The sequence below is a fragment of the Netta rufina genome (assembly GCF_964035555.1).
Source record: "Netta rufina genome assembly, contig: SUPER_38_unloc_1, whole genome shotgun sequence".
Classification (NCBI taxonomy): Eukaryota; Metazoa; Chordata; class Aves; order Anseriformes; family Anatidae; genus Netta; species Netta rufina.
In genome coordinates, this window is record NW_028168923.1 from 1 (window position 1) to 59,247 (window position 59,247).

Sequence of the window (59,247 nt, forward strand, 5' to 3'; positions counted from 1 at the left end):
GGTGGGGCTAGAGATGGGCAACGGGACAGGGCAAATGGGGGCGGGGCTTAATGCGCCAAGGGGGCGGGGCTAAAGGGAAGGGGTGGGGCTATGGTGAACGAAGGGGTGGGGCTAAAGAGAGTGAGTCGGGGGCGGGGCTAAATTTGGAAATGGGCGGGGCTAAATAGGAAAAGGGGTGGGGCTAGAGAAGGGGCATTGGGGCAGGGCAAATGGGGGGCGGGGCTGGAAGTGGCAAAGGGGCGGGGCTAAGAGGTGGGGGCGGGGCTAAGATGGGCGAGGGGCGGGGCTAAAGAGGGCGTGGCTTGAGGGGCGGGGCTAAATGCAAGGGGGGCAGGATTACAGAGGAAAATGGGCGGGGCAAAATTGGGAGTGGGACAGGTATAGGGGAGAGGGGGCGGGGCTAAGCGGGGAATGGGCGGGGCTAAAGGGGGCGTGGTGCTCGGGGGGCGTGGCCTGAAGCCCCGCCCCCCTCGCTGGCCCCGCCCCCAGGCGAGCACCACCTGCGCATCGTGGGGGTGGGGCTGGAGGACGACGACGTCTTCCAGTGCCAGGTGGGGGAGGGGAACGGAACCAGGGGGTCCCGGCCCGCACAGCTCCGAGTACTGGGTGAGGGAACTGGGAGGGACTGGGAGGCACTGGGAGGGACTGGGAGGGGGTGGGGAGGGGCTGGGAGGGGATTGGGAGGGACTGGGAGGGGATTGGAGGGGATTGGGGGGGGCTGGGAGGGACTGGGAAGGAATGGGAGGGGGTTGGAGGGCACTGGGATGGCACTGGGAAGGGCTGGGAGGGGACTGGGGGGCACTGGGAGGGACTGGGAGGCACTGGGGGAGAAACTGGGAGAGACTAGGGGGCAGTGGGAGGGGCTGGAAGGCACTGGGAGGGACTGGGAGGGGACTGGGGGGGGACTGGTGGGCACTGGGAGGGACTGGGAGGGGACTGGTGGGCACTGGGAGGGACTGGGAGGCACTGGCAGGGGACTGGGAGGGAACTGGGGGGCACTGGGAGGGACTGGGAGGCATTGGGAGGGACTGGGGGGGCACTGGGAGGGAACTGGGAGGCACTGGGGGGGACTAGGAGCCACTGGTAGGGAGTGGGAGGGAACTGGGAGGCACTGGGGGGTTACTGGGAGGCACTGCGATGTTACTGGGATCCACTGGGGGCTTACTGGGAGCCACTGGGGTGTTACTGGGAGATACTGGGGGGTTACTGGGAGCCACTGGGGTGTTACTGGGAGGCACTGGGGAGTTACTGGGAGCCACTGGGGTGTTACTGGGAGCCACTGGGGTGTTACTGGGAGATACTGGGGGGTTACTGGGAGCACACTGGCCGTTACTGGGGCTAACTGGGATCCCCTCCCCCCCCTCCCAGTGCCGCCGGCCCCCCCCAGCCTGGAGCTGCCCCCGGGGGCGGAGCTTCCGTGGCGGGAGGGGGCGGAGCTTGAGGTGCGCTGCCGGCGGGGGGCGCGCGGCCCCCAGCCAATCTGCTGCTGGCCTTGGGTGAGAGGGGCGGGGCTTAGCGAGGGGGGGCGTGGCCTGCGAGGGGAGGGGCTTGGGGCGGGGCTTTGGGGCTTGGGGGCTTGGGGGCGGGGCTTGGGAGCTGTGGGCGGGGCTTGGGGCCGGGGGAGGGCTTAGGGGGGATTTGGGGAAGGGGGGATTTGGGGTTATTTGGGGGGATTTGGGGAAAATTAAAGTTTTTGGGGGGTGGGAGGGGGTGGGGAGGGGTCTGGGGGGGATTTGGGGTGGGATTTGGGGGGATTTTGGGGTGAATTCTGGAGATTTGGGGGATTTGGGGGATCTTGGGGTAGTTTGGGGTCTTTTGGGGAAAATTACAGTTTTTGGAGGTGGGAGGGGTTGGGGCAGGGTTGGGGGGATTTGGGGGGGATTTGGGGGAGATTTGGGAGGGATTTGGGGGAGATTTGGGGGATTTGGGGGGATTTGGGAGGTTTGGGGGTATTCGGGAAGTTTGGGGGATTTGGGGTTATTTTCGGGGATTTGGGGAAATCTAAATTTTTTGGGGGGTGGAAGGGGGTGGGGCAGGTTGGGGGGGATTTTGGGTGGGACTGAGAGGATTTGGTGAGGTTTGGGGGGATTTTGGGGTGGATTCTGGAGATTTGGGAGATTTGGGGGCAGTGGGATTTTGGGGTCGTTTGGGGTCTTTTGGGGAAAATTACGTTTTGTGGAAAATTACATTTTTTGGAGGTGGGAGTGGTTGGGGCAGGGTTGGGGGGATTTGGGGGGGATTTGGGGAGATTTGGGGGATTTGCGGGGATTTAGGGAGGATTTGGGGGGATTCTGGCAGTTTGTGGGATTTGGGGTCGTTTGGGGTCATTTTGGGAAAATTACATTTTTGGGGGGAGGTTGGGAGGGGGTGGGGCAAGGTTGGGGGGATTTTGGGTAGGATTGAGTGGATTTGGGGGAATTGGGGGTGTTGGGGGAGATTTTTGGGGGGGATTTAGGGGATTTTGGGGGGCTCAGTTTCAATGGTCGTTTTTAGAAGTGTCTCAGGGAGGATTTGGGGTCATTTGGGCTGATTTTGGGGCAGTTGGGTGGTGATTTTTGGGGGGGGGGAGAGGTGGGGCCCATTTGGGGGAAATTTTGGGTGGTTTTGGGGTGATTTTGAGGTGATTTTGGGGTGAATCTGTCACATTCTGGATGTGATGCATCGAGGGAGGGATTTTGGGGTGATTTGGGGCGATTTTGGGGTTCAGGGGGGGAGCCGCTGCCCGAGGTCTCCTCGCGCGTCTTCGAGGACGACGACAACCCCAAACTGAGCTCCACCGAGGTCACTGTCCGGTGAGTACCAGTATAGACCAGTACAAACCAGTACAGACCAGTATGGACCATTATGGCCCTTAATAGGCTTCTATGGTCCAGTACGGCCCAGTATGGCCCAGTATGGGCTGCTCTACACCAGTACTGGTGAGGGCAGGGCAGCATGGCCCCATCTGGCTCAGCACAGCCCAGTATATCCCAGTGTAGCCCAGTATATCCCAGTACAAACCCAGTATATCCCAGTACAGCCCAGTAAGGGCCCTGTCTCTTCCAGTATATCCTAGCTCAGCCCAGTATATCCCAGTAGGGCCCAGTCTGGCCCAGCCCAGTGTACCCCATCGTGGTCCAGTCTGGCCCAGTATATCCCAGTCCAATACGACCTGGCCCAGCCCAGTATACCCCAGTCTGGCCCAGTATATCCCAGTGAGGCCTAGTGCAGCCCAATAGGACCTAGTAGGCCCTAGTCCCTCCCAGTTTGGCCCAGTCCCCCCACTACACCCCAGCACCTCCCACTGTGGCCCAGTAAACCCCATCCCATTCCAGTACCCCGAGCCTGTCCCTGTCCATCCCAGTTTGGCCCAGTTTGGCCCAGTATGGCCTAGTAGGACTCAGTAGGGCTTAGTTGGACCCATTAGGGCCTAGTCCCTCCCAGTTTGTCCCAGTCCCACCACTATATCCCAGCACCTCCTGTGTGGCCCAGTAGACCCCATCCCATCCCAGTACCCCCTAGCCCATCCCAGTCCATCCCAGTATGGCCCAGTTTGGCCCAGTATGGCCTAGTAGGGCCTAGTCAGGCCTAGCAAGGCCTAGTCACTCCCAGTTTGGCCCAGTCCCACCACTACACCCCAACACCTCCCGTTGGGGCCCGGTAGACCCCAGCCTGTCTCAGCCCATCCCAGTATGTCCCAGTTTGGCCCAGTATGGCCTAGTCAGGCCTAGTTGGACCTAGTCAAACCTAATAGGCCCTAGTCGCTCCCAGTTTGTCCCAGTCCCCCCCACTACACCCCAGTACATCCCATTTTGGCCCAGTAGACCCCATCCCATCCCAGTACCCCCAGTCCATCCCAGTATGGCCCAGTTTGGCCTAGTTTGGCCCAGTATGGCCTAGTAGGGCCTAGTCAGGCCTAGCAAGGCCTAGTCACTCCCAGTTTGGCCCAGTCCCACCACTACACCCCAACACCTCCCGTTGGGGCCCGGTAGACCCCAGCCTGTCTCAGCCCATCCCAGTATGTCCCAGTTTGGCCCAGTATGGCCTAGTCAGGCCTAGTTGGACCTAGTCAAACCTAATAGGCCCTAGTCGCTCCCAGTTTGTCCCAGTCCCCCCCACTACACCCCAGTACATCCCATTTTGGCCCAGTAGACCTCATCCCATCCCAGTCCATCCCAGTTTGGCCCAGTTTGGCCTAGTTTGGCCCAGTATGCCCCAGCTTAGCCTAGTAGGGCCGAGTCGGGCCTAGCAAGGCCTAGTCCCTCCCAGTTTGCCCCAGTCTCCCCCACTACACCCCAACACCTCCCGTTGGGGCCCAATAGACCCCATCCCATCCCAGTACACCCCAGCCCATCCCAGTATGCCCCAGTATGGCTCAGTTTGGTCCAGTATGGCCCAGTAGGGCCTAGTAGGACCTAGTCGAACCTAATAGGCCCTAGTCACTCCCAGTTTGGCCCAGTCCCACCACTATATCCCAGCACCTCCTGTGTGGCCCAGTAGACCCCATCCCGTCCCAGTACCCCCTAGCCCATTCCAGTCCATCCCAGTTTGGCCCAGTTTGGCCTAGTTTGGCCCAGTATACCCTAGTAGGGCCTAGTCGGGCCTAGCAAGGCCTAGTCCCTCCCAGTTTGCCCCAGTCCCACCACTATAACCCAGCACCTCCCATTGGGGCCCAGTAGACCCCATCCCATCCTAGTACCCCCAGCCCATCCCAGTCCATCCCAGTATCGCCCAGTTCGGCCTAGTTTGGCCCAGTATGGCCTAGTAGGGCCTAGTCAGGCCTAGCAATGCCTAGTCCCTCCCAGTTTGCGCCAGTCTCCCCCACTACACCCCAGCACCTCCCATTGGGGCCCAGTAGACCCCAGCTCATCCCACTACCCCCAGCCCATCCCAGTTTGGCCCAGTTTGGCCCAGTATGGCCTAGTCAGACCTAGTAGGGCCTAGTCGGGCCTAGCAAGGCCTAGTCCCTCCCAGTTTGGCCCAGTGCCCCCCACTACACCCCAACACCTCCCGTTGGGGCCCGGTAGACCCCAGCCCGTCCCAGCCCGTCCCAGTCCATCCCAGTTTGGCCCAGTTTGAGGGGGGTCGCAGGGTGTCTCCGCAGCGGGGGGCCCACGGGCAGCGCCTCGTCTGCTCGGCCTCCAACGAGGCCGGCGGGGACCCGGCGGAGGCGGCCGTCACCGTCAGCGTGCTCTGTGAGTGCTCCCAGTGCTCCCAGTAACCCCCCAGTTCCTCCCAGTACCTCCCCGCCAAGCCCTCAGGAACTCCCAGTAACCCCCAGCCCCGCCAGCCCCGGCCCCTGCAAGTTCTCGGGACTTCCCAGTCCCTCCCAGTTGCTCCCAGTACGCCTCCATCCCCTCCATTCCCTTTCCTGTGAAGATCTTGGCCATTCCCAGTCCCTCCCAGTACCTCCCAGTCACTCCCAGTAGCCCTCCATCCCCACCATTCCCATCCCATGAAGCCCTTGGCCATTCCCAGTACTTCCCAGTCTCTCCCAGTACCCCTCCACCCCACCATTCCCATCCTCATGAAGCCCTTGGCGATGCCCAGTCCCTCCCAGTACCTCCCAGTCCCTCCCAGTCCCTCCCAGTACCCCTCTATCCCCACCATTCCCATCCCCATGAAGCCCTTGGCCATTCCCAGTACCTCCCAGTCCCTCCCAGTACGTCCCAGTACCCCTTCACCCCCCCAATTCCCCTCCCCATGAAGCCCTCGACCATTCCCAGTCCCCCCCAGTCCCCCCCAGTACCTCCCAGTCCCCCCCAACCCCCTTCATCCCCTCCCCGGAGGGGCCCTGGGGCTCTCCCAGTCCCTCCCAGTACCTCCCAGTCCCTCCCAGTACCCCTCCACCCCCCCAATTCCCCTCCCCATGAACTCCCCAAACCCTCCCAGTCCCCCCCAGTTCCCCCCAGTACCTCCCAGTCCCCCCCAACCCCCTTCATCCCCTCCCCGGGGGGGCCCTGGGCCTCTCCCAGTGCCTCCCAGTTGATCCCAGTGCTCCCAGTTCCGGCGGAGCCGCCCACCATCGAGGGCCTGGAGTCCCCCGAGGTGCGGGCGGGGGACACGCTGCGGCTGGCCTGCGTGGCGCGGGGGGGCAACCCCCCTCCCAGTCTGCACTGGGACAAGGTGCGGGGCAACTGGGAGCACTGGGAGCACCGGGAGGGGGAACTGGGGGCACTGGGAAGGGGAACTGGGGGGACTGGGGTAAAGGTACAGGGGCACTGGGGGGACTGGGAGGGTGCTGGGAGCACTGGGAGGGGGAACTGGGGTACTGGGGGGCACTGGGAGGGGCACTGGGAGCACTGGGAGGGGTACTGGGGACACTGGGAGGGGCACTGGGAGCACTGGGGTAAAGGTACGGGGGCACTGGGGGGACTGGGAGGGGCACTGGGGGGACTGGGAGGGGTACTGGGGGCACTGGGAGGGGCACTGGGAGCACTGGGAAGAGGAACTGCGGCACTGGGAGCGGTACTGGGGGCACTGGGAGGGGAACTGGGGGCACTGGGAAGGGCGCTGGGGGCACTGGGAGGGGCACTGGGGGCACTGGGACAAGGTGCGGGGCAACTGGGAGCACTGGGAGGGTGCTGGGGACACTGGAAAGGGGAACTGGGGCACTGGGAGGGCACTGGGAGCACTGGGACAAGGTATGAGGGCACTGGGGGCACTGGGAAGGGGCACTGGGGGCACTGGGAGGGGTACTGGGGACACTGGGAGGGGCACTGGGAGCACTGGGGTGAAGGTACGGGGGCACTGGGAGCACTGGGAAGGATACTGGGGGCACTGGGAAGGGGAACTGGGGCACTGGGAGGGGTACTGGGAGCACTGGGAGGGGGCTGGGGGCACTGGGAGGGGCACTGGGAGCACTGGGAGGGGTGCTGGGGGCACTGGGAGGGGGAACTGGGAGCACTGGGAGGGGCACTGGGGGCACTGGGACAAGGTATGGGGGCACTGGGAGCACTGGGAGGGGTACTGGGAGCACTGGGAAGGGGAACTGGGGCACTGGGAGGGGTACTGGGAGCACTGGGAAGGGTACTGGGGGCACTGGGAGGGCAACTGGGAGCACTGGGAGGGGTGCTGGGGGTGCTGGGAGGGGCACTGGGAGCTCTGGGAAGGGGAACTGGGAGCACTGGGAGGGGTACTGGGAGCACTGGGAGGGGGAACTGGGGCACTGGGAGGGGCACTGGGAGCACTGGGAAGGGCACTGGGAGCACTGGGACAAGGTATGGGGGCACTGGGAGGACTGGGAGGGTACACTGGGGGCACTGGGAGCACTGGGAGGGGGGACTGGGAGCACTGGGACAGGGTGCTGGGGCACTGGGAGGCACTGGGAGGGGCACTGGGGGCACTGGGAGCACTGGGGTGGGGAACTGGGAGTACTGGGAGGGCACTGGGAGGTCACTGGTTATACTGGGAGGTCTTACTGGTCATACTGGTGTCCCCATGTCCCCAGGACGGGACTTCATGGGTGGCCAAGTACCCTGGGGTCTGTTATACTGGGAGCACTGGGAGGTTACTGGTTATACTGGGAAGTTACTGGGACGGGTCATTGGTCATACTGGGAGGTCACTGGGAGGTCCTACTGGTCATACTGGTCATACTGGTGTCTCCTGACCCAGGATGGGACCCTGTGGGTGACCAAGCACCCTGGGGGCTGTTATACTGGGAGCACTGGGAGGTTACTGGGAGTACTGGGATGGGTCACTGGTCATACTGGGAGGGTACTGGGAGGTTACTGGTCATACTGGGAGGGCACTGGGCGGGGTCACTGGTCATACTGGTGTCCCCATGTCCCCAGAATGGGACCCCATGGGTGGCCAAGCACCCTGGGGGCTGTTATACTGGGAGCACTGGGAGGTTACTGGTCATACTGGGACAGGTCACTGGTCATACTGGGAGGTCACTGGGATGGGGAACTGGTCATACTGGGAGGTCACTGGTCCTACTGGTCATACTGGTGTCCCCATGTCCCCAGAACGGGACCCCATGGGTGGCCAAGCGCCCTGGGGACTGTTATACTGGGAGCACTGGGCGCTTACTGGTCATACTGGGAAGTTACTGGGACGTGTCACTGGTCATACTGGGAGGTCACTGGGAGGTCCTACTGGTCATACTGGTCATACTGGTGTCTCCTGACCCAGGATGGGACCCCGTGGGTGACCAAGCACCCTGGGGGCTGTTCTACTGGGAGCACTGGGAGGTTACTGGGAGTACTGGGACGGGTCATTGGTCATACTGGGAGGGTACTGGGAGGTTACTGGTCATACTGGGAGGGCACTGGGCGGGATCACTGGTCATACTGGTGTCCCCATGTCCCCAGGACGGGACCCCATGGGTGGTCAAGCGCCCTGGGGGCTGTTATACTGGGAACACTGGGTGGTTACTGGGAGTACTGGGAAGTTACTGGGATGGGTCACTGGTCATACTGGGAAGTCACTGGGAGCTTACTGGTCATACTGGTCACACTGGTGTCCCCCACACCTAGGACGGAACCTCACTAGTGGCCCCGTGGGTGACCAAGCACCCTGGGGACTGTTATACTGGGAGCACTGGGAGGTTACTGGGAGTACTGGGACAGGTCACTGGTCATACTGGGAGGGCACTGGGAGGTTACTGGTCATACTGGGAGGGCACTGGGAGGTTACTGGTCATACTGGTGTCCCCTGACCTAGAATGGGACCCCATGGGTGGTCAAGCACCTTGGGGGCTGTTATACTGGGAACACTGGGTGGTTACTGGTCATACTGGGAAGTTACTGGGACGTGTCACTGGTCATACTGGGAGGTCACTGGGATGGGGAACTGGTCATACTGGGAGGTCACTGGTCCTACTGGTTATACTGGTGTCCCGTGTCCCCAGAACGGGACCCTGTGTGTGACCAAGCGCCCTGGGGGCTGTTCTACTGGGAGCACTGGGAGGTTACTGGGAGTACTGGGACAGGTCACTGGTCATACTGGGAGGGTACTGGGAGGTTACTGGTCATACTGGGAGGGTACTGGTCAGGGTCACTGGTCTTACTGGTGTCCCCATGTCCCCAGAATGGGACCCCATGGGTGGCCAAGCACCCTGGGGGCTGTTATACTGGGAGCACTGGGAGGTTACTGGGAGTACTGGGATGTGTCACTGGTCATACTGGGAGGTCACTGGGATGGGGAACTGGTCATACTGGGAGGTCACTGGTCCTACTGGTCGTACTGGTGTCCCCATGTCCCCAGAACGGGACCCCATGGGTGGCCAAGCGCCCTGGGGACTGTTATACTGGGAGCACTGGGCGCTTACTGGTCATACTGGGAAGTTACTGGGACGTGTCACTGGTCACACTGGGAGGTCACTGGGAGCTTACTGGTCATACTGGTCACACTGGTGTCCCCCCCCTTTAGGACGGGACCCCACTGGCGGCCCCGTGGCAGGCGGAGCGCCCCGGGGCCCAGTCCCAGTGGTCGCACTGGGCGGTTACTGGTGGCACTGGGCCGGAGGCGCGCCCTAACTGGGAGCACTGGGAGCACTGGGAGCTGTCCCGCAGCCGGGTGACGCTGGTGGTGGCCCCGGGGGACGACGGAGCCACCGTGCGGTGTCACAGCCACAGCCCCGCCGGGGGGGGGGGGCACCGCCAGCGTCACCCTGCGGGTGACCTGTGGGTAACTGGGAGGGACTGGGAGGCACTGGGAGGGACTGGGAGGGACTGGGAGGGGCTGGGAGGGGCTGGGAGAGGGGTTTAGGGGGGGTGGGAGGGGGTTTGGGGATACTGGGAGGGAGTATGGGGGTACTGGGGTGTACTGGGGGGCACTGGGAGTACTGGGAGACCCTACTGGGAGGCACTGGTTTGTACTGGTTTGTACTGGGAGGCGCTGGGAGGGGCTGGGAGGGGCTGGGAGGGGGGTTTTAGGGGGGGGTGGGAGGGGGTTTGGGGATACTGGGAGGGACTGGGAGGGGGCTGGGAGGGGGGCTGGGGGTGTTGGGAGGGACTGGAGGACACTGGGGGGTACTGGGAGACCCTACTGGGAGGCACTGGTGTGTACTGGGAGAACTGGGAGGAGACACTGGGAGGGGACTGGAGGCACTGGGAAGGGGCACTGGGGGTACTGGGAGGGGGTATTGGGGTACTGGAGGGTGCTGGGAGGGGTTGGGGGTACTGGGAGTGCTGGGAGACCTTACTGGGAGGCACTGGGTTGTACTGGGAGCACTGGGAGGGGGCACTGGGAGGCACTGGGAAGCACTGGGAGGGACTGGGAGGGGCTGGGAGGGGCTGGGAGGGGGTTTTAGGGGGGGGTGGGAGGGGGTTTGGGGATACTGGGAGGGAGTATGGGGGTACTGGGGTGTACTGGGGGGCACTGGGAGTACTGGGAGACCCTACTGAGAGGCACTGGTTTGTACTGGGAGAACTGGGAGGGGGTACTGGGAGGGACTGGGAGGGACTGGGAGGGATCTGGGGACACTGGGAGGCACTGGGAGGGGGTTGGGAGGGGGTCCGGGGGCACTGGGAGGCACTGGGAGGGACTGGAAGGAGGCTGGGGGCACTGGGAGTGCTGGGAGACCTTACTGGGAGGCACTGGGTTGTACTGGGATGTACTGGGATGTACTGGGAGGAGGCACTGGGAGGGGACTGGAGGCACTGGGAGGGGGCACTGGGGGTACTGGGAGGGAATATTGGGGTACTGGAGGGTGCTGGGAGGGACTGGGGGGTACTGGGAGTGCTGGGAGACCTTACTGGGAGGCACTGGGTTGTACTGGGAGCACTGGGAGGGGGCACTGGGAGGCACTGGGAAGCACTGGGAGGGACTGGGAGGGGATGGGAGAGGGGGTTTAGGGGGGGTGGGAGGGGGTTTGGGGATACTGGGAGGGAGTATGGGGGTACTGGGGTGTACTGGGGGGCACTGGGAGTACTGGGAGACCCTACTGGGAGGCACTGGTTTGTACTGGGAGAACTGGGAGGGACTGGGAGGGGCTGGGAGGGGGGCTGGGGAGAGGTGGGAGGGGGTGTGGGGATACTGGGAGGGACTGGGAGGGGGGCTGGGGGTGTTCGGAGGCACTGGGGGGTACTGGGAGTGCTGGGAGACCCTACTGGGAGGCACTGGTGTGTACTGGGAGCACTGGGAGGGGATACTTGGAGGGACTGGGAGGGGATGGAAGGGGGATGGGGTTACTGGGGGGCACTGGGAGGGGACTGGGAGGGGGTGTGGGGGTACTGGGAGGGGGTATGGGGGTACTGGGAGGCACTGGGAGTGCTGGGAGACCTTACTGGGAGGCACTGGTTTGTACTGGGAGCTACTGGGCATACTGGGATTCCACCCTGGGGTTACTGGGAGGCTATATGGGGAGCTGTGGGCCATACTGGGAGCTACTGGGCATACTGGGATTTCACCTGGGAGCCACTGGGCATACTGGGAGCTGAGATTGGGAGTTCTAGGCTATACTGGGAGGCACTGGGCATACTGGGATTCCACCCTGGCGTTACTGGGGAGCTGTATGGGGATCTATGGGCCATACTGGGAGCCACTGGGAATACTGGGATTCCACCTGGGAGCCACTGGGGTTACTGGGAGCCGGAAATGGGAGCTCTAGGCTATACTGGGAGCTACTGGGCATACTGGGATTCCAACCTGGGGTTACTGGGAGGCTATATGGGGAGCTGTGGGCCATACTGGGAGCTACTGGGCATACTGGGATTTCATCTGGGAGCCACTAGCGTGACTGGGAGTTGAGATTGGGAGCTCTGGGCTATACTGGGAGCCACTGGGGTTACTGGGAGCTGAGATTGGGATCTGTGTGCCATACTGGGAGGCACTGGGCATACTGGGATTCCACCCTGGGGTTACTGGGGAGCTGTATGGGGATCTGTGAGCCATACTGGGAGGCACTGGGCATACTGGGATTCCACCTGGGAGCCACTGGGGTTACTGGGAGCTGAGATTGGGAGCTGTAGGCCATACTGGGAGGCACTGGGCATACTGGGATTCCACCCTGGGGTTACTGGGGAGCTGTATGGGGATCCGTGAGCCATACTGGGAGGCACTGGGCATACTGGGATTCCACCTGGGAGCCACTGGGGTTACTGGGAGCCGAAAATGGGAGCTCTAGGCTATACTGGGAGCTACTGGGCATACTGGGATTCCAACCTGGGGTTACTGGGAGGCTATATGGGGAGCTGTGGGCCATACTGGGAGCTACTGGGCATACTGGGATTCCACCTGGGAGCCACTGGCATTACTGGGCGTTGAGATTGGAAGTTCTAGGCTATACTGGGAGCCACTGGGGTTACTGGGAGCTGAGATTGGGATCTGTGGGCCATACTGGGAGGCACTGGGCATACTGGGATTCCACCTGGGAGCCACTAGCATTACTGGGAGTTGAGATTGGAAGTTCTAGGCTGTACTGGGAGGCACTGGGGATACTGGGATTCCACCCTGAGGTTACTGGGAGGCTATATGGGGAGCTGTGGGCCATACTGGGAGCTACTGGGCTTACTGGGATTTCACTTGGGAGCCACTAGCGTGACTGGGAGTTGAGATTGGGAGCTCTGGGCTATACTGGGAGCCACTGGGGTTACTGGGAGCTGAGATTGGGATCTGTGTGCCATACTGGGAGCTACTGGGCATACTGGGATTCCACCCTGGGGTTACTGGGAGGCTGTATTGGTATCTGTGGGCCATACTGGGAGCTACTGGGCATACTGGGATTCCACCCTGGGGTTACTGGGGGGCTAAATGGGGAGCTGTGTGCCATACTGGGAGCTACTGGGGATACTGGGATTCCACCTGGGAGCCACTGGGGTTACTGGGAGCTGAGATTGGGAGTTCTAGGCTGTACTGGGAGCTACTGGGGTTACTGGGATTCCACCCTGGGGTTACTGGGAGGCTGTATGGGGAGCTGTGGGCCATACTGGGAGCTACTGGGCATACTGGGATTCCACCTGGGTGCCACTGTGGTTACTGGGAGCTGAAAATGGGAGCTCTAGGCTATACTGGGAGCTACTGGGCATACTGGGATTCCACCATGGGAGCCTCTGGGGTTACTGGGAGCTACTGGGCATACTGGGATTCCACCCTGGAGTTACTGGGAGGCTATATGGGGAGCTGTGTGCCATACTGGGAGGCACTGGGAATACTGGGATTCCACCTGGGAGCCACTGGGGTTACTGGGAGATGAGATTGGGATCTGTGGGCCATACTGGGAGGCACTGGGGATACTGGGATTCCACCCTGGGGTTACTGGGGAGCTGTATGGGGAGCTGTAGGCCATACTGGGAGGCACTGGGCATACTGGGATTCCACCTGGGAGCCTCTGGGGTTACTGGGAGCTACTGGGCATACTGGGATTCCACCCTGGGGTTACTGGGAGGCTATATGGGGAGCTGTGGGCCATACTGGGAGGCACTGGGCATACTGGGAGCCCCCCCCGCAGACCCCCCCGCGGAGGTGACGATCTCGGGGGGCTCCACGGTGGCCGAGAACGGGACCCTGGCCCTGTCGTGCACCAGTGCTCCCAGTAACCCCCCAGTAACCCTGCGCTGGTGGCTGGGGGACCGCGAGCTGGAGCCCACCGACACCACCCTCACCCAGGTGGGGCCCCCAAAATGTCCCCAAATGTCCCCAAATGTCCCCAAAATGTCCCCGAGGGTCTTTGGGGGGGGGGGTTTGGGGGGGTTTTGGGGTCCCTGGGGGGCTTTTGGGGACACGCTGGGGGGTCCCAAGTCCCTGGGGGGGGTCTTGGGGTGTTCTGGGGGGGTCTTTGGGGTCCCCATTGTCCCCTGGGTGTCCCCAAGGTCCCCTGGGGGGGGTTTAGGGTCCCCAACGCCCCCTGAGTGTCCCTTTAGGGGTCTTTAGGGTCCCTTTGGTGCCCCTGGGGTCCCTTTGGGGGTCTTTGGGGTCCTGGGGGGGGTGTCTTTGGGGTCCCCAATGTCCCCTGGGTGTCCCCAAGGTCCCCTGGGTGTCCCTTTGGGGGTCTTTGGGGTCCCGGGGATGTCCTTTGGGTGTCCCCTGGGGGGTTCTTTGGGATCCTGGGGGGGTCTTTGGGGTCCCCAATGTCCCCTTAGGGGGGTTCCTGGGGGGGTCTTCGGGGTCCTCAATGTCCCCTGGGTGTCCCCAAGGTCCCTTGGGTGTCCCTTTGAGGGTCTTTGGGGTCCTGGGGGTGTCCTTTGGGTGTCCCCTGGGGGGGTCTTGGGGGGATCTTTGGTGTCCCCAATGTCCCCTGAGGGTCCCCAATGTCCCCTGGGGGGGTCCCTGGGGGGGTCTTCGGGGTCCCCAATGTCCCCTGGGTATCCCCAAGGTCCCCTGGGTGTCCCTTTGGGGGTCTTTGGGGTCCCGGGGATGTCCTTTGGGTGTCCCCTGGGGGGTTCTTTGGGATCCTGGGGGGGTCTTTGGGGTCCCCAACGTCCCTGAGGGTCCCCAATGTCCCCTGGGGGGGTCCCTGGGTGTCCCCTGGGTGTCCCCAATGTCCCCTGGGTGTCCCTTTGGGGGTCTTTGGGGTCCTGGAGGTGTCCCTTGGTTGTCCCCTGGGGGGGTCTTTGGGGTCCTGGGGTGGTCTTTGGGGTCCCCAATGTCCCCTTAGGGGGGTTCCTGGGGGGGTCTTCGGGGTCCTCAATGTCCCCTGGGTGTCCCCAAGGTCCCTTGGGTGTCCCTTTGGGGTCCCTTTGGGGTCCCAGGGGTGTCCTTTGGGTGACCCCTGGGGGGTTCTTTGGGATCCTGGGGGGGTCTTTGGGGTCCCCAATGTCCCCTGAGGGTCCCCAATGTCCCCTGGGGGGGTTCCTGGGGGGGTCTTTGGGGTCCCCAATGTCCCCTGGGTGTCCCCAACGCCCCCCAGGTGTCCCTTTGGGGATCTTTGGGGTCCCGGGGGTGTCCTTTGGGTGTCCCCTGGGGGGGTCTTTGGGGTCCTGGGGTGGTCTTTGGGGTCCCCAACGTCCCTGAGGGTCCGCAATGTCCCCTGGGGGGGTCCCTGGGGGGGTCTTCGGGGTCCCCAATGTCCCCTGGGTGTCCCCAACGCCCCCCAGGTGTCCCTTTGGGGATCTTTGGGGTCCCGGGGGTGTCCTTTGGGTGTCCCCTGGGGGGGTCCCTGGGGGGGTCTTCGGGGTCCTCAATGTCCCCTGGGTGTCCCCAAGGTCCCTTGGGTGTCCCTTTGAGGGTCTTTGGGGTCCTGGGGGTGTCCTTTGGGTGTCCCCTGGGGGGCTCTTTGGGATCCTGGGGGGGTCTTTGGGGTCCCCAATGTCCCTGAGGGTCCCCAATGTCCCCTGGGGGGGTCCCTGGGGGGGTCTTTGGGGTCCCCAATGTCCCCTGGGTGTCCCCAACGCCCCCCAGGTGTCCCTTTGGGGATCTTTGGGGTCCCGGGGGTGTCCTTTGGGTGTCCCCTGGGGGAGTCTTGGGGGGATCTTTGGTGTCCCCAGTGTCCCCTGAGGGTCCCCAATGTCCCCTGGGGGGGTTCCTGGGGGGGTCTTTGGGGTCCTCAATGTCCCCTGGGTGTCCCCAAGGTCCCCTGGGTGTCCCTTTGGGGGTCTTTGGGGTCCCCAATGTCCCCTGGGGGGGTCCCTGGGTGTCCCCTGGGGGGGTCTTTGGGGTCCTGGGGTGGTCTTTGGGGTCCCCAATGTCCCCTGGGGTGGTCTTTGGGGTCCCCAATGTCCCCTGGGTGTCCCCAATGTCCCCTGGGGGGGTCCCCAATGTCCCCTGGGGGGGTCTTTGGGGTCCCCAATGTCCCCTGGGTGTCCCCAATGTCCCCTGGGGGGGTTCCTGGGGGGGTCTTTGGGGTCCCCAATGTCCCCTGGGTGTCCCCAACGCCCCCCAGGTGTCCCTTTGGCGTCCCTTTGGTGCCCCTGGGGTCCCTTGGAGGTCCCTGAGGGGTCCCGGGGGTGCCCCTTTGGGGTCCCCTGGGTGTCCCCTTGGGGTCCCCGTGCTGATGTCCCCCCCCCCGTGTGTAGGTGGCGGGGGGGGGCTGGGTGTCGGGGAGCAACGTGACGCTGCAGGGACAGCGGGGGGACCACGGCCGCCCCCTGCGCTGCGAGGCCCTGGGGCCGGGGCTGGGCACCCGCAGCGCCACCCTGCTGCTGGCCGTCACCCGTGGGTGCTGGGGGGGGGCGGGGGGGGTGGGGGAGGGGTGGGGGAGGGGGTGGGAGGGGATTGGGGGGGATTGGGAGGGACTGGGAGGGGGTAGGGGGGCATTGGGGGGCACTGGGAGGGAACTGGGGGCACTGGGAGGGGGTGAGGGGGCATTGGGGGGCACTGGGAGGGGACTGGGGGCACTGGGAGGTAACTGGGAGGGGGTATGGGGGCACTGGGAGGGACTGGGAGGGGGTGAGGGGGCATTGGGGGGCACTGGGAGGTAACTGGGAGGGGACTGGGAGAGGATTGGGGGGGGATTGGGAGCACTGGGAGGGGACTGGGGGGAACTGGGAGGTAACTGGGAGGGGGTATGGGGGCACTGGGAAGGGACTGGGAGAGGATTGGGGGGGATTGGGGGGGACTGGGAGGGACTGGGAGGGGGTATGGGGGCACTGGGAGGGGACTGGGAGGGACTGGGAGAGGATTGGGGGGGGGATTGGGGGGGACTAGGAGGGACTGGGTGCCACTGGGAAGGGACTGGGAGGTAACTGGGAGGGGACTGGGAAAGGATTGGGGGGCACTGGGAGGGGGTGGGGGGGGATTGGGGGGGGGACTGGGAGGGGATTGGGGGACTGGGAGGGACTGGGAGGGGGTATGGGGACATTGAGGGGCACTGGGAGGGATTGGGAGGGGACTGGGAGGGAGTGGGGGGCACTGGGAGGGGGTGGGAGGGGGTATGGGGGCACTGGGGGGGACAGGGAGGGGGTGAGGGGGCATAGGGGGGCACTGGGAGGGGACTGGGGGGCACTGGGAGGTAACTGGGAGGGGGTATGGGGGCATTGGGGGGCACTGGGAGGGGACTGGGGAGCACTGGGAGGGACTGGGAGGGGACTGGGAGAGGATTGGGGGGGGATTGGGGGCACTGGGAGGTACTGGGGGGCACTGGGAGGGACTGGGAGGGGGTATGGGGGCATTGGGGGGCACTGGGAGGGGACTGGGGGGGGCACTGGGAGGTAACTGGGAGGGGGTGTGGGGGCATTGGGGGGCACTGGGAGGGGACTGGGAGGGGATTGGGGAGGGATTGGGGGGGACTGGGGGGAACTGGGAGGTAACTGGGAGGGGGTATGGGGGCATTGGGGGGCACTGGGAAGGAACTGGGAAGGACTGGGATGTAACTAGGGGTGAATGGGAGGTGACTGGGAGTCACTGGGAGGGGGTGGGGGGCACTGGGAGGGGACTGGGGGCACTGGGAGGTAACTGGGAGGGGGTATGGGGGCACTGGGAGGGACTGGGAGGGGGTGAGGGGGCATTGGGGGGCACTGGGAGGTAACTGGGAGGGGACTGGGAAAGGATTGGGGGGGGGTTGGGGGAACTGGGAGGGGATTGGGAGGGATTGGGAGGGACTGGGAGGGGGTATGGGGGCATTGGGGGGCACTGGGAGGTAACTGGGAGGGGACTGGGAGAGGATTGGGGGGGGATTGGGAGCACTGGGAGGGGACTGGGGGGAACTGGGAGGTAACTGGGAGGGGGTATGGGGGCACTGGGAAGGGACTGGGAGAGGATTGGGGGGGATTGGGGGGGGCTGGGAGGGACTGGGAGGGGGTATGGGGGCACTGGGAGGGGACTGGGAGGGACTGGGAGAGGATTGGGGGGGGGATTGGGGGGGACTAGGAGGGACTGGGTGCCACTGGGAAGGGACTGGGAGGTAACTGGGAGGGGACTGGGAAAGGATTGGGGGGCACTGGGAGGGGGTGGGGGGGGATTGGGGGGGGGACTGGGAGGGGATTGGGGGACTGGGAGGGACTGGGAGGGGGTATGGGGACATTGAGGGGCACTGGGAGGGATTGGGAGGGGACTGGGAGGGAGTGGGGGGCACTGGGAGGGGGTGGGAGGGGGTATGGGGGCACTGGGGGGGACAGGGAGGGGGTGAGGGGGCATAGGGGGGCACTGGGAGGGGACTGGGGGGCACTGGGAGGTAACTGGGAGGGGGTATGGGGGCATTGGGGGGCACTGGGAGGGGACTGGGGAGCACTGGGAGGGACTGGGAGGGGACTGGGAGAGGATTGGGGGGGGATTGGGGGCACTGGGAGGTACTGGGGGGCACTGGGAGGGACTGGGAGGGGGTATGGGGGCATTGGGGGGCACTGGGAGGGGACTGGGGGGGGCACTGGGAGGTAACTGGGAGGGGGTATGGGGGCATTGAGGGGCACTGGGAGGGGACTGGGAGGGGATTGGGGAGGGATTGGGGGGGACTGGGGGGAACTGGGAGGTAACTGGGAGGGGGTATGGGGGCATTGGGGGGCACTGGGAAGGAACTGGGAAGGACTGGGATGTAACTGGGGGTGAATGGGAGGTGACTGGGAGTCACTGGGAGGGGGTGGGGGGCACTGGGAGGGGACTGGGGGCACTGGGAGGTAACTGGGAGGGGACTGGGAAAGGATTGGGGGGGGGTTGGGGGAACTGGGAGGGGATTGGGAGGGATTGGGGGGGATTGGGGGGACTGGGAGGGGGTGTGAGGGCATTGGGGGGCACTGGGAGGGGACTGGGGGGCACTTGGGGGGACTGGGAGGGGGTGGGGGGCATTGCGGGGCACTGGGAGGGGACTGGGGGGAACTGGGAGGTAACTGGGAGGGGGTATGGGGGCATTGGGAGGGACTGGGAGGGGGTATGGGGGCACTGGGAGGGACTGGGAGGGAACTGGGGGCACTGGGAGGTAACTGGGAGGGGGTATGGGGGCATTGGGGGGCACTGGGAGGGGACTGGGAGGGACTGGGAGGGGACTGGAAGAGGATTGGGGGGGGATTGGGGGCACTGGGAGGGGATTGGGGGGCACTGGGAGGGGACTGGGGGGCACTGGGAGGGGACTGGGAGAGGATTGGGAGACACTGGGAGGGGACTGGGGTATACTGGGAGAGACTGGGAGGCACTGGTGGGAACTGGGAGGCACTGGGAGAGGGTTGGGGGGGTCACTGGGAGCACCCAACTGGGCCGTACTGGGCGTGCACTGGGCGGGGCGGGCGTGTCCATTTGTGGGCGTGGCCCCGAGGGGGCGTGTCCCTGAGGGGGGCGTGTCCCGGTGTGGCCCCGCCCCCAGACCCGCCCCAGGAGGTGTGGCTCGAGGCCCCGCCCCCCAACGCCTCGTTCCCCGCCGGGACCCGCCTGCGGCTGCTCTGCCACGCCCGGGGGGGGCACCCCAGCCCCCGCCTCACCTGGCTGAGGGTGAGACCCCCCCCCTGGGGACACCCCCCTGGGGACACCCCCACTGGGACCCCCCCCTTGGGACCCCCTCACTGGGACCCCCCCATTGGGTGCCCCCCCCCTTGGGAATCCCCATTGGGACCCCCCCATTGGGACCCTCCCCATTAAGACCCCCATTGGGACCCCCCCATTGGGACCCCCCCATTAAGACCCTTATTGGGACCCCCCCCATTGGGACCCCCCCTTAGGGACCCCCTCACTGGGACACCCCATTGGGACCCCCCCACTGGGACCTCCTCCCATTGGGACCCCCCCATTGGGTGCCCCCCCCCTTGGGAATCCCCATTGGGACCCCCCCCTTATTGGGACCCCCCCATTAAGACGCCCCCGGGACCCCCCCCTTATTGGGACCCTCCCATTGGGACCCCCTTATTGGGAACCCCCCCACTGGGACCCCCCCCTTAGGGACCCCCATTGGGACCCCCCCCATTAAGACCCCCCCCGGGCCCCCCCCTTATTAGGACCCCTCCATTGGGTGCCCCCCCCCTTGGGAATCCCCATTGGGACCTCCCCCGGAACCCCCCCATTGGGTGCCCCCCCCATTAAGACCCTCATTGAGACCCCCCCCATTGGGACTCCCCCATTAAGACCCCCCCGGGACCCCCCCCTTATTGGGACCCCCCCCCATTGGGTGCCCCCCCCCTTGGGAATCCCCATTGGGACCTCCCCATTGGGTGCCCCCCCCATTAAGACCCCCATTGGGACCCCTCCTTATTGGGACCCCCCCCCACTGGGACCCCTCCCATTAAGACCCCCCCCGGGACCCCCCTTCATTGGGACCCCCCTGGGACCCCCCCCTTATTGGGACCCCCCCATTGGGACCCCCCCATTGGGACCTTCCCATTAAGACCCCCCCCCCCGGACCCCCCTTATTGGGGACCCCCCCATTGGGTGCCCCCCCCACTGGGACCCCCCCATTGGGACCCCCTCATTGGGTGCCCCCCCCATTAAGACCCTCATTGAGACCCCCCCATTGGGACACCCCCCCCAAATTTTGTGTCCCCCCCCGGACCGTGCCCCCCCAACCCCAAACATTGCCCCCCCCCAACCCCAAACTCCCCCCCCCCAAACTTTGTGCCCCCTCCCCCAACTTTGTGCCCCCCCCCCAATCCCCCCCCCAATTTTGGCCCCCCCCCGGCCCCAAACTCCCCCCCCGCCCCCAAACATTACCCCCCCTGACCCCAAACTCCCCCCCCAGACCCCATTTTTTGTGCCCCCCCCAATTTTGTGCCCCCCCCCGACCCCAAACTCCCCCCCCAGACCCCATTTTTTGTGCCCCCCCTCAAATTTTGTGCCCCCCCAAGACCGTGCCCCCCAATTTTGCCCCCCCCAACCCCAAAATTTGCCCCCCCCCAACCCCAAACTCCTCCCCCAGACCCCATTTTTTGTGCCCCCCCCCAATTTTGCCCCCTCCCCGGCCCCAAACTCCCCCCCCGCCCCCAAACATTGCCCCCCCCGACCCCAAACTCCCCCCCAGACCCCATTTTTTGTCCCCCCCCCCCAAATTTTATGCCCCCCCCGACCCCAAACTCCCCCCCGCCCCCAAAATTTGCCCTCCCCAACCCCAAACTCCCCCCCCAGACCCCATTTTTTGTGCCCCCCCCCAAATTTTGTGCCCCCCCCCCAGACCGTGCCCCCCCCAATTTTGCTCCCCCCAAACCCAAACTCCCCCCCCAGACCCCATTTTTTGTGCCCCCCCCAAATTTTGTGCCCCCCCCCGACCCCAAACTCCCCCGCCCCCAAACTTTGCCCCCCCGGCCCCAAACTCCCCCCCCCGCCCCCAAACTTTGCCCTCCCCTCCCCGAATCTTGTCCCCCCCCCCGCCCCCAAACCTTTTGCACCCCCCCCTCAAATTTTGTGCCCCCCCCCCCCTCCCCCCCCCAGGCTGGCCGTCCCGTGCCCGGCGCCCCCCCCCGCCCCCCCCCTCCCCCCCGCTGGCGGTGACGTCCCGGGAGCTGCTCCTGACGCTGGCGCCCAGCGACAACGGCGCCGCCATCCAGTGCCAGGCGGGGGGGAGGGGCGCGGCCACCAGGATCAGCGTCCTCTGTGAGGGGGGGGGAGGGGTCGGGGGGGGTCATGGGGTTACTGGGGGTCAGGGGGGGGTCACGGGGGGGGTTATGGGGTTATGGGGGGGGTTATGGGGTTATTGGGGGGGCCAGGGGGGGTTATGGGGTTATGGGGGGGGTTATGGGATCATGGGGGGTTCTGGGGGGTCATGGGGGGGTTATGGGGTTATTGGGGGTCAGGGGGTTACTGGAGGTCATGGGGTTATTGGGGGTCATGGGGGTTATAAGGGGTCACGGGGTTACTGGGGGGCAGGGGGGTTACTGGGGGTCATGGGGTTATGGGGGTCATGGGGGGGTTATGGGGGGGTTATGGGGTTATGGGGGGTTATGGGGGGGAGGGGCACGGCCACCAGGATCAGCGTCCTCTGTGAGGGGGGAGGGGCACGGGGTCACTGGGGGGCACGGGGTCACGGGGGGTCAGGGGGTTATTGGAGGTCATGGGGGGTCACGGGGGGGTTATGGGGTTATGGGGTTATTGGGGGCTCAGGGGGTTACTGGGGGTCATGGGGTTACTGGGGGTCACAGGGGGGTTATGGGGTCATTGGGGGTTATGGGGTTATTGGGGGTCAGGAGGGTTATAAGGGGTCATGGGGTTACTGGAGGTCACGGGGTTATTGGGGGTCATGGGGGTCACGGGGGGTCGTGGGGTTATTGGGGGTCACGGGGGGGTTATGGGGTCATTGGGGGTTATGGGTTATGTGGGGGAGGGGCGCGGCCACCAGGATCAGCGTGCTCTGTGAGGGGGGAGGGGCACGGGGTCACTGGGGGTCACGGGGTCACGGGGGGTCAGGGGGTTACGGGGGGTCATGGGGTTATTGGGGGTCATGGGGTTATTGGGGGTCGTGGGGTTATTGGGGGTCACGGGGGGGTTATGGGGTCATTGGGGGTTATGGGGTTATGGGAGGTCATGGGGTTACTGGGGGTCATGGGGTTACTGGGGGTCAGGGGGTTATTGGGGGTTATGGGGGGGGTTTATGGGGTCATTGGGGGTTATGGGGTTATGGGGTTATGGGGGGGAGGGGCGCGGCCACCAGGATCAGCGTCCTCTGTGAGGGGGGAGGGGCACGGGGTCACTGGGGGTCACGGGGTCACGGGGGTCATGGGGTTATTGGGGGGTCATGGGGTTATTGGGGGTTATGGGGGGGTTATGGGGGGGTTATGGAGGGTTATGGGGTTATGGGGGATCAGGGGGTTATTGGGGGGTTATGGGGTTATGGGGGGTCATGGGGTTACTGGGGGTCAGGGGGTTACTGGGGGTCAGGGGGTTACTGGGGGGTCACGGGGTTATTGGGGGTCGTGGGGGGTCATGGAGGGGTTATGGGGTTATGGGGGGTCATGGGGTTACTGGGGGTCAGGGGGGGTTATGGGGTTATTGGGGGTCAGGGGGGGTTTATGGAGTTATTGGGGGTTGTGGGGGAGTTATAGGGTTAGGGGACGTTATGGGGGGGTCATGGGGGTTACTGGGGGTCAGGGGGTTATTGGGGGTCATGGGGGGGTCATGGGGTTATTGGGGGTCATGGGGTTATGGGGTTATGGGGGGTCATGGGGTTATGGAGGGGGTTATGGGGTTATGGAGGGGGTTATGGGGTCATGAGGGGTCATGGGGTTATGGGGGTCATGGGGTTATTGGAGGTCATGGGGGGGTTATGGGGTTATGGGGGGGAGGGGCGCGGCCACCAGGATCAGTGTGCTCTGTGAGGGGGGAGGGGTTATGGGGTTACTGGGGGTCATGGGGTTATTGGGGGTCAGGGGGTTATTGGGGGTCACGGAGGGTTATGGGGTTTTGGGGGGTTATGGGGTTATGGGGGGTCAGGGGTTATTGGGGGTCGGAAGGGGTCATGGGGGGGTTATGGGGTTATGGGGTTATGGGGGGTCATGGGGTTATGGGGGGTCATGGGGTTAATGGGGGTCATGGGGGGGTTATGGGTTAAGGGGGAGTTATGGAGTTATGGAGGGTCATGGGATTATTGGGGGTCACGGGGGGTTATGGGGTCACAGGGGGGTTGTGGGGTCACAGGGGGGGTTATGGGTTTATAGGGTCGGGGGGGTTATGGGACTATGGGGTTATGGGGGTTATGGGGTTATAGGGTGGTTATGGGTGGTGGTGGCTGTGGAGTTATGGGGTGGTTATGGGGTGCTGTGGGTCGCTATGGGGTGGTTATGGGGTGAGGGTGGCTATGGGGTGGTTTTGGGGTCGTTATGGGGTGGTTATGGGCTTGTAGTGGTTTTGGGGTGGCTATGGGGTGAGGGTGGTTATGGGGTGGCTGTGGTTATGGGGAGGTGCTTATGGGGTTGTTATGGGGTGAGGGTGGCTGTGGGGTGGTTATGGGATAATGGTGGCTATGGGGTGGCTGTGGGGTGGTTATGGGGTGGTGTTGGGGTGGTTACGGGATGATGGTGGTTACAGGGTGGCTGTGGAGTGGTTATGGGGTGGCTGTGGGGCACTGTGGGTCGCTGTGGGGTCATTATGGGATGGTGGTGGTTACGGGGCGGTTATGGGGTGGTTATGGGATGATGGTTGTTATGGGGTGGTTGTGGGGTGATGGTGGCTATGGGGGTGGCTGTGGGTGGCCTTGGGGTGGTTATGGGGTGGTTATGGGATGATGGTGGTTATGGGGTGAGGGTGGCTGTGGGGTGCTGTGGGGTGGTTTTGGGGTGGTTATGGGATGGCTGTGGGGTGGTTATGGGGTGGTTATGGGGTGGTTATGGGGTGGTGACAGGTGGTTATGGGATGATGGTGGTTACGGGGCGGTTATGGGGTGGTTATGGGGTGGTTATGGGGTGGTTATGGGATAATGGTGGTTACGGGGCGGTTATGGGGTGGTGACGGGTGGTTATGGGATGATGGTGGTTACAGGGCGGTTATGGGGTGTTTATGGGGTGGCTGTGGGGTGGATGTGGGGTATTTATGGGATGATGGGGGTTATGGGGTGGTTATGGGGTTGTGGTGGTTATGGGGTGGTTATGGGGCGGTTATGGGATAATGGTGGTTATGGGGTGGTTATGGGGTGGTTATGGGGTTGTGGTGGTTTTGGGGTAGTTATGGGGTGATGGTGGTTATGGGGTGGTTATGGGGTGATCGTGGTTATGGGGCGGTTATGGGGTGGTTATGGGATGATGGTGGTTATGGGGTGGTTATGGGGGGGTTATGGGGTGTTTATGGGATGATGGTGGTTATGGGGTGGTTATGGGGTGGTGACGGCTCCCCCGACCCCGCAGTCCCCCCGCTGGCCGTGTCGGTGTCGGCGTCGCCCCCGGAGCCCCTTTTGGGGCAGCCGCAGCTCCTCACCTGCCGCGCCGGCAGCGCCCACCCCGCCCCACAGCTGCAATGGCTGCGCCACGGCATCGAGTGCGTCGCCGACCCCAAAAGGGCCCCGTGACCCCAAATGGCCCCAAATGGTCCCAAATCGCCCCGATAGGCCCTGGCCCCAATGGTCCCCGATGGCCCCAAATGGTCCCAAATGGCCCCGATGACCCCAAATGGTCCCAAATGGCCCCATGATCCCAAATGGCCCCAAATGACCCCAATAGTCCCTGGCCCCAATGGTCCCGATGACCCCCAAATGGTCCCAAATGGCCCCGATGACTCCAAATGGCCCTAAATGGCCCTAAATGGTCCCAAATGTCCCCCACGTCCCCAACGTCCCCAATGTCCCCATTGTCCCCAATGTCCCCAATGTCCCCAACCTCCCCAACATCCCCAATGACCCCATAGTCCCCCCCATGTCCTTGATGTTCCCAATGTCCCCGATGTCCCCAACCTCCCCCAATGTCCCCAACCCCTGAATGTCCCCAATGTCCCCAACATGTCCCCAACATGTCCCCATTGTCCCCAACGTCCCCGATGTCCCCAATGTCCCCAACCTCCCCAATGACCCCATTGTCCCCAACCTCCCCGATGTCCCCAATGACCCCATAGTCCCCCCATGTCCCCGATGTCCCCAATGTCCCCAATGTCCCCAACCCCCTGAACGTCCCCAATGTCCCCTATGTCCCCAATGTCCCCAACCTCCCCATTGTCCCCAACCTCCCCAATGTCCCCAATGTCCCCAATGTCCCCAATGTCCCCAACGTCCCCATTGTCCCCCATGTCCCCAATGTCCCCAATGTCCCCAACCCCCTGAATGTCCCCAACCCCCTGAATGTCTCCACCGTCCCCAACCTCCCCAATGTCCCAACGTGTCCCAACATCCCCAATGTCCCAAATGTCCCCAATGTCCCCAACATCCCCAATGTCCCCCAATGTCCCCAACGTCCCATTGTCCCCCATGTCCCCAATGTCCCCAATGTCCCCAACCCCCTGAATGTCCCCATTGTCCCCAACCTCCCCGATGTCCCCAATGACCCCATAGTCCCCCCATGTCCCCGATGTCCCCAATGTCCCCAATGTCCCCAACCCCCTGAACGTCCCCAATGTCCCCTATGTCCCCAATGTCCCCAACCTCCCCATTGTCCCCAACCTCCCCAATGTCCCCAATGTCCCCAATGTCCCCAACGTCCCCATTGTCCCCCATGTCCCCAATGTCCCCAATGTCCCCAACCCCCTGAATGTCCCCAACCCCCTGAATGTCTCCACTGTCCCCAACCTCCCCAATGTCCCCAACGTGTCCCCAACATCCCCAATGTCCCCAATGTCCCCAACGTCCCCATTGTCCCCCATGTCCCCAATGTCCCCAATGCCCCCAACATCCCCAATGCCCCCAACATCCCCAATGTCCCCAACCCCCTGAATGTCCCCAAATGTCCCCATTGTCCCCAACCCCCTGAACGTCCCCAACGTGTCCCCAGGGTGCCGGGGGAGCCCCTGCCCCTGTCCCCGGGGGCGTTCGGGGGGGTGACGGCGGGGTCGCGCCTGCGGCTGCGGCCGGCGCTGGGCGAGCAGGGCGAGCGCCTGACCTGCAGGGCCACCAGCGCCGCACTGGGGGTGGCCGTCAGCGCCTCCCACCGCCTGGCCCTGCGCCGTGAGTCGCACTGGGGGGCACTGGGAGGCACTGGGAGGCACTGGGAGGGGGTGGGGGGGGAGTGGGATATACTGGGAGGGACTGGGGTGGGACTGGGAGGGGGTGGGGGGGGAGTGGGGGGGACTGGGAGGGACTGGGGGGGGACTGGGATATACTGGGAGGGACTGGGATATACTGGGAGGGACTGGGGTGGGACTGGGAAGGGATGGAAGGGGACTGGGGGGCACTGGGAGGCACTGGGAGGGGACTGGGGGGGGACTGGGATAGACTGGGAGGGGGTGGGGGGGGACTGGGAGGGGGTGGGGGGGGAGTGGGGGGGACTGGGAGGGACTGGGAGGGACTGGGAGGGACTGGGGTGGGACTGGGAGGGGATGGAAAGGGACTGGGATATACTGGGAGGGACTGGGAGGGACTGGGAGGGGGTGGGGGGGCACTGGGAGGGACTGGGAGGGGGTGGGGGGGGAGTGGGGGGGGAGTGGGGGGGACTGGGAGGGACTGGGAGGGACTGGGGTGGGACTGGGAGGGGATGGAAAGGGACTGGGATATACTGGGAGGGACTGGGAGGGACTGGGAGGGGGTGGGGGGGCACTGGGAGGGACTGGGAGGGGGTGGGGGGGGACTGGGGGGGGACTGGGGGGGATGGGGGGGTATTGGGATATACTGGGAGGGACTGGGGGGGGACTGGGAGGGGATGGAAGGGAACTGGGCGGGACTGGGAGGGGGTGGGCGGGGACTGGGATATACTGGGAGGGACTGGGGGGGGACTGGGAGGGGACTGGGGGGGACTGGGGGGGGTGTGGGGGGGGACTGGGATACACTGGGAGGGACTGGGAGGGGACTGGGGGGAAGTGGGTTGGGATGGGGGGGACTGGGAGTGAATGGGAGGGGATGGGGGGGGACTGGGAGGGACTGGGGGGGGACTGGGAGGGGGTGGAAGGGGACTGGGGGGCACTGGGAGGCACTGGGAGGGGACTGGGAGGGGGTGGGGGGGGAGTGGGGGGGACTGGGAGGGGGTGGGGGGGGGAATGGGGGGGGACTGGGAGGGGATGGGAGTGGACTGGGAGGGGATGGGAGGGGGTGGGGGGGGAGTGGGGGGCACTGGGAGGGACTGGGATATACTGGGAGGGACTGGGGTGGGACTGGGAAGGGATGGAAGGGGACTGGGGGGCACTGGGAGGCGCTGGGAGGGGACTGGGAGGGGACTGGGAGGGGGTGGGGGGGGAGTGGGGGGGGTGGGGGGGACTGGGAGGGACTGGGAGGGGGTGGAGGGGGAGTGGGGGGGACTGGGAGGGGGTGGGGGGGGACTGGGATAGACTGGGAGGGGGTGGGGAGGGACTGGGAGGGGACTGGGATATACTGGGAGGGGGTGGGGGGGGACTGGGAGGGGACTGGGATATACTGGGAGGGACTGGGAGGGGACTGGGAGGGGATGGAAAGGGACTGGGAGGTAGTGGGAGGGACTGGAGGGGACTGGGGGGGGTGGGGGGGGACTGGGATATACTGGGAGGGACTGGGAGGGGACTGGGAGGGGATGGAAAGGGACTGGGAGGTAGTGGGAGGGACTGGGGGGGACTGGGGGGAGTGGGGGGGGACTGGGATATACTGGGAGGGACTGGGAGGGGACTGGGGGGGCGTGGGGGGGGACTGGGATATACTGGGAGGGACTGGGAGGGGATGGGAGGGGGTGGAAGGGGACTGGGAGGGACTGGGAGGGGATGGGAGGGGGTGGGGGGGGAGTGGAGTATACTGGGAGGGACTGGGAGGGAGTGGAGGGGGAGTGGGATATACTGGGAGGGACTGGGAGGGGACTGGGATATACTGGGAGGGACTGGGGGGGGAGTGTGGGGGGGGTGGGGTGGTACTGGGAGGCACTGGGAGGCACTGAGAGGGGGTAGGGGGGGAGTGGGAGGGACTGGGAGGGCACTGGGAGGGGGTGGGGGGGGATGGCGGGGGACTGGAATATACTGGGAGGGACTGGGAGGGGGTGTGGGGGTGTGGGGGGACTGGGAGGGGGTGGGGGAAGATGGGAGGGGACTGGAGGGGGGTGGGAGGGGATGGGGGGGTATTGGGATATACTGGGAGGGACTGGGAGGGGACTGAGGGTTACTGGGAGTCCCCTGGGGCTTATTGGGAGGCCCCTGGAGGTTACTGGGAGGCCCCTGCAGCTTACTGGGAGGCACTTGGAGGGCACTGATGCTTACTGGGAGGCCCCTGGGGCTTACTGGGAGGCACTGGGAAAGCACTGAGGCTTACTGGGAGGCCCCTGGGGCTTACTGGGAGGGCCCCAGGACTCACTGGGAGGCACTGGGAGGGCACTGAGGGTTACCAGAAGGTCCCTGGAGGTTACTGGGAGGCCCCTGGAGGTTACTGGGAGGCCCCTGGGTCTTAATGGGCAGGCCCTGAAGGTTACTGGGAGGCCCCTGGGGGTTACTGGGAGGCCCCTGGGGCTTACTGGGAGGCACTGGAGGTTACTGGGAGGCCCCTGGGGCTTACTGGGAGGCCCCTGGGTCTTACTGGGCAGGCCCTGGAGGTTATTGGGAGGCCCCTGGAGCTTATTGGGAGGCCCCTGGGGGTTACTGGGAGGCCCCTGGAGGTTACTGGGAGGCCCCTGGGGCTTACTGGGAGGGCTCTGAGTGTTACTGGGAGGCACTGGAGGTTACTGGGAGGCCCCTGGGGCTTACTGGGAGGCCCCTGGAGGTTACTGGGAGGCCCCTGGGTCTTACTGGGCAGGCCCTGGAGGTTATTGGGAGGCCCCTGGGGCTTACTGGGAGGCACTGGGAAGGCACTGAGGCTTACTGGGAGGCCCCTGGGGCTTACTGGGAGGCCCCTGGAGGTTACTGGTAGGCACTGGAGGTTACTAGGAGGCCCCTGGGCCTTACTGGGAGGCCCTGGAGGTTACTGGGAGGCCCCTGGGTCTTACTGGGCAGGCCCTGGAGGTTATTGGGAGGCCCCTCGGGCTTACTGGGAGGCACTGGGAAGGCACTGAGGCTTACTGGGAGGCCCCTGGGGCTTACTGGGAGGCCCTGGAAGTTACTGGGAGGCCCCTGGGGGTTACTGGGAGGCACTGGAGGTTACTGGGAGGCCCCTGGGGCTTACTGGGCAGGCCCTAGAGGTTACTGGGAGGCCCCTGAAGGTTACTGGGAAGGCTCTGGAGGTTACTGGGAGGCCCCTGGGGCTTACTGGGAGGCCCCTGGGGGTTACTGGGAGGCCCCTGGGTCTTACTGGGAGGGCTCTGAGTGTTACTGGGAGGTACTGGGAGTCCCCTGGTGGTTACTGGGCAGGCTCTGGAGGTTACTGGGAGGCCCCTGGGGCTTACTGGGAGGGCTCTGAGTGTTACTGGGCGGCACTGGGAGGGCACCGGGGGTTAATGGGAAGGCACTGAGTGTTACTGGGAGGTACTGGGAGTCCCCTGGTGGTTACTGGGCAGGCTCTGGAGGTTACTGGGAGGCCCCTGGGGCTTACTGGGCAGGCCCTGGATGTTACTGGGAGGCCCCTGGGGCTTACTGGGAGGCACTGGGAAGGCACTGAGGATTACTGGGAGTCCCCTGAGGCTTACTGGGAGGGCCCTGGAGGTTACTAGGAGGCCCCTGGGGCTTACTGGGAGGGCCCCAGGACTCACTGGGAGGGCACTGAGGGTTACTGGGAGGCCCCTGGGGCTTACTGGGCAGGCCCTGAATGTTACTGGGAGGCCCCTGGGGCTTACTGGGAGGCACTGGGGGGCCACTGAGGGTTACCAGGAGGCCTCTGGAGGTTACTGGGAGGCCCCTGGGTCTTACTGGGCAGGCCCTAGAGGTTACTGGGAGGCCCCTGGAGGTTACTGGGAGGCACTGGAGGTTACTGGGAGGCCCCTGGGTCTTACTGGGAGGGCTCTGAGTGTTACTGGGAGGCACTGGGAGGGCACTGGGAGCTACTGGGAGGCCCCTGGGGCTTACTGGGAGGGCTCTGAGTGTTACTGGGAGGCACTGGAGGTTACTGGGAGGCCCCTGGGTCTTACTGGGAGGGCTCTGAGTGTTACTGGGAGGCACTGGGAGGGCACTGGGAGCTACTGGGAGGCCCCTGGGGCTTACTGGGCGGCACTGGGATGGCACCGGGGGTTAATGGGATGGCACTGAGTGTTACTGGGAGGTACTGGGAGTCCCCTGGTGGTTACTGGGCAGGCTCTGGAGGTTACTGGGAGGCCCGTGGGGCTTACTGGGAGGACCCCGGGCCTAACTGGGAGCACTGGGCCCCCCCCCCAGACGCTCCCCAGTTCACGGAGGGGGCGGGGGCGGAGGTGGTGGCGCTGGAGCACGGGGGGGCCCGGCTGCCCCTCGCCGTCCTCGCCCACCCCCCCGTGGACGCCTGCGCCTGGAGCCTGGACGGGCGCCCCCTGCGGCCCGGTGAGCGGCACTGGGAGCACTGGGAGGCACTGGGAGGGGGCGCGGGGGCGCTGGGGGGGCACTGGGAGGCACTGGGAGGGGGATACGGGGGTACTGGGGGGAACTGGGAGGCATTGGGAGGGGGGTGTGGGGGCGCTGGAGGGCACTGGGAGAGGGATGTGTGGGTACTGGGAGCACTGGGAGGGGGCTCTATGATTACTGGGAGCACTGGGAGGGGACTCTATGCTTACTGGGAGCACTGGGAGGAGGCTCTGTGCTTACTGGTAGCACTGGGACGGGGCTGCGTGGTTACTGGGAGCACTGGGAGGCAATGGGAGGGAGCTCTGTGCTTACTGGGAGCACTGGGAGGGGGCTGTGTGCTTACTGGGAGCATTGGGAGGGAGCTCTATGCTTACTGGGAGCACTGGGAAGGGGCTGTGTGCTTACTGGGAGCACTGGGAGGGGGCTGTGTGGTTACTGGGAGCACTGGGAGGCAATGGGAGGGAGCTCTGTGCTTACTGGGAGCACTGGGAGGGAGCTCTATGCTTACTGGGAGCACTGGGAAGGGACTGTGTGCTTACTGGGAGCACTGGGAGGGCGCCGTATGGCCACTGGTCAGATTTGGGGTCACCGGGAGGAGAAGCGGCAGCAAGCCCCGCCCCCTCCCCGTGACCCCTCCCCATTTACGACCCCGCCCCTTGATGACCCCGCCCCTTGATGACCCCGCCCCTTTATGACCACGCCCCCTTTCCCTTGGCCCCGCCCCCCCCCCCCCCAGAGGGGTCCCCCCGGCACCGGCTGCTGGCGGGGGGGGCCCTGGAGATCTCCAACGTGTCCCGGGGGGACGCCGGCACCTACGGGGTGCGGTGCCACAACGCCCAGGGCTCCGCCAGCGCCCACCTGCGCCTCACCGTGCACTGTGAGCACCCCGGCCCTACAGGGACCGTTTGGACCCTATAGGGCCCCCTCTGTACCCTGTAGGGTCCCTCTGTACTCTATAAGGCCCCTTTGTACCCTATAGGGCCCCTTTGTAACCTGTAGGGCCCCCTTGTACCCTATAACGCCCCTCTGTACCCTATAGGACCCCTTTGTACCCTATAGGGCCCTTTGTACTCTATAGGGCCCCATTGTACCCTATAACGCCCCTTTGTACCCTGTAGGGCCCCTTTGTATCCTATAGGGCCCCTCTGTACCCTACAGGGCCCGTTTGTACCCTATAGGGCTCCTCTGTACATTATAGGGCCCCCTTGTACTCTATAGGGCCCCCTTGTACTCTATAGGGCCCCCCTGTACTCTATAGGGCCCCCCTTGTACCCTATAGGGCTCCTTTGTACTCTATAGGGCCCCCTTGTACATTATAGGGCTCCTTTGTACTCTATAGGGCCCCTCTGTACATTATAGGGCCCCCTTGTACCCTATAGGGCCCCCTTGTACTCTATAGGGCCCCCTTGTACCCTATAACACCCCTTTGTACCCTGTAGGGCCCCTTTGTATCCTATAGAGCCCCTCTGTACCCTATAACACCCCTTTGTACCCTATAGGGCCCTTTGTACCCTATAGGGCCCCCTTGTACCCTATAGCACCCCTTTGTACTCTATAGGGCCCCCTTGTACCCCATAGGGCCCCTCCATACCCTATAGGGCCCCCTTGTACCCTATAGGGCGCCTTTGTACTTTTTAGGGCCCCTCTGTACCCTATAGGGCCCCTTTGCACTCTATAGGGTGCCTCTGTACCCTATAGGCCTCCTCTGTACCCCATAGGGCCCCTCTGTACCCTATAGAGCCTCTCTGTACCTTATAGGGCCCCTTCGTACTCTATAGGGCCCCTCTGTACTCTATAGGGCCCCTCTGTACACTATAGGATCACTTTGTACTCTGTAGGGCCCCTCTGTATGCTATAGGGCCCCTTGTACCCTATAGGGCCCCTTTGTACTCTGTAGGGCCCTTTGTACCCTATAGGGTCCCATCCTACCCTATGGTGCCCCATCATACCATATAGAGCCCCAATCATACCCTATTGGGCCCCAATCATACCCTATAGGGCTCCCATCCTACCCTATGGGGCCCCATCCTACCCTACAGGGCCCTACAATACCCTATAGGGCCCTACAATACCCCATGGGGCCCCCCAGTACCCTATAGGGCCATCACTGTACATTATAGGACCCCATTGTCCCCTTTGGCGCCCCATCGTACCCTATGCAGCCCCATCCTACCCTATAGGGCCCTACAACACCCTATGGTCCCCTATCGTACCCTACAGGCCCCCATTGTACGCTATAGGGCCCCCATCGTACCCTATAGGGCCCCATCCTATCCTATGGGGCCCCACAGAACGCTATGGGACCACATTGTACCCTATAGGGCTGTATGATACTCTATAGGGCCCCACTGTACACAGTAAGGCCCCATTTGTACCCTACAGGGCACCATTGTACCCTATAGGGCCCCACAGCACCCTATAGCCCCTTATGACAACCCCACATCCCTTTATGGCACCCTATAGCCCCTTTATGGCACCCCATAACCCTTTATGGCATCCCATAGCACCTTTACGTCACCCTATAGCCCTTTATCGCACCCTATAACCCCTTATGGCGACCCCATAACCCTTTATGGCACCTTATAACCCCTTGATGGCACCCCATAACCCCTTATGGCGACCCCATAGCCCTTTATGGCACCCTATAGCCCCTTTATAGCACCGTATAACCCCTTATGGTGACCCCATAGCCCCTTCTGACACCCCATAGCCCTTTATGGCACCCTATCACCCCTTTATGGCACCCTATAACCCCTTATGACACCCTATAACCCCTTTATGGCACCCCATAGCCCCTTCTGACACCCCATAGCCCTTTATGGCACCCTATAATCCCTTATGACACCCTATAACTCCTTATGGCACCCCATAACCCCTTTATGACACCCCATAACCCCCTTATGGCACCCCATCACCCCTTATGGTGACCCCATAGCCCCTTATGGCGACCCTAGAACACCTTTATGGCACCCTATAACCCCCTTATAGCGACCCCATAACCCCTTATGGTGACCCCATAACCCCTTATGGTGACCCCATAGCCCCTTAGGGCACCCCATAACCCCTTATAACACCCCATACCCCTTTATGACCCCCTATAACCCCCTATTACCCCCTTCCCCCTTCCCCCCTGCCCCCTGCCCCCTGCCCCCTGCCCCCTGACCCCATGACCCCGTGACCCCTGACCCCGTGACCCCTGCCCCCGTGACCCTATAACCCGCAGACCCCCCGGTGATCGTGCGCGCCCCCGACCCGGTGCTGGTGGACGAGGGGGGCGGGGGGGAGCTGCTGTGCGAGGCCCGGGGGAGCCCCCTGCCCCCCGGCTGCCTGCGCTGGGGGCGCCTGGTACGGGGGGGGGGGGGGATTTGGGGTGGGGGGGGGGCATTGGGGTGGGGGGGTCATTGGGGTGGGGGGGGCATTGGGGTGGGGGGGGCATTGGGGGGGAGAATTGGGGTGGGGGGGGCTTTGGGGTGGGGGGGCAATGGGGTGGGGGGGACATGGGGGGATAATTGGGGTGGGGGGGGCTTTGGGGTGAGGGGGGCATTGGATTGGGGGGGACATGGGGGGATAATTGGGGTGGGGGGGCTTTGGGGTGGGGGGGGCTTTGGGGTGGGGGGGCATTGGAGGGATAATTGGGGTGGGGGGGACGTTGGGGTGGGGGGAGCAATGGGGTGGGGGGGGCATTGGGAGGAAAATTGGGGTGGGGGGGCTTTGGGGTGGGGGGGACATTGGGGTGGGGGGGTCATTGGGGTGGGGGGGCATTGGGGGGGAGAATTGGGGTGGGGGGGCTTTGGGGTGGGGGGGGTGTTGGGGGGGATAATTGGGGTGGGGGGGCTTTGGGGTGTGGGGACATTGGGGTTGGGGGGTCATTGGGGTGGGGGGGACAATGGGGTTGGGGGGAGCAATGGGGTGGGGGGGCATTGGGGGGATAATTGGGGTGTGGGGGACATTGGGGTGGGGGGGGCAATGGGATGGGGGGGAAATGGGGGGGCTTTGGGGTGGGGATATTGGGGTGGGGGGGATAATTGGGGTGGGGGGGCATTGGGGGGGCCATTGGGGATACAGAGGATGTGGGGGGGGGGGAAATGGGGGCACGGGGGGGGGGGCCATGGGGAGAAATTGGGGGGGGCCAGGGGGCAGATATGGGGGATGTGGGGCCACGGGGGGGGTCCCCACGTCCCCCCTCCCCCGCAGGCGGAGGAGGAGGAGGGGGGGGCGCCCGGGGAGCTGCCGGCGGAGCTGCAGCCTGAGGGGGGGGCCCCCGTGGGGCGCCTACGGGTGCGGGGGGCGCGCCGGGACCTGGGGGGGGCCTACGAGTGCCTGGTGGACACTGGGGTGGCCCCCCCGGCCCGAGCCATCGTCCGCCTCGTCGTGCGCTGTGAGTGGGGGGGGGGGGGAAAAAAAAGGGGGGGGGGGTAAATGGGAGGGGGAGGGGGGGAGGGGAACTATGGGGGGGGAGGGGGTGATGGGGAGGGGGGTGATGGGGGGGGATATGGGGGGGGTAATATGGGGGGGGAGATTTTTGTGGGGGGGTGATGTGGGGGAGATTCAAGGGGGGGTGCCCAATGGGAGACATCCGGGGGGGGGCACCCAATGGGAGACACCCAATAGGAGGGCACCCAATGGGGGGCACCCAATGGAGAATGCCCAATGGGGGGACACCCAGTGGGGGGGCACCCAATGGGAGACACCCAATGGAGGGACGTCCAATGGGAGAGCACCCAATGGGGGGGCACCCAATGGGAGGGCACCCAATGGAGGACACCCAAGGGGGGGCACCCAGTGGAGAATGCCCAGTGGGGGGGCACCCAATGGGGGGACAACCAATAGGAGGACGCCCAATGGAAGATACCCATCGGGGGGCACCCAAGGGGGGGGCACCCAAGGGGGGGCACCCAATGGGGGGGCACCCAATGAAGGGACACCCAACGGGGGGGCACCCAATGGGAGACACCCAGTGGGGGGGTACCCAGTGGGGGGCGCCCAATGGGGGGGCACCCAATAGGAGACACCCAATAGGAGGACACCGAATGGGGGGTCAACCAATAGGAGGACGCCCAATGGGAGATACCAATCGGGGGGCACCCAATGGGGGGCACCCAATGGGGGGGCACCCAATGAAGGGACACCCAATGGGAGGGCACCCAATGGAGGACACCCAATGGGGGGCACCCAATGGGAGACACCCAATGGAGGGACACCCAATAGGAGGACGCCCAATGGGAGATACCCATCGGGGGGCACCCAAGGGGGGGGGCACCCACTAGGTGTCCGCCCCCCCATTTCTGACCCCTTCACCCCCAAGATGGCCCCGAGCTGGAGGCGGAGCCGGGGGCGGAGCCGTGGGCGGAGCCAGGGGCGGTGCCGGTGCCAGACGGGGCGGACACGGCCCAGTTGTGGTGCCGCGCCCGGGGGGTCCCCGGGGTGCAGCTGCACTGGGAGCACCGGGGCCGAGCCCTGCCGCCCAATGAGGACAGGTAACCGCTGGTCACGTGGGACAGCCCGGAGCCAATCAGGGGCTGCCAGGGTTAACTGGGACCTCTGGGGGCCAATCGGAGCCAACCGGGGGCAGCTGTGGCCAATCGGGCCCGGCTGTGGGCAGATGGGGCCAAATGGGGTCAAGCAGGGGCCAATGGGGCTGGTGTGGCCAATGAGATCTCATAGGGCCTAACCAAGGCCAACCAGGGCCAATCAGATCCAACAGTGCCCAACCATGGTCAATGACAGCCAATAGGGCTCAACCAGGGCCAACCAGGGCCAATAGGGCCCAACCAGGGCCAACCAGGGCCAATCAGGGCCAACCAGAGCCAACCAGAGCCAATAGGGCCCAACCAGGGCCAATAGGGGCCAAGCAGGGCCAACCAGAGCCAATACGATCCAACCAGGGCCAACCAGGGCCAATAGGGGCCAACCAGACCCAACCAGGGCCAATAGGGGCCAAACAGGGCCAAGCAGGGCCAACCAGGGCCAATAGGGGCCAAGCAGGGCCAATAGGGGACAAGCAGGGCCAACCAGGGCCAATAGGGGCCAATCAGGACCATCAGGACCCAATCAGGGCCAACCAGAGCCAATAGGACCCAACCAGGGCCAATAGGAGCCAACCATGGCCAATCAGGGCCAATCAGATTCAACCAGACCCAACAGGACCCAACCGGGGCCAACCAGGGCAACTGGAACCCGGTTCTGTCCCAACTGGTCCCAGTTCTACCCTGACCAGTCCCAGTTCTGCCCCAACTGGTCCCAGTTCTGCCCCAACTGGTCCCAGTATCGCCCCAGCTGGTTCCAGTTCTGCCCCAACTGGTCCCAGTTCTACCCTGACCAGTCCCAGTTCTGCCCCAACTGGTCCCAGTTCTGCCCCAACTGGTCCCAGTATTGCCCCAGCTGGTTCCAGTTCTGCCCCAACTCGTCCCAGCATCGCCCCAACTGGTCCCAGTTCAGCCCCAACCGGTCCCAGTTCAGCCCTGACGCTTCCCAGTTGTGCCGCAGGTTCCAGTGGCACCAGTGGCGCGAGGGGCCCTGGACCAGTAGCATCCTCACCGTGACCAACGTCAGCCTGGAGCGGGCCCAGTACCGCCGCTGGGACCAGTCCCGCAACTGGGACCAGTACCAGAACCGGCCCCGCAACTGGACCCTCGACAACTTCGTCTGCGTGGCCCAGAACCCCCTGGGCACCGTGCGGCGCCACATGAAGCTCCAACTGGCCGGTACTGGGCTGTACTGGTGCTGGGGGGAGGGACTGGTGGGACTGGAATCAGGGGGAGTGTGGTGCTGGGAGAAACTGGGGTGAGATTGAACAGCACTGGGAGCACTCTGAGGGCACTGGAAGGGCTGCAGGGAGCACTGGGGAGACACTGGGGGGCACTGGGAGGATACTGGAGGGCGCTGGGGAGATTTTGGAGGCACTGGGAGTGATACTGGGAGCACTGGGGGAGTTCCAGGGGGCACTGGGACAATACAGGGGGGCACTGGGAAGATTTTAAGGGCACCAAGAGCGATACTGGGAGCACTGGGGCAATACAGGGGGCATTGGGGGGATAGTGGGGGGCACTGGGAAGATTTTAGGAGCACTGAGAGTGATACTGGGAGCACTGGGACGGTACAAGGGGATAGTGGGGGTCACTGGGAAGACACTGAGGGGCATCGGAGGGATACTGGGGGACACTGGGAAGATTTTGGAGGCACTTGAAAGATACTGGGAGCACTGGGACAATATAGGGGGTTACTGGGAGGATACTGGGGGAACTGGGAGGATATCAGGGGACAGTGGGAGAGTACTGGGAGGCACTGGGAAGATGCTGAGAAGCATCAGAGAGATACTGGGGGGCACTGGGAGGATTTTGGAGGCACTGGGAAGCATACTGGGAGCACTGGGCTAATACTGGTGGCACTGGGGGAGATACGGGGGGCACTGGGGGGACAGGGGGGTGACATCTGACCCTCGCCCCCCCCCCCTTCAGACCGCCCAGACCCCCCCCGGGACCTGCGGGTGCTGGAGGCCACCCCCACCTCCCTCAGCCTCGCCTGGACCCCCGGCTTCAGTGGGGGGCTGCCCCAGAGCTTCCTGGTCAGGTGGGCCCCCAAATCCATGGGTATCACCCCAAAAATCCATGGGTACCCCAAAATCCATGGGTATCACCCCAAAAATCCAAGGGTACCCCAAAATTCATGGATACCACCCCAAAAATCCAGGGGTACCACCCCAAAAATCCATGGGTACCCCAAAATCCGTGGGTACCCCAAAAATCCATGGGAACCACCCCAAAAATCCATGGGTACCCCAAAATCCATGGGTACCACCCCAAAAATCCAGGGATACAACCAAAAATCCATGGGTACCACCCCAAAAATCCATGGGTACCCCAAAAATCCATGGGTACCACCCCAAAAATCCATGGGTATCACCCCAAAAATCCAGGGGTACCCCAAAATCCATGGACACCACCCCAAAAATCCATGGGTATCACCCCAAAAATCCATGGGTACCCCAAAATCCATGGGAACCACCCCAAAAATCCATGGGTACCACCCCAAAAATCCATGGGTACCCCAAAATCCATGGACACCACCCCAAAAATCCATGGGTACCCCAAAAATCCATGGGTACCACCCCAAAAATCCATGGGTATCACCCCAAAAATCCAGGGGTACCCCAAAAATCCAGGGGTACCCCAAAATCCATGGGAACCACCCCAAAAATCCATGGGTATCACCCCAAAAATCCATGGGGAGCCCCTGAGAGTCCTTTGGGACCACCCCAAAAATGGAGCTGGGACCCAGAATCCCTCACGGGATCCCCCAGTGGGACCTAAAAAAGTCATGGACACCCCCAAAACCCCAGGGTTAATCCCCCAAAACATAAAAATGCACTAAAATCTCATCGAGTTCCCCCCAAAAAAACATTGAAAGACCTTAAATTCAGGAAAACCCCCTAAAATACGTGACGGCCCCCCAAAAAACTTCATGGAGGTAAAAAAAAACCCCAAGCTGGAGCCCCCCCAAAGCCCAGGAGACCCCCAAAATCCACGAGGAGCTCCCAAAACCTCGAGAAAAACAACTTTGGGACCAAAAATCTCTCGGGAACGGCCAACGGAGACTCCAAGGCCAACGGGGACCCCAAATGCCCCTCGAGGGGACCCCAAAAACCCCGTGGGGACCCCAAAAGCTGGGTGGGGACCCCAAAACCCGACTCTGGTGCCCCCAAAACCCCGGCGAGACCCCAAGCGCCCAAGATGGCCGCCCCCGCCCTGCTTTCGGCTCCGCCCCGGAGCTTCCGGACCCACTTCCGGTCCCCACCACCCCACTTCCTGTCCCCAAGTAGAGTTTTCACACCACTTCCGGTCTGATATGACATCACTTCCTTTCACAACCGGGGTATGACGTAACTTCCGTTTTCCGTATGACGCAATTTCCGGTTTTAACCCTTTACTTCCGGTCCCGTCCCCCCAACAGCGTGGTGGGCGCCGGCGCCCCGCCCCCCCCGGCCTCCATCTTGGCGCCCCGCCCCTCCCTCACGCTGCGGGGGCTACTTCCGGCCACGCCCTATGACGTCACCGTGACGGCGCGCAACGCCCGCGGCAGCAGCGCCCCCGTCAGCGTCAACGCCACCACTTCCGGTAAGGGGAGGGGGCGGGGCCGGAAGCGGAAGTGGGAGGTGGGCAGAGGGAGGAAGCGGAAAGCCCGGTGGGACCCGGAAGTGCAACCGGAAATGGGGGGCGAAAACGAAAGTGAAACCGGAAGTTGGGAGCGAAGTGAAAACGAAAGTGAAACCCGGAAGTTGTTCGGTGTGGGGTGAGGGGGAAGTGACGCAGGGGGCGGAAGTGGCTTGCCTGCAACCGGAAGTCGTTGTAGCAGAACCGGATGCAGGGCCGGGGGACCGGAAGTGGTGCTCGGGGGAGGGAGTAGAACCGGAAGTACACCACCTCAGACCGGAAGTAGCCTGATATGGGGGCAGGAAGTGGTTTGGGCGGTAAGGAAGTGGGAAGTATCAACCGGAAGTGACGTTTCCATGTTCCTCCCCCCCCTCCTAGAGCTGCACGTTGATTCGGCGCCACATCCAGGGCCTATCCCGGCCCCGCCCTCCTCAGGTAACAAGGACATGGGTGTGGGGGAGGGGCGGAGCCGAGTCCCCGCCCCTTCCCCTGACCCCGCCCCCTTTCCTTCCCTCCCCTCTCCATCCCATCAGGCTTTGCGGTGTTGCCCACCCTGGTGGGGGCGCTGGGGGCGCTGGGGGCGGGGCTTCTGCTGGGCATGGCCGCCATGGGCCTGCGGCGACGGCACCGGGGGGGCGCTGGCGGCCCCGGGGGGGCCGCGAGGAGCACGGAGGGGGCGGGGACGGAGAGCAGCGAGGTGAGGGGGGGCGTGGGGGTGGGAGGGGGGGGGGACCGGGGACGGCAACGGGGCAGCGGGGTCCCTTGGGTGGCCAATGGGGTCCCTTGGGGTCATGGGGGGGGCACCTGGGGGTCTTGGGGTCACCAACGGGTCAACGGGGTCCCCTGGGTGGCCAATGGGGTCCTTGGGGGCATCAATGGGTCAACGGGGTCCCTTGGGTGGCCAGTGGGGTCCTTGGGGACCTCAATGGGTCAATGGGGTCCCGTGGGTGGCCAATGGGGACCCTTGGGGTCATCAACGGGTCAATGGGGTCCCTTGGGTGGCCAATGGGGACCCTTGGGGACGTCAGCGGGTCAATGGGGTCCCTTGGGTGGCCAATGGGGACCCTTGGGGACGTCAACGGGGCAGTGGGGACCCTTGGGTGGCCAATGGGGACCCTTGGGGTCATCAATGGGCCAATGGGGTCCCTTGGGTGCTCAATGGGGACTCTTGGGGTCATGGGGGGTCACCTGGGGGTCTTGGGGTCATCAACGGGTCAACGGGGTCCCTTGGGTGGCCAATGGGGACCCTTGGGGACGTCAACGGGGCAGCGGGGACCCATGGGTGGCCAATGGGGACTCTTGGGGTCATGGGGGGGTCACCTGGGGGTCTTGGGGACGTCAACGGGTCAACGGGGTCCCCTTGGGGTGAGGGGGGGACACTGGGGGGCCTTGGGGGAGGGGGGGGGGACACAATGGGGACACCTGGGGACCCTCGGGGATGTCCCCCCCTCCCCTCCCCTCCCCTCCCCCCCCAGATGAGCTCCGTTGGGTCCTGGGTGCCCCCCAGCGACGCCCCCGCCTGGGACCCCCCCATGGGTGAGTCCGGGGGGGGCTCCCCCCCCAAAATCCAACTCCCTCCCCCTTCCTCTGACCCCCTCCCCATAATTTATCCCCCCCATTTGCCCCCCCCTCCCCAATTTACCCCCTCAATTTACCCCCCTCCCCATTTACCCCCCTCCCAATTTACTCCCCCCAACTTACCCCCCCCCAATTTGCCCCCTCCCAATTTACCCCCCCAATTTACCCCCTCCCCATTTACCCCCCCAATTTCCCCCCCCATTTTACCCCCCCATTTTACCCCCCCTCCCAATTTACCCCCCAATTTTACCCCCCCCAGCCGACCACCACTACGAGGACGTGCCCGACTGGGGGGGCTACGACGAGGTGAGCCCCCCCCCCGCCCCCCCCCCCTCTTTTTTTTTTAATTAATTTTTTTAGGGGGGGTCCATCCCCCCCCCGACCCCCCCCGACCCCCCCCTGACTCCCCCCTTGTCCCCGCAGGTGGCCCCCCCGCCGCTCTACGCCCCCCCCCCGCCCTTTGGGGGGGTCCCCCCCCACCCCCCAAAATTCACCCTTCAGGGGGAGCTGGTGTGAGCCCCCCCCCCCCCCAAAAATAAACCCCGCCCCCTCGGGGGGAGGAGCCTGCAGCTGGCGTGTTGATTGGTCCTTTTCTTAATGGGGGGGGGGGCTGTTAATTGGGGGGGGGCTGGGTTAATTGGGGGGGGGGGTCGTTAATTGGGGGGGGTTGTTAATTAGGGGGGGGTCTCATTAATTACAGGGGGGGGTCCTGGATCCTTTTTGGGGTCCCCCTCCCCAAATCAGACTCCTTGCTCCAGCCAATCAAAACGCTTTATTTTTTTTTGGGGGGGGGTCATCCCCCCCCCCCCTTTTCCCAGTTCCCTCCCAGTCCAAACCAGTTTCCCCCCAGTTTGGGGATCTCCCACCCCATTTTGGGGCAAAATCCACCGATTTCGGGCGCGCTCGCCCTCACCCTCCCCCAATTTGGGGTCCCCTTGGTGGCTCCCCCCCCAATTTGGGGGGGGGGGCCCTAAAAAAAAAAATCCCCCCCCTCCCCCTCATTAACTCCTTAACGAGGCGGGGAGGGGGGAGGAGCTTGTGAGGGGGCGGGGCTACACGGCAGCCCCGCCCCCCCCGGGTCTTTCTTAAAGGGGCCGCGCCCCTAATTTTTTGGGGGGGGGGTTAAAAATTTGGGGGGTGCCCCCATTTTTTGGGTGTGTCCCCCCCCCCCAAAAAAAAAATGAACCAATGTGGTTCGGGGAATTCATTTCACGGAAATGGGGGGGGTGGGGGGCCCCACCCCCCGAAATTGGGCGATTTCACGGAAATCACGAAAAATGAAGGCGGCGGGGGGGTGGGGGGGGGCTTTTGGGGTGCCCCCCCCCCCCCCATGATGTCACATCCCGCCCTCTGATGACGTCATCTAGGAGGTGGGGGAGGGGCGGCGCGCCCCCCGGCGGCTCTTCAGGAGGAGGCGGAGCTGGGGGGGGGGAGAGGGGAGAAAAAGGGGGGGTCAAAACCCCAAAATCTTGGGGTTTGACCCCAAAATTTTGGGGGGGGGGTAGGGGAGGCCCCATAGTTTGGGGCTGTCCCGGGATTTTGGGGTTTGGCCCCAAAATCCTGGGGGGGGGGGGGGAGCCCTGAAATAATTGGGGAGGGGGCGCATCGATTTGGGGGAGGGACGCCAAAATTTAGGGTGAGAAATAAGGAATTTGGGGTCAGGCTCAGCTTCGGAGCACCGCAGAGGGGTTTTGGGGTGAAAAGTCAGGATTTGGGGTGTGGGGATGGTTTGGGGGGGGGGAAGAGCAGCAGGTTTTGGGGGGGTGGTGGCTGGATTTGGGGACAAAGTTCCAGGAATTGGGGATTTTGGGGTCATTTGGAAGGGGAGTGGGTGCAGTTTTGGGGCAAAGCAGCAGGATTTGGGGATTCTGGGGTCATTTATGGGGTTCAGCAGTGCAATTTTGGGGCAAAGCAGTAGGATTTGGGACACAACAGCTGGATTTGGGGCTTTTGGGGTCATTCGGGGGGGGTTCAGTGGTCCAATTCTGGGGCACAGCAGTAGGATTTAGGGATTCTGGGGTCATTTATAGGATTTGGGGCACAGCAGCAGGATTTGGGGACTCTGGGTCCATTTATGGGATTCAGCGGCTCAGTTTTGGGGCAAAGCAGCTAGATTTAGCAGTTTTGGGGTCATTATGGGTTTTGGGTGCAAAGCAGCCAGATTTGGGGATTGTGGGGTCATTCAGGGGGGTTCAGCAGTGTAATTTTGGGTCACAACAGTTGGATTTGGGGATTCTGGAGTCAGTTACGGGGTTCAGTGGTGCCATTTGGGTGCAAAGCAGCCGGATTTGGGGCAAAGCAGCAGGATCTGGGGCTTTTGGGGTCATTCAGGGGGGGTTCAGTGGTTCAATTTTGAGGCAAAGCAACCAGATTTGGGGACTCTGGAGTAATTTATAGCATTTGGGGCACAGCAGCAGGATTTGGGGACTCTGGGTCCATTTATGGGGTTCAGCGGCTCAATTTTGGGGCAAAGTAGTTGGATTTTGGGATTCTGCGGTCATTTGGGGGGGAGGTTCAGCGGTTCAGTTTTGGGACAAAGCAGTTGGATTTGGGGATTCTGGGGCCATTGATAGGATTTGGGGCACAGCAGCTGGATTTAGCAATTCTGGGCTCGTTTACGGGGTTTCTGCAGTGCCATTTGGGTTCAAAACAGCCAGATTTGGGTCTTGGGGGGGGAGTCGAGTCTCACCTGGTCCCCGGGGGGGCCGGGGGGCAGCAGGCCGTGGGGCAGGTCGTGCTCCAGGTTGCGGGCGCTGGGGTCGGCCCCCCAGGCCAGCAGCAGCCGCACCAGGGGCTCCTGGCTGGGCCCCCCCGGCAGCGCCGCCGCCATGTGCAGGGGGGTGTTCCCGTGGGCCTGGGGGGGGGGACACGGGGGGGACACGTCAGCCTGGGGGTGCCCCTGGGGCCCATAGGGACCCCCAGGGGCCTCCAGAACCCCTATAGTGCTCCTGGAGCCCGTAGGGACCTCCGGAACCCCTATGGGGCTTCTATGGTCTATAGGGACCCATAGGGACCTCCAACCCCCCCCATGGTGCTCCTGGGGCCCATAGGGACCTCCAGAACCCCTATAGTGCTCCTGGGGCCTATAGGGACCTCCGGAACCCCTACGGGGCTTCTATGGTCTATAGGGACCCATAGGGACCTCCAACCCCCCCATGGTGCTTGTATGGTCTATACGGACCCATAGGGACCTCCAGAACCCCTATAGTGCTCCTGGGGCCTATAGGGACCTCTGGAACCTCTATGGGGTTTCTACGCCCTATAGGGACCCATAGGGACCTCCAACCCTCCCATGGTGCTTGTATAGTCTATAGGGACCTATTGGGACCTCCAGAACCCCTATAGTGCTCCTGGGGCCTATAGGGACCTCCAACACCCGCATGGTGCTCCTGGAATCCATAGGGTCCCCTAGAGACCTCCAGAACCTCTACAGGGCTCCTATGATCTATAGGGACCCATAGGAACCTACAGAACTCCCCAGGGTGCTCCTGGGACCCACAGGGACCTCCAGAACCCCTACGGGGCTTCTATGGTCTATAGGGACCCATAGGGACCTCCAAATCCCCCATGGTGCTCCTGGGACCCATAGGGACTTCGAGAACCCCTGTGGGGCTTCTATGGTCTATAGGGACCCATAGGGACCTCCAGAACCCCTATAGTGCTCCTGGGGCCTATAGGGACCTCCAGAACCCCTACGGGGCTTCTATGGTCTATAGGGACCCCTAGGGACCTCCAGAACCCCTATAGTGCTCCTGGGGCCCATAGGGACCTCCGGAACCTCTACGGGGCTTCTATGGTCTATAGGGACCCATAGGGACCTCCAGAACCCCTATAGTGCTCCTGGGGCCTATAGGGACCTCCGGAACCCCTACAGGGCTTCTATGGTCTATACGGACCCATAGGGAGCCCCACACCCCCATGGTGCTTGTATGGTCTATAGGGACCCATAGGGACTTCCAGAACCCCTACAGGACTTCTATGGTCTATACAGACCCACAGGGACCTCCAGAACCCCTATAGTGCTCCTGGGGCCTATAGGGACCTTTGGAACCTCTATGGGGCTTCTATGGTCTATAGGGGCCCATAGGGACCTCCAGAACCCCTATGGGGCTTCTATGGTCTATAGGGACCCATAGGGACCTCCAACCCCCCCATGGTGCTTGTATGGTCTATAGGGACCCATAGGGACCTCCAGAACCTCTACGGGGTTTCTATGCTCTATAGGGACCCATAGGGACCTCCAATCCCCCCATGGTGCTCCTGGGGCCCATAGGGACTTCGAGAACCCCTATGGAGCTTCTATGGTCTATAGGGACCCATAGGGACCTCCAACCCCCCCATGGTGCTTGTATAGTCTATAGGGACCTATTGGGACCTCCAGAACCCCTATAGTGCTCCTGGGGCCTATAGGGACGTCTGGAACCTCTACGGGGTTTCTATGCCCTATAGGGACCCCTAGTTACCCCCACATCCCCATGGTGCCTGTATGGTCTATAGGGACCCATAGGGACCTCCAGAACCCCTATAGTGCTCCTGGGGCCTATAGGGACCTCTGGAACCTCTGTGGGGCTTCTATGGTCTATAGGGGCCCATAGGGACCTCCAGAACCCCTATAGTGCTCCTGGGGCCCATAGGGACCTCCAGACCCCCTACAGTGCTCCTATGGTCTATAGGGTCCCATAGGGACCTCCAGGCTCCCCTAGGGTGCTCCTGCGCCCCATAGGGGCTTCCAGGGACCTCCAAGACCCCCTTGGCACCCCTAGGACCCACAGGGACCTATAGGACCCGTAGCAATTTGTAGGGACTTACAGGGACCTGTAGGACCCATAGGTACCAACAGGTCCCAGAAGGGCCCATGGGCACCTATAGGAACCCACTGACAACTATAGGGGACCCAGAGGGACCTATAGGACCCATAGGTGCCAGCAGTAGTGTCAATAGGCACCTATAGGGACCCAGAGGGACCTATAGACACCAACAAGGGCATCTATAGGGACCGTAGATACCCACAGGGACCCAGCAAGGGCCATGGGCACCCCGAGGGACCTATAGCGACCCCATAGGCACCATCAGGTACCCATAGGGACCCACGGGCGCTCACAGGGATCTAGAGAGACCTATAGGACCCATAGGGAACCCCAGAGCCCCCCACGGAGGTCCCAGCACCCAGAGGCCCCCACATACCCCATAAGTCTCCTGGAGACCCCATAGACAGCTCCGCCCCCGTGTAGGGCCCCACTCTCCATAATCCCCACATAGGGCCCTATATAGGTCCATAGGTGCCCCATAGGTGCCCTATAGGTGCCCTTTAGGTGCCCTATAGGTCCATAGGTGCCCTATAGACACCCTATAGGTGCCCACAGACACCCTACAGGTGCCCCATAGATCCATAGGTGCCCTTTAGGTGCCCTATAGGTTCATAGGTGCCCCAAAGATACCCATAGTTGCCCTATAGGTTCATGGGTGCCCCATAGATATCCCAGAGGTACCCCACAGATGACCTATAGGTCCATAGGTGCCCCATAGACACCCTATAGTTGCCACTTAGGTACCCATAGATACCCTATAGGTCCATAGATGCCCCATAGGTACCCCATAGATACCCTATAGGTCCATAGGTGCCCCATAGGTGCCCTATAGGTGCCCCATAGCTGCCCATAGATGCCCTACAGGTCCATAGGTGCTCCATAGGTGCCCTATAGGTGCCCCATAGATGCCCTGTAGGTGCCCTACAGGTCCACAGATGCCCCATAGGTGCCCTATAGGTGCCCCATAGGTACCCCATAGATGCCCTACAGGTCCATAGGTGCCCCATAGGTGCCCTATAGGTGCCCCATAGGTACCCCATAGATGCCCTACAGGTCCATAGGTGCCCATAGGTGACCTATAGATGCCCCATAGATGCCCCATAGGTCCTTAGGTTCCCCATAGACACCATATAGATGCCCTATAGGTACCCATAGCTGCCCTGTAGGTCCGTGATTGCCCCATAGATGCCCCACAGGTCCATAGGTGCCCCATAGACACCCTATAGATGCCCCATAGGTACCCAGAGCTGCCCTATAGGTCAATGGGTGCCCCATAGATGCCCTACAGGTCCATAGGTGCCCTATAGGTGCCCCATAGGTCCCCATAGATGCCCTATAGGTCCATAGGTGCCCTATAGGTGCCCCATAGGTGTCCCATAGGTATCCAAGAGGTGCCCCATAGATGCCCTGTAGGTCCATAGGTGCCCCATAGATGCCCTATAGGGGCCCCATAGGTGCCCCATAGGTGTCCATAGATGCCCTACAGGTCCATAGGTGCCCTATAGGTGCCCCGTAGGTGCCCATAGATGCCCTATAGGTGCCCCATTGGTGCCCATAAATGTCCTATAAGTCCATAGGTGTCCTGTAGACACCCCATAGATACCATATAGGTCCATAGGTGCCCCATAGATGCCCTATAGGTGCCCCATAGGTGCCCCATAGACACCCCATAGATACCCTACAGGTCCATAGGTTCCCTATAGGTGCCCATAGATGTCCTATAGGTCCATAGGTGCCCCTTAGATGCTCCATAGGTGCCCTACAGGTCCATAGGTGCCCATAGGTGCCCTATAGGTGCCCCATAGGTGCCCATAAATGTCCTATAGGTCCATAGGTGCCCCATAGACACCCCATAGATACCCTATAAGTCCATAGGTGCCCATTGGTGCCCTATAGGTGCCCCACAAGTACCCCACAGATGCTCTACAGATCCATAGGTGCCCTATAGGTGCCCTATAGGTGCCCCATAGGTATCCCATAGATGCCTTACAGGTTCATAGGTGCCTCATAGATGCCCTATAGGTGCCCCATAGATGCCCTATAGGTCCATAGGTGCCCCATAGGTGCCCCATAGATATCCTACAGGTCAATAGGTGCCCCTTAGATGCCCCATAGGTGCCCATAGATATCCCAGAGGTACCCCATAGATGCCCTGTAGGTCCATAGGTGTCCCATAGGTGCCCCATAGATGCCCTACAGGTCCATAGATGCCCCATAGGTGCCCTATAGGTGCCCATAGATATCCCATAGGTGCCCCATAGATGTCCTACAGGTCCATAGGTGCCCCACAGATGCCCATAAATGTCCTATAGGTCCATAGGTGCCCCATAGACACCCCATAGATGCCCTACAGGTCCATAGGTGCCCCATAGGTGCCCTGTAGGTCCATGGGTGTCCCATAGATGCCCTATAGGTGCCCCACAGGTACCCCATAGATGCCCTATAGGTCCATAGGTGCCCCATAGGTGCCCCATAGATATCCTACAGGTCCATCGGTGCCCTATAGGTGCCCCATAGGTGCCCCATAGGTGCCCCCCGGCCCCGCAGCTCGTTACCTTCATGTTAACGAGGCGGGGGGCCACCCCGGGCTGGCGCAGCAGGAGGTGGGTGAGGGCCAGGTTGCCCCCCCTGACGGCCAAGTGCAGCACGGTCTGGCTGCTCTTCATGTCCTATAAGGGGGGGGGGACACACCAAGGGGGGGCCGTCACCCATGGGTGCCCCAAAAAGGGGGTGTCCCCCCCCCCCAAAAAAAAATCCCATACCTGGCTGCCGCAGTCGGCCCCCATCCGCAGCAGGAGCTCGACGCAGAGGAGCCGCTCCTGGGGGGTCGGGGTTGGGGGGGGGGGACCCCCGGAGACCCCCCCCCCGCCACGCAGGGAGGCGTTATGGGACAGCACGGCGCAGTGCAGGGGGGTCTGGCCTGGGGGGGTTAATTGGGGGGGGGGGGGCGAAAAGGGGTGGTCACTCCCCGCCCCCAAAAATCAGGGGATTCCCCTCAAAGTGGGGGCGACCCCATTGACAGCCCCAAATCCCAGTTGTGTCCCCCCCCAAGTCAAAGAGCACCCCCACCCACAAGTTTGACCCCCCCTCCCCCCGAAAGCAAGGACCCCAAAAAACAAGACCCCCCCAATCACCTTCGCCCCCAAAAATCAGGGGATTTCCCCCAAAATTGGGGGTGACCCCATTGACAGCCCCGAATTGCCCTAATATGAGCTCACCCCCCCCCCCCCCCAAATTGAGGTTGCTCCCCCCAAAGAGCCCCCAATGGGACCCACCCCAAAAAATTGAGACCCCCCCACCTCCAATTCTCCCCCCCTAAAACAAGGAACCCCCAAAACATGGGGGCCCCCAAATCCTTCCTTTATCACCCCAAATAGGGACCCCCCCCAAAAAAGAAACGCACAAATTTGTCCCCCCCCCCCCCAAACCCTAAAACTGACCCTCCTCCCCTCAAAGACCCCCCTCAAAATTGGGGACAACCAAGGGACCCCCCCCCCAAAGGATGCCCCAAACCAGACCCCTCTCCCCGTGACCCCATAAATTGGGGGGCCCCCAAGATGCCCTCCCTGTGGGATTGGGGTTGCCCCCCCCCCCAAAATTTTACCTTCAAAGTTCCTGGCCTCCACGTTGACCGGGACCCCCGACGCCATCACAGCCTGGGGGGGGGGGGACAGGGGGGGTGGGTTTTTGGGGTGCCCCTGGATCCCCCTGGGGGGATTTTGTGGGGTCCGGACCCCCGGGGGGGGCGTTTTAGGGTGTCCCCAGGGTGGGTTTTGGGGTGCCCCCATAGGGTGGGGTGGGATGCCCTGGTCCACATAGGGTGGTTTTGGGGTGCTGGGGTGTCCATGGGGTGGTTTTGGGGTGTCCCCAAACACCCAGGTCCCTATGGGGCAGTTTTGGGGTGCCTGGGTTCCCAGGGGATGGTTTTGGGGTCCTGGGGTTCCCATGGGGTGGTTTTAGGGTGCCCATGGGGTGGTTTTGGGGTCCCCATGGGATGTTTTTGGGGTTCCGAGGTCCCCATTGGGCAGTTTTGGGGTGCCCTTTGGGTTGGTTTTGGGGTGCCTGGGTCCCCATGGGGTGGTTTTGGGGTGCCCAGGGGGTGGTTTTGGGATGGTTTTGGGATCCTGGGGTTCCCATGGGGTGGTTTTGGGGTGCCCTTTGGGTTGGTTTTGGGGTTCCGGGGTCCCCATGGGGTGGTTTTGGGATGGTTTGGGGGTTGTAGGGTTCCCATGGGGTGGTTTTGGGGTCCCCATAGGATGGTTATGGGATGGTTTTGGGATCCTGGGGTTCCCATGGGGGTGGTTTTGGGGTTCCTGGATCCCCATCGGGTGGTTTTGGGGTGCCCAGGGGGTGGTTTTGGGATGGTTTTGGGGCTCTGGGGTTCCCATGGGGTGGTTTTGGGGTGCCTGGGTCCCCATGGGGTGGTTTTGGTGGCCCCATGGGGTGGTTTGGGGATAGTTTTGGGGTTCTGGGGTTCCCATGGGATGGTTTTGGGGTACCCTTTGTGTTGGTTTTGGGGTTCCGGGGTCTCCATGGGGTGGTTTTGGGATGGTTTGGGGGTTGTGGGGTTCCCATGGGGTGGTTTTGGGGTCCTCCTAGTATGGTTATGGGATGGTTTTGGGGTCCTGGGGTCCCCATGTGGTGGTTTTGGGGTTCTGGGGTCCCCATAGGATGGTTTTGGGGTGCCCCTTGGGTTGGTTTTGGGGTGCCTAGGTTCCCATGGGGTGGTTTTGGGGTGGTTTTGGGGTCCTGGGGTCCCCATGGGAGTGGTTTTGGGGTTCCGGGGTCCCCATGGGGTGGTTTTGGGATGGTTTGGGGGTTGTAGGGTTCCCATGGGGTGGTTTTGGGGTCCCCATAGTATGGTTATGGGATGGTTTTGGGGTCCTGGGGTCCCCATGTGGTGGTTTTGGGGTTCTGGGGTCCCCATGGGATGGTTTTGGGGTGCCCATGGGGTGGTTTTGGGATGGTTTTGGGGCTCTGGGGTTCCCATGGGGTGGTTTTGGGGTGCCCTTTGGGTTGGTTTTGGGGTGCCTGGGTCCCCATGGGGTGGTTTTGGGGTGCCCAGGGGGTGGTTTTGGGATGGTTTTGGGATCCTGGGGTTCCCATGGGGTGGTTTTGGGGTGCCCTTTGGGTTGGTTTTGGGGTTCCGGGGTCCCCATGGGGTGGTTTTGGGATGGTTTGGGGGTTGTAGGGTTCCCATGGGGTGGTTTTGGGGTCCCCATAGGATGGTTATGGGATGGTTTTGGGATCCTGGGGTTCCCATGGGGGTGGTTTTGGGGTTCCTGGATCCCCATCGGGTGGTTTTGGGGTGCCCAGGGGGTGGTTTTGGGATGGTTTTGGGATCCTGGGGTTCCCATGGGGTGGTTTTGGGGTGCCCTTTGGGTTGGTTTTGGGGTGCCCTTTGGGTTGGTTTTGGGGTGCCTGGGTCCCCATGGGGTGGTTTTGGTGGCCCCATGGGGTGGATATGGGATAGTTTTGAGGTTCCGGGATCCCCATGGGGTGGTTTTGGGATGGTTTGGGGGTTGTGGGGTTCCCATGGGGTGGTTTTGGGGTCCCCATAGGATGGTTATGGGATGGTTTTGGGGTCTTGGGGTCCCCATGAGGTGTTTTTGGGCTGGTTTGGGGATTCTTGGGTCTCCATGGGATGGTTTTGGGGTCCTGGGATTCTCATGGGGGTGTTTTTGGGGTTCCTGGATCCCATGGGGTGGTTTTGGGGTTCCCATGGGATGGTTTTGGGGTTCAGGGGTTCCCATGGGGTGTTTTTGGGATGGTTTTGGGGTTCCTGGTTTCCCATGGGATGCTTTTGGGGTTCCTGGGTCCCCATGGGGTGGTTTTGGTGGCCCCATAGGATGGTTATGGGATGGTTTTGGGATCCTGGGGTTCCCATGGCGGTGGTTTTGGGGTTCCTCGATCCCCATGGGCTGGTTTTGGGGTGCCCATAGGGTGGTTTTGGGGTTCAGGGGTTCCCATGGGGTGGTTTTGGGGTGGTTGTGGGGTCCTGGGGTTCCCATGGGGTGGTTTTGGGGTTCCCATGGGGTGGTTTTGGGATCCTGGGGTTCCCATGGGGTGGTTTTGGGATGGTTTTGGGGTTCCTTGTTTCCCATGGGATGGTTTTGGGGTCCTGGGGTTCTCATGGGGTGGTTTTGGGGTCCCCATGGGGTGGTTTTGGAGTTCCTGGATCCCCATGGGGTGGTTTTGGGGTTCTGGGGTTCCCATGGGGTGGTTTTGGGACGGTTTTTGGGTTCCTGGTTTCCCATGGGATGCTTTTGGGGTTCCTGGGTCCCCATGGGGTGGTTTTGGTGGCCCCATAGGATGGTTATGGGATATTTTGGGGTCCCTGCGGGGTGGTTTTGGGGTTCCGGGATCCCCATAGGATATTTTTGGGGCTGGTTTGGGGCTGTTTTGGGGCTGGTTTGGGGCTTCCTACTTCCCCATGGGGACGATTTAGGGATTCCGGGCCCTTCATACTCTAATTTCGGGGTGCTCGCGGGATTGCTTTGGGGTCGTTTTTGGGGTCCCTACCTGGAGCACGCGGGGCAGCCCGTAGGTGGCGGCGAGGTGCAGCACCGTGCGCCCGCGGTGGTCGGCGGCATCGGGGTCGGCGCCCAGGGCCAGGAGGTCCCCGAGGACCCCCGGGGCCGCCGCCGCTGCCGCCACCAGCAGCGGGGTCTATGGGGGCAGCGGGGGGCACCCGTTACTGGGGTGCTCCCCGTTGTGCCCCATTAATCCCGTTATTCCCCGTTATGGCCCGTTATTGCCCCTTATTCTCCATTTTTCCCCGTTATTCCCCGTTATTCCCCATTATACCCCGTTATACCCCATTATTTCCCATTATTCCCCATTACATCCCATTATTACCCATTACACCCCATTATACCCCGTTATACCCCATTATTCCCCATTTTCCCCATTACTCCCCACTGCTGCCCCATTTACCCCATAACCTCATTATCCCACCCCCAACGACCTCATTACTGCCCCGTTTCCCCCTAACCTCATTATCCCACCCCCATGACCCCATTATTCCCCCGTTTCCCCCCATAATCTCATTATCCCACCCCCACGACCCCATTATTCCCCCATTGCCCCCATAACCTCATTATCCCACCCCCATGAACCCATTATTGACCCATTCCCCCCCAACCTCATTATCCCACCCCCACGACCCCATTATTCCCCCATTCCCTCCAACCTCATTATCCCGCCCCCACGACCCCATTATTCCCCCATAACCTCATTATCCCACCCCCATGACCCCATTATTCCCCCGTTTCCCCCCATAATCTCATTATCCTGCCCCTACGACCCCATTACTGCCCCGTTCCCCCCTAACCTCATTATCCCGCCCCCACGATCCCATTATTCCCCCATTCCCCCCCTAACCTCATTATCCCGCCCCCACGATCCCATTATTCCCCCATTCCCCCCAACCTCATTATCCCGCCCCCACAACCCCGTTATTCCCCCATTCCCCCCAACCTCATTATCCCACCCCCACAACCCCACTACTGCCCCATTCCCTCCCATAACCTCATTATCCCGCCCCCACGATCCCATTATTCCCCCATAACCTCATTATCCAGCCCCCACGACCCCATTATTCCCCCATTCCCCCCCTAACCTCATTATCCCACCCCCACGACCCCATTATTCCCCCATTCCCCCCAGCCTCATTATCCCGCCCCCACGATCCCATTATTCCCCCATTTCCCCCATAACCTCATTATCCCACCCCCACAACCCCACTACTGCCCCATTCCCTCCCATAACCTCATTATCCCGCCCCTACGACCCCATTATTCCCCCATTCCCCCCATAACCTCATTATCCCACCCCCATGACCCCATTATTCCCCCATTCCTCCCATAACCTCATTATCCCACCCCCATGACCCCATTATTCCCCCATTCCCCCCAACCTCATTATCCCGCCCCCACGACCCCATTACTGCCCCATTCCCCCCTAACCTCATTATCCCACTCCCACGATCCCATTATTCCCCCATAACCTCATTATCCCACCCCCAACGACCCCATTATTCCCCCGTTTCCCCCCATAACCTCATTATCCCACCCCCACGACCCCATTATTCCCCCGTTTCCCCCCATAATCTCATTATCCCACCCCCACGACCCCATTATTCCCCCATTCCCCCCCATAAACTCATTATCCCACCCCCTTGACCCCATTATTCCCCCGTTTCCCCCCCAACCTCATTATCCCATCCCCACGACCCCATTATTCCCCCATTTCCCCCATAACCTCATTATCCAGCCCCCCCGACCCCATTACTGCCCCATTCCCCCCATAATCTCATTATCCCGCCCCAACGACCCCATTATTACCCCATAACCTCATTATCCCACCCCCACGACCCCATTATTCCCCCATTCCCCCATAACCTCATTATCCCACCCCCAACGACCCCATTACTGCCCCGTTCCCCCCAACCTCATTATCCCACCCCCATGACCCCATTATTCCCCCATAACCTCATTATCCCACCCCCACGACCCCATTATTCCCCCATTCCCCCCAACCTCATTATCCCGCCCCCACGACCCCATTACTGCCCCGTTCCCCCCCCAACCCCATAATTCCCCCGTACCTTCCCGCGGTGCTCGCGCAGCTCCAGTTGCCCCAGTGCCTTGAAGACCTCGGCGGCCGCCCGGGCGGGGGCGCGCAGCCCCCGGGCACACAGCACGTGCAGCAGCCTGGGGGGAGGGGATGGGGTTTTGGGGTGGGGGGCAACACCTCCCCCTTTGTCGGCCCCATTGACCTACCTGGGACGGTGTCATCCCCCGGTGTCACCCCATTGACCCTATTGCCCCCCCATTGACCCTGTTGGCCCCCATTGACCCTATTGACTCTCAGTTGACCCTATTGCCCCCCATTGACCCTATTGACTCCCCGTTGACCCTATTGCCCCCCGTTGACCCTATTGCCCCCATTGACCCTATTGGCCCCCATTGACCCTATTGACTCTCAGTTGACCCTATTGCCCCCCATTGACCCTATTGCCCGCCCAGTTGACCCTATTGCCCCCCATTGACCCTATGGCCCCCCCATTGACCCTATTGACTCCCAATTGACCCTATTGCCCCCCCATTGTCCCCATTGACCCCCTCATTGCCCTCCAGTTGACCCTATTGCCCCCCATTGACCCTATTGTGCCCTTCGGTGCCCCCATTGTCCCCCCATTGCCCCCTTTGGCCCTTCATTGACCCTATTGCCCCCCCATTGACCCTATTGCCCCTCGATTGCCCCCTTGGCCCTTCCTTGACCTTATTGCCCCCCTTGGCCCTTCATTTACCCTATTGCCCCCCTCATTGCCCTCATTGACCCTATTGCCCCCTCCGTTGACCCTATTGCCCCCCCATTGACCCTATTGACTCCCAATTGACCTTATTGCACCCCCCGTTGACCCTATTGACTCGCAATTGACCCTATTGCCCCCCCCAGTTGACCCTATTGCCCCCCATTGACCCTATTGCTCCCCAGTTGACCCTATTGCCCCCATTGACCCTATTGACTCCCGGTTGACCCTATTGCCCCCCATTGACCCTATTGCCCCCCCATTGACCCTATTGCCCCCCATTGACCCTATTGACTCTCAGTTGACCCTATTGCCCCCCATTGACCCTATTGACTCCCGGTTGACCCTATTGCCCCCCATTGACCCTATTGACTCTCAGTTGACCCTATTGCCCCCCATTGACCCTATTGCTTCCCATTGACCCTATTGCACCTCAGTTGACCCTACTGACTCCCAATTGACCTTATTGCACCCCCCGTTGACCCTATTGACTCGCAATTGACCCTATTGCCCCCCCCAGTTGACCCTATTGCCCCCCATTGACCCTATTGCTCCCCAGTTGATCCTATTGCCCCCATTGACCCTACTGACCCTCCATTGGTCCATCATTGACCCTATTGCCCCCCATTGACCTTATTGCCCCCCGATTGCCCCCCTTGGCCCTTCATTTACCCTATTGCCCCCCTCATTGCCCTCATTGACCCTATTGCCCCCCCATTGACACTATTGCCCCCCATTGACCCTATTGACTCCCAGTTGACCCTATTGCCCCCCACTGACCCTATCACCCCCCCTTTGACCCTATTACCCCCCATTGCCCCCATTGAGCCCCAACTGCCCCCACCGACCCCATTGCCCCCCCTCACTGACCCCATTACCCCCCCCCACTCTCCCACTTGCCCCCATTGACCCCTCATCAACCCCATTGGCCCTCCCTTGTCACCGTTGCCCCCCCATTGGCCCCATTGCCCCCACCACCCCACTGACCCCATTCCCCACCCCCACCCCATTGACCCTGTTCCCCCCCCCACCCCACTGACCCTATTACCCCCCCGCGCCCCCTCCTCACGTGTCGCCCTCCTCGTCCTGCCGCAGCAGCTCCCGGGGGTCCAGGGGCCCGCAGCGCCGCCCGGGCGGCCGCCAGCTCCCCGGGGTCCGGTTCGGGATCGGGGTCGGGGATTGGGATCGAACCCCCCGGGACAACCCCGATGTCACCCCCCGGCGGCGGTGGGAGGGCCCAGGGAGGGCCGGGGGGAATGAAGGGGGCGGCAGCCTGGGGGGGGGGAAGGTTTATTGGCCCTATTGCCCCTTGTCTTGCCCCATTGAGCCTATTACTTCCCCATAGACCCTATTACCCCCCCGTTGACCCTATTACCCCCTCGTTGACCCTGTTACCCCCCCATTGACCCTACTGCCCCCCTATTGCTCCCATACTCCCCCATTGCCCCCATACCGCCCCATTGACCCTATTACGCTCCCTGTTGACCCTATTACCCCCCTCATTGACCCTACTGCCCCCCTATTGCCCCCATACCCCTTACTGACCCTATTACTCCCCCCATTGACTTACTGGCCCTCTACTGCCCCCATACTCCTCCTATTGACCCCATACCCCCCCATTGACCCTATTACCCCCCCACTGATCCTATTGCCCCTCCCATTTCCCCATTGACACCCCCCATAGCCCTTCTTGCCCCCATTGCACCCATCTTACCCCTATTGCCCCCCCTTGACCCTATTAGCCCCCATCTTGCCCCTATTGCCACCCCTTGCCTATTGCCCCTATATTCTGCCCCATTGCCTCCCTTGACCCTATTGCCCTGCACCTTGCCCCTATTGCCCCCATATCTGGCCATATTGCCCCCCATCTTGCCCCTATTGCCCCCATTGCCCCTATATTCCACCCCACTGCCCCCCCTTGCCCCTATTGCCCCCCATCTTTCCCCCTATTGCCCCATATCCTGCCCTATTGCCCCCCTTTACCCTATTGCCCCCCATCTTGCCCCCATTGCCCCATTGCCCCTATATTCCACCCCATTGCCCCCCCTTGTGCCTATTGCCCCCATATTACCCCACTGCCCCTATATCTTGCCCCATTTCCCCCCCTTGCCCCTATTGCCCCTATATCCCACCCCATTGCCCCCCTTGACCCTATTGCCCCCCATCTTGCCCCTATTGCCCCTATATCCTTCCCCATTCCCCCCCCTTGACCCTATTGCCCCTATATCCCACCCCATTGCCCCCCTTGTGCCTATTGCCCCCATATTACCCCACTGCCCCTATATCTTGCCCCATTGCCCCCCCTTGCCCCTATTGCCCCTATATCCCACCCCATTGCCCCCCTTGACCCTATTGCCCCCCATCTTGTCCCTATTGACCCTATATCCTTCCCCATTCCCCCCCTCGACCCTATTGCCCCATATCCTACCCCATTGCCCCGCCTTGACCCTATTGCCCCCATATCCTTCCCCATTGCCCCCCCTTGACCCTATTGCCCCATATCCTGCCCAATTGCCGCCCTTGACCCTATTACCCCCACATTACCCCACTGCCCCTATATCTTGCCCCATTGCCCCCCCTTGACCCTATTGCCCCTATATCTCACCCCATTGCCCCCCTTGTCCCTATTGCCCCCCATCTTGCCCCTATTGCCCCTATATCCCACCCTATTGCCCCCCTTGTCCCTATTGCTCCCCATCTTGCCCCTATTGCCCCATATCCTACCCCATTGCCCCCCCTTGACCCTATTGCCCCTATATCCCACCCCATTGCCCCACTTGTCCCTATTGCCCCCCCCTTGCCCCTATTGCCCCTATATCCCACCCCATTGCCCCCCTTGTCCCTATTGCTCCCCATCTTGCCCCTATTGCCCCTATATCCTTCCCCATTCCCCCCCTTGACCCTATTGCCCCTATATCCCACCCCATTGCCCCCCTTGTCCTTATTGCCCCCATATTACCCCACTGCCCCTATATCTTGCCCCATTGCCCCCCCTTGACCCTATTGCCCCTATATCCTTCCCCATTCCCCCCCTTGACCCTATTGCCCCTATATCCCACCCCATTGCCCCCCTTGTCCCTATTGCCCCCCATCTTGCCCCTATTGCCCCTATATCCTTCCCCATTCCCCCCCTTGACCCTATTGCCCCTATATCCCACCCCATTGCCCCTACCCGCCCCTACTGCCCCCCCCAGCCCCCCCACGTGCCCCCTATGGGTCCCCGCTCACCTCGCAGCCCCCTAGGGCGGGGGGCTCGACCCCATAAGCCCCCCCGGGGCCGCCGTGGGCACAGGGGGGACCCCACAAGCCCCCGGGGGGGGGGGTCGCTGGGGGGGGGGCGAGCCAGGGGGCAGCCGGGGGGGGGGATGGGCCGGGGGCACCTGGGGGGGGGGAAATGGGGTGAGGGGGGGTGGTTATGGGGTCAGGGGGGATATGGGGTCATGGGGGGGTGTGGGGGGGATATGGGGTCATGGGAGGGTGTGGGGGCTTATGGGGTCATGGGGGTTATGGGGTCATGGGGGGGTATGGGGTCATGGGGGGGATATGGGGTCATGGAGGGGATTTGGGGTCATGGGGGGGATTTGGGGTCACGGGGTTTATATGGGGTCATGGGGGGATATGGGGTCATGGGGGGGTGTAGGGGGGGTCATGGGGTTTATATGGGGTCATGGGGGGCATATGGGGTCATGGGGGGGTCATGGGGGGGATAT

General features: G+C 62.7%; 2 protein-coding genes across 2 annotated transcripts; one reads left to right on the plus strand and one right to left on the minus strand.

Annotated features, from left to right (window-relative positions):
* Positions 1-489: 489 nt before the first annotated feature.
* Positions 490-41,929, plus strand: NPHS1 (NPHS1 adhesion molecule, nephrin; the record flags this gene model as incomplete). Its single annotated transcript, XM_084307071.1, is given in 29 exon segments — positions 490-606; positions 1,369-1,449; positions 1,452-1,496; positions 2,708-2,792; positions 2,884-2,918; positions 5,007-5,174; positions 5,984-6,105; positions 9,357-9,565; positions 9,567-9,610; positions 13,378-13,535; positions 15,881-16,019; positions 19,096-19,220; positions 19,665-19,734; positions 21,144-21,305; positions 24,545-24,674; positions 26,114-26,286; positions 30,525-30,665; positions 31,423-31,563; positions 33,910-34,031; positions 34,887-35,064; positions 35,992-36,163; positions 37,173-37,390; positions 38,144-38,255; positions 39,636-39,799; positions 40,214-40,270; positions 40,369-40,532; positions 41,311-41,371; positions 41,673-41,719; positions 41,837-41,929. Coding segments are annotated over 29 exon segments (3,533 nt in total), but the record flags the coding sequence as incomplete, so codon positions are not given.
* An 847-nt stretch (positions 41,930-42,776) lies between these two features.
* NFKBID (NFKB inhibitor delta) lies at positions 42,777-58,863 on the minus strand (the record flags this gene model as incomplete). Its single annotated transcript, XM_084307072.1, is given in 10 exon segments — positions 42,777-42,833; positions 44,103-44,267; positions 48,777-48,890; positions 48,984-49,141; positions 49,826-49,877; positions 52,744-52,890; positions 54,830-54,935; positions 56,607-56,650; positions 56,652-56,810; positions 58,766-58,863. Coding segments are annotated over 10 exon segments (1,100 nt in total), but the record flags the coding sequence as incomplete, so codon positions are not given.
* Between the last annotated feature and the right edge of the window lie 384 nt (positions 58,864-59,247).